This window comes from Mesocricetus auratus, unplaced genomic scaffold (assembly GCF_017639785.1).
Source record: "Mesocricetus auratus isolate SY011 unplaced genomic scaffold, BCM_Maur_2.0 Super-Scaffold_100676, whole genome shotgun sequence".
In the NCBI taxonomy this organism is placed as follows: Eukaryota; Metazoa; Chordata; class Mammalia; order Rodentia; family Cricetidae; genus Mesocricetus; species Mesocricetus auratus.
Window position 1 is genome coordinate 45,625,617 of NW_024429266.1, and position 72,089 is coordinate 45,697,705.

The following is a 72,089-nucleotide window of genomic DNA, read 5'->3' on the forward strand; positions in this document are numbered from 1 at the left end:
TCAAGGGAAATAATGGATTATGGTGGTCTCCTCTTTCATAATTGCTAAACATACAACTTTTATTGTGGAACCAAGCACATTATAATGAATCTAATCCCTGACTTTCCCTAAGAGAACACTGTATACAGTAGGAATGAGCAGGCATCTGAATCAATCAGGTTGAAGGTACAAAGAACATCTAGAAAAGGTCTTTGAATTACTCACCACAACAAGGATTCTATATGGGGTGGGAAGAATAACTAGATAATTCATCATCTTTACACAAATATAACTATTTGTGGATGGACTTTGCATCTTTGGGAAAAAGAAATCCTGAAAGAAAACATAAAGCTAGAAAATATATGATGACTTTGAAATGCAGTAGATAACCTAAGAGCTACAGTTTTATTAGTACAAATGCCTGATCCTCAGGTAGGTTAAGGGTTTACTCTCATTTGGTGTCATCTCTCTGTGAACTCATGATAAATCAGAGAGTAAGACCACAGGAGCTAAGCATCTGCATTCAACCAACTATGCTGCTATTGCAAGCTGCTAAAATGGTGTAATTCATGAAGAATCAGATTTTCTCCTCACAGTCCCTGAGGCTGTTCAGGAACCTATAGATCTGGTGTCTGGTGATGGGCCCATCTCTAACAAATTGTGTGCTCCAGGAATTCTCACAGAGAAGGAAGCATTGGCATTTCCCCCCTCGACCTGCCAGTTCTTGAAAAGGATATTGATGCATTCATGTGGTTGGAACCTTCATTTTTTTCAAATTCTGTAAGACTCTACCATCCAATACCTCTACAGTAGGCATTAAGTTTAGATACCTAAATTTTAAGAATCAGTTATATCACAGTATCCTTACAACTATTTTATCTTTATCTTGAAAATGGTTGATGTTTTATCCTTACTCAAATTCTAAATCTAAGTCCAGTGAGCTGAAAACTAATGTCACTTGAAATACTATTTCTCTCAATTTGTTAAACTGAGCTGGAATGAAAATGTCAAATTTTAGTATTCAAATCATTTTTATGAACTTTATGTGGAAGACTTAGATATAAAGTTACTAAAAAAGCTTAAAATACAAAATACTATTTATTTGTTATATGTTATTTTTAGTTTTCTTCCTCCCTAAAGGTAAAATAGAAGAATTTGCAATTTGAGGATTGCCTAATTGCCTATCTTCATTTTCAATATTCTTCAACGCAATAGTTTTAAGTTGAATCATTTCGTATTAATCTCTGACTCTCTGTGTCTGTATCTCTGAATATCTCCTCTGTCACACACACCACATGCACATTCATACATGCATGCACATATATGCATGTATATATAGACACATTTTGCTTGTCATTATCCGTCTGCTAACTATTTAGATCAACACCATTTTAGACATTCTTATTCTTTTCCATCTATGTTATATTTGGAAAACAATTAAAACAGCCAGAGAGATTGTCTAATGAATAAATTGCTGAATGTGTATAAGAACCTAAATTCAGATCTCCAGCAACCACATGAAAAGGCAAAGGATAGTAGTATTCATCTGTAACCTAAGCATAATTGGGATATAGAAAGTGAATGACAGGGCTTGCCAGAAAACCATTCTAACTAAAACTGTGAGCTCTGTGATATATGAGTTTTTGACTCAAAAAATTGTAGCTACCTATGAATATGACAAAATGCCAATCATGCAAATACAAGGCCTCAGCTCATATACCTAGAGTCAAAGAAAAGACAAATGGGGGGACAGCATATATTTGTAATTCCATTGAGTCTATGGTGAAATTAGAGGTGGAGATGTGATCTAGAAATGAGGCCAGTGCTGCTTTGTTATATTAGTATAAGTTTTAACTACCTTCCAAATGCCTATCATAATACCCATGGATAGGTATAACTAACACCCCTAATGAAAGAATCTTCTTTTTACAGCACACAGAGACCATTACAAACAGTCATAGTTGGTCAAGTGCAAAGAACTGACTATAGGATGCTCAATACTAACTGATACTTCTGCAACAAAATCCCTACACCTAATTCTCAGAGAACATGACAGAAACGTTGCAAGACCAGGGGACCAGAATATCTGCTATGAGATCGTGTCTTCTTTATATGACAGGGAAGGTACATCCGCAAAATATCAACAATATGGCCACCTAAGCAAGATATAAATAAGGACAACACTAGTTGGCAACAGTGATGGGGAAAATATAACAATTCCCTACCCATAGATGTTGAGCTACAAGAGACTAATGACTTATAAAAGAAGAATTCATATTTCTAAGAAATGAGCTGCCTAATGATAACACAATACAAAATACCCAGTACTAAACACACACACACACACAAACACACTCATCCACATCACTAAATGGACTCATCAGTTGCTATTTACACATTTATTCACACATGCATATGTATGGGTATGTAGGTGTGTGATTTTGTGTGTTTAAAATATTAGCTATAGAAAGGAGGCCATGAATTCGAGAGACTAGGAGAGTCTGGAGAGAAGAGTGGAGGCATATATATTAAATAAAAATAAACTTAATAATACTAAATGAAATATTACTTAACAAAATCTGGAAGGAAAAGACTGGCATTCATGGTTGTCCTCTGACCTCTACATATGACAAGCATGTGCCTACACATACACACAGTAACACTCACACAGAAAGACACACACACATACACACATGCACACACACACACACACACACACACACATGCACATACACGGTGTAGATCCTCCCCAAATATAGAAAATAGATACATTATTACTTAAGGAATATGATCTTAAAGTTACAATATTCAAATAACAATATAAAACTGACCGTAGAGGGTTTTCACATCTTTTCTCTAATGTTATTTCATGCTACAAACTCCTTAAGAATAATCATGTCGCATACCATCAGGAAACTCCAAATCATAGGTAATTATGATAAACAACAGCACATTCAATCAAAAACACAAAAGAAATATAAAACCATCACCAAACATCAGCCAACTTTATATTTAAAACAGAACAGCAAGAATATTCACATGTGGGGCTGGGAGGAGATTTCATAATGAAACACTGTAGTACTTTGTGTGAAATGTTTGTAAAATTAAAAATACCCAATTCTGAAAATTTCCAACTGCAAAGCCTACAATCCCAGTATAAGACTAGTCTTTGCTGGATTCCTGATTTGCCACTCATCTATAATATGAACTGTGAGGTTATGGGAAAATATTAGAATTAATAAATACATGTTTTAGTGCTATAATGGGCTATGATAGGATTTCATTGGTTTTCTATAGTTCCTCTACATAATCTCATGATATGAAATTGTGAGTACTCTATTTACAGGCATCCATTCTAGTCAAAGTTTGGGTGACAGATTGTTCTTGCTTCATGCAGAATATAACCAACGATTCCACATGATCCTGCTCATAAAGAGCTTTTTTTTATCCCTTCCTTAAGATAAAAGTCAAATCCAACATCTCAAAGGATGAGACCAGTCACAGAGTCTCAGTGCAAATTCCTACAATATATTGCCTTTGTGTAGTGTCTTGACTCCTGGCTTCTATGAGTGCTTCAGACACAGTCTGGACTTGCCAACTCTTTCAGCAACAAGTCACTCTCATTACCATATCCAGTTGATATGGTGATAAGCCATGGGGACACAAAGCCTTTAACTTCTGATTAAATCTTAATACTCTCAGGTTATACCATGGGGCTATGACTATCATAAGTGTCGCTGTAGTTACAATGTTTGCTCTTCAACTTCCTCCTGCAGTTGGCTGCCACAATCGATTTTCAACAATTTTTAGCACAGGATCACTGATGTCTGCTTGGTACACAACAGATAATAAAGAAAGACAAAGGAGGTTCTTTTCCTACAGGTCAAATAGTTTCAGAACTTGGGTTTCTTCTAGAAATTATGTATTTGTTTGTTATGTTGAAGGCTCTATCACAATCCATAAACTTTGTTATTTCCCTTTTCCAGCCACATCCCAAAGGAGATCATTCTTGGGCCTACACCATAAAAATCAGGGGCTGGTCCTAGAGGACTAGGTGCAAAGTTGTAGGAGCTCCTGAAGTCTCCAGGAGCTTCTCATTCATATACCAATGTCTACTCAGTGTCCAGAAATTCATTAAAAGTATAACAAATTATGACTCTGCCAGCACATATCTCCACATGCTATTGTTCTTAGTAAACCCATTGGGATGGATCTCTCTTCTCTAAATGCACTCAACAATGTGGATTTGGCCATGGTGGTTTGTCCTGTGCCTTCACTTTTTTAGTGGATCTAAGACACCAGAGTTTAGTGCCATTGTTGTTAAAACTTTTTATTTTATTATGTTTTGTTATTAACTAAATATAGTCATTTTTATATAACCGGTGTGTTAAGAGAAGCTTTTTCTTTGAGAGAAGCCTTCCCGCCAGCCTGGTTCTAGAGCCACATCAGTCCCAAATAAACACACAGGAGGCTATATTAATTATGAAGCTGTTGGCCTTGTTTGTTTCTTACTGGCTAGCTCTGACTTAAGTAATTACCCCATAATTGTTAATCTAAGTATTTCTCTTACCGGAGAATAGTTCCGGGCTTCCTACCCCATGGCGTTACATCTTGACTGTCTAATGTTGCTCCTTCCCAGAGTCCTCCTGGACTCCTAGTCCCACCTATCTAGATTCCTATTGGCTCAACAGTGCTTTATTGACATGAGACTTCCCCAACACCAGTGCAGTTTCCCTTCCCTTCCCTCCTCTCCTCCCAATCCCCCCCTTACCTCTCCCAAATCACTCCTTCTCTTTCTGTTCAGAAAGGGGCAGGCTTCCTCTGGCTGTAAGCAAAGCATGCCATATCAAATTGAGGTAGGACTAAGCTTCTCCCCTTGTATTAAGGTTTAGTAAGGAAATCCAGCATTAGGAATAAGTTCCCAAAAGCCTGACAAAGCCTCAGAGGCAAGCTCTTCTCCCATTCACAGGAGTCACATAAGAAGACCAAGCTATGAAACTATCATATATAGGTATAGGGCCTAGGTAGGTCCCATGTGGGCTCCTTACCTATTGGTCCAGGATCCATGAACTCTTATGAGCTCAGGTTAGTTGTATCTGTGGGTGCACTTGTGATGACCTTGACTCTCTGTGATTCATACAATCCTTCCCTCTCTTCAAAAGGTTTCCCAATGCTCAGCCCTATGTTTGCCTATGGATCTCTGCAACTGCTTCTATTAGTTACTGGATATAGCCTCTCTGATGACACTTAATATAGTCACCAATCTGATTACAGATGGCTAGTTAAGGCTACCTATCCCTTATTTCAACGTGTCTTAATTGGGTCATCCTCGTAGATTCATGGAGTTTCCATTGGACAAGATTTCTACCTGACCCTGAGATGTCTCCACAATCAGATTACCCCTTTATTACTCTCCCTCTCTCTCCCACCCCAACTTTATCCCTCTGTTCCCTCCCCAGTTTACCCCAGAGATCTCTTCCATTTCCCACCCCAGAGGAATCAATAACTGAAACAAAAACTACACATCACTTCCTTTGATGAACACAGATGCAAAAATCCTCAACAAAATACTAGCAAATGACATACAAGCAGATCATCAATCGCAATAAAATTGTCTTTATGTCACTAAATATAGGGATGGTTCAACATATAAGCCAGTAAATGTAAAAAAATCACATAAATAAACTTAGACAAATATTATTTGATCATCTCAACACATGCAGGACACGCCTTTGACAAAATCCAAAAATCGTTCATGATAAATGTTCCAAAAAAAATAGAACTGGAGGGAACACACCTCACCACAATAAAGGCTATATGTGAAAAGCCCATAGCCAACCTATGTTAAATGGAGAAAAACTTGAAGCAGTAACCTTAAAATCATGAATGAGACAGAGATGTCCAGTAGTTCCAGTCCTTTTCAGTGTAATATTGGAAGCACTAGTTGGGATCATAAGAGAAAGAAAGTAAAAGGAGAAGTCAAATCTTCCTTATTTTAGGATGACATGATAATACATACAATAGATATTAAAAATTCCACCAGAAAATGTCAAGAAAAAAAAGAAGCAACACAAGAAAAAATGTCAAGAAATAGCAAAAAAATTTCAGCAAAGTGGTTGGCTACAAAATCTATTGACAAAAATCAGTAACCTTTCTACACCAACAACAAACAAACTGAAAAAGAGATCATGGATACATTCTCCTTTACAGTAGTGTCAAAGAAAACAAAATATCTTAGAAAGAACCTAACCAAGGAGATGAAAGGTATCTATAATGAAAACTTAAGTTTCTGGATAAAGAGATGAGAAAGATACTAAAATATAAAAAATATGTGTTGCTGGACAGGTAGAATTATTATTGTGAAATGATCATTCCACTAAAAGCAATGTGCAGATTCATGTTCAATACTGAATGAAATGTTTTCATCAGATCCAGAATACCCAGTGGTATTTATCTTAGAGTTCAAAGTCTCCAGGATTATACAAAGCAAAGTATGGCATTTATTAAATATCCAGTGTCTGCTATTTTATTATAGCTGCCTTAACACATTGAGGAAAAAGGTAAATTGAAAACTTTCTCATCAAAGTTAAAAATAAATGACAAACTGTTTATTTCCTGGAAGTGTTTAAGTGTCTATAAAGAAGCTCTTTATATGACTGAATAGTGTAAGAATAGCATCAATCTGTGAGTCCTTCAGGAAAGAGAATGTGAGAATTGTCAGAGGATGAGAGTCCAAGGAGTGAAGGAGGAGCAGCAAATTAATAAATAAAGTTAAAGAAAAAAGTGGCCATGTGTATCTAGGCTGAAAGAGTATCCCTCCATGGGGAATGGGCTCCCAAAGCTCATTTGTGACAAAGGGATAAATACTGGCTCCACTGTTAAAGGTCCACCTCATACACTGCTCAGGCCTCCTAACTGACACCCACATTCAGAAGGCTTGGTTCAGTTCAATGCTGGTTCCCCATTTTTACTAGTAGGTTTCCTGTGTTCCCACTTGGTCAGGTCAACTGTTTCTGTGGGTTACAGACTTAGATGATCCCCCATGGAAGGCCTCACCCTCCCTTGGGAGTGGATAGGGAGTGAGATGGGGGTTTGGTGTGGGGCATGGGAGGATGGGAGGGAGAGTGAACTAGGATTCATATGTAAAATAAGATTGTTTCTAAATAAAAAAGAAGAAAGAAAAAGTGGTCTTATGTTTTTTTCCTGCAACATTTTAAGCAAAGTATTAAGCAAAGCAGAAGATGCTAGAGCCAAGACATGAGTACATTTTCTCAAATAAAGTTGTTGGCACTTGTAGATTTAATTCTTCCATACCTATATAGACCATGAGAAAGTCATTAAATTTTGTCATCCTAGACTCTTTCAACTGTGACTTTAGTTGATCTATTCTTAATTTTATGAAATTTATGAAGGTAAACTTTTCATTGCCTTTGGATATGATAGCATTTAAAACTTCATTACAAAAATATGTATTACAATATTTAAAGAAAATAGCATTTGGAGTGCATGAGACATGCTTTAATGCTTATTTTTGTCAACTATTGGATTTCAAAAGAAGCAATTTGTCAAAGAATTACAACTTGTGTAGTTAGTGATCTCTTTAACACATGAATAATTTTCTGTAAGCACCAATCAGAAGCAATAGAACATACCAAGCTGCTCTGTGAAAGCATAATCAAGTCAACATTAATTGCTAGCTAAATAGATGTTGTACATTCAGTTTTGTCTAGCTAAGCAAACATATGGCATAAGAAAAGAAATGTGTCAGTAAGTAAGCCAGAGCTTAAAGATTAATCATTGTCTCCAAATGAACAAGATAATGAACAATCTAAAATGACAATTTCAGTTCTCATTACTTAGCACTTTAAAAGGTTAAATCATAACTCTTCTAAGCATGTTAATAAAATATATAGCTACAATTTTAAATAACAAATTGAGGAGATAGCAGATAAGATGCTATGTGACATTCCAAAGAAAATCTCGATAGACATCACATACATGTTAGTCATTAGGATTTCTGAAATGGATCTATAAAATCTATAAATTTCCACAAAATGTATTAGTATCCCTATGACAGAAATGAAATGCATTCTAATTAGATTAATCTGCATTTATGTAAACAAGCTTGTTAGTGTTTAACAATGTATAGAATTGTTCAGTACCTAAAGAGCTATGAAAGAGCGAAATGGCTTCAAAGGATGCACTAGACAGGAACATTCAGTAATCATTTCGCTCTTTCAAATATTCCAAAAACCTTTTGTGATAGAATAAAGACCATGCATTACAAAACAGAATGACTCACTATGTGAATGTAAAGAATAATGTGTTGTTGGAGTACAGGGAATAGAATAGACAGGGTGCAGTTGAATAGATGTGTAGGGGTTACCTCATGAAAATTCATTTAGATTTGTTTGACATTAGGGAATGGGCAGGGACACATTTGAATGAGACAGTGGTAATTTCCACTTTTGCTTCTGCAGCATAGGAAGACTATTGCAAACATTTTTGAGTTAGCTCTGCAAAAGGATTTAATCAGCCCTGAAAGTTCATTTCTAACAATGGAATTTCTTTAACCAAGGAGCACATTGTGAAATACATTTTACTGGCCTTTATATATATTAAAAGATGTAGCAGAGGGGACTCTCTCTTGGGGCCCAAAGATGTATGTATACATGTACACAATCCTATGTGGATTCCCAGTTCTTTGTCATTAAAGTTCCTTAATAGAAAAAAAACTTACTATATGACATTAATATTTTACATTTGTATTAGTGTCAAGAATTTTGTTTCTATTGAAGTTCTTGAGTTATTTTTACCAATACAAATAGTAGCATATGTTTTTTTAAAAATAAAAACCTTAATTATAGTTCAGAAAGTTTTATAATTCTGTTTACTGTTTGGGGTACTGTAAATTATGAAAGTCTAAAAATAAAAGAAATTATGAATGAGAATAGTAATTAAGTAATTGTTCAAGGGAAACATAATTACTTTTATAGTAGGTGATTTCTTTTCAAGTTCCTGTTCTTAATGCTCTTGACACATTTAACTCTAAAAGTAGATAATAGAATATTATGCTAAGTTTGACTAATTTTCTAAAGCAGAAGATGAATTTCATGGAAAACTATAGATATTCAGACTTTCAGGTAAAACCTATTAGGCAAAATTTAGTCCTTCGTTTGCAAAGACACATTTGGATTACAGATTTACCTTTCATTAAATCCACAGAGGTAGCTGAGAGTTGTTTATGTCAATTACCTTCTCTTCCCACCCAATTTTGTTGGAGAACTGTATGACTGAACTAACGTTTGTCCACAGTTTGAATCTCAGACATTGTTCATTCATTCTGCAGTTCACTACTTTTCTCCTAAGAACTGATGAATATGTTCAGAGAATTCCCCTGCACTGAATTCTGTTTCTTTAGCAAACTCCAGGCAGTATTGGCAAGGTTACAGAAATACCATGATGCTGAAATATCTTCCAGTGATCGTAACATCTAAAACAGCTTAATACCTGTAGGAAATAATATGCCAGCAATTAAAAAACAAGTTAAAAATTAAAACAACAAAAAACATTTTAAAACAAAAAATTTCTAGTGCTATTTTTCCATTTCTATTTCTATTTAAGGACATTTTCATGAGAACATTTCCTTCTGACTGTTATATTTTCAACCATGGTAGAGTGAGCTACTGGAGAATGCACAGTAAGTTTCCTGAGTATTAACCAATTTTCATGACAAAGTATTTATTATGTAATCCACCCTAATGGACAATTCTCTTTTTCCATCATACTATATTCATGGATGTAGATATTTGATCTCTTCAATCTATTATGCTTATTAAGCTTACTGAAGCTCAGATGAACTCATTTTGGTTAATGAAAGATTTACAAAATTTATTTGAGTAATTTTAAATTGGTGTTACTAGTTTTTCATCATATACATGCTATTGTATATGACAAGATTGAAGACTCAATTTGCATGTATGTCTTTTCTTAATTTCTATTATTTCTGAAAATTATTTACATCGTTTACCGCTTCCTTTTTTCTCCATAAACCCCCATATATATAGAGAGTATATATTCCTAAATACATAAATATAACCTACTAAATATGGAATGTTACTTATATGTATATGTTTTTCAATAAAATATTTTAAACAAATATAAACATAAATTCTGAAAAGCATCTACAAGAGCAAAATATGACATCTGGAATATAAATCATTACACAAAATGCATAAAGTATGAATATGTAACCTCTTTCACAGTACTAAAGAAGAAAAAAAGATGCCATTCTGTAGTCTATTCGAGAAAATACTCCTTCCCTAAATGAACTTGAGGAAAAGACATATCATATGTTCTCACAAATCTTACATATATAAAAATGATAAAGGAATGAATTTTATATATTCTTCTTGAAAAAATATGCATGTGTGGTAATGCATATGCTAAATAGCTCAATTTAGTTGCACCACAATGAAGCTATACAAAGAGCTTCAGAAATGGGCTATCAGCAGACATTATGTAAGGAAACTGTTCAAGAAGGGCCTTTAGAAGGTGATGCCAGATGGAGACTCTTAGATGAAGGAATAAAGAAAGCAGGAAAATGAAATGTGGGCAAATAAAAATGGCTATTCTTTATCGTTTCTATCAACCATTTAGAAGACAACTGACTGTGTATAATAAAGAGTGCACTAGGTGGAGTCATCAGTCGGCAGCCATCTTTTTATCTTCCCCAGCTCTGGCTTGGTGTGTCCACACACGCAGAGTCAGCACACATCTACTTTTGAAGTAATGCACTTGCCGCCATAATTACACAACTTCTTTTCTCAAAGTTCTACCAGATGGTGGAGAGCTTATCTTGCACTCATTTCATATCTGTCACATGTGTGCGTGCGTGCACGTGCGCACACACACACACACACACACACACACACTCACACACAGATACTCAAGTTTATCTCTAACTTCTCTCGGTGTAGTACATTAATATTTTTTTTGCCTTACCCAAATACCTGAATTCATTTTCCTCAAGAATTAGCTTAATAAAACAGTGGTGGATGCTCATATATACCAGAAGAAATCAGGATGGAAACCACAATCATTCTAAGCATCCAGTTGCCATAAAATTATGTTCTATGTAATATTTGCAAGAATTTTTTCTTATTATCATTTTTATTTTAAAAACAATCTTTTCTCATTTTACATACCAATCCAAGTTCCCCTTCCTCTCTACCCCCTATCAAAGAGTTTTTAAGCCAATGTGAAGAATTTTAAAAAATGAATTTGAAATAAAAGTCATGGATCTGGAAGTTTTATTTTTAAATATACACCAATGTTCTGGCTATTACAAACAATGCTGTTATGAAAATAGTTGAACATATGTCCTTGTTGTATGAAAATGCATCCTTTGGGTATATAGTCATCTTTGTAGGATCTCACTGTGGAGTGGGTAGAGGGGTGGGTTGGGGGGCTGGGTGGGAGGGAGGATGGCAGGGCAAGGAAATGGGAGGGTTGATATGTACGATAAGATTGTTTCTATAAAAACAGAGAAACCCTGTCTCATAAAACCAAAAAAAAAAGATTGTTTCTATAAGTACAAAAAGGAAAAAATACACCAATGTTCCTTAGTATCAAATAGTGTTTTAAACTCCAAGCTAGTCTTCTTATTAAATATTGTCTTGTTAAATCAAAAATTTTAATGGAAATAGATTTTCTTGTGTATTTGTGTATTTTGATTTAACATACAATTTATGTGAAGAAAAGCACTCAACACTTAATCAAAAGTTGATATAAAGATTTACTTACACTGTTGATCACACACTGATAACTCCCATCATTCACTGACCTCCTTAAGGTTTTGAGTCCTACTTTATTTTTCTATAAAAGAATGTGGTCTGGGCTAAATAAATATTTCTCAGACTTTTAGAAAATGAAAGAGAAAATAAAAATTGATAAATAAATTTTCTTTTGGAATAAGGGTATAAAATGCATCAACATACAAAGTGTCACTCTAGTTGAACTATTTCATTAAGAACAACATTTAATCCATAAAAGTTAAGGTGCCAAATTCCAAGGAGATATATACTTTATATTGCAAAAATATAAGAATATGCTATTAAATTTTCCATGTTACTTTTGTCATTTCATTTCACAGACTTATCCAAATAATTCTAATTTGTCTTAAATCATGAGTTTTATTTTCCCTTTCATTCACAAATGGTGACCTATTGTCTTATATTGATACAATATGTTAAGCAAATATAATTAATCAACACTACTCTGAATTATGTGATAAAACATAATTTGAGTCAATTTACTAGAACTAAATAAAATTATAGTTTTAAAGAGCAAAACTGAGCTGCTAATGTTTGATAACATGACTTGCCACAAGACATTTGAGATCCAATGGGAAATGACAGCACCGTTCATTTGTTCACTTTAGCTGAAACTTCTCTCTGCAGGCTTGAAAGGGAAGTTGCACTGTGGTAATGCCAGTTTTTATCTTGGAGGCCAAAAGTGGTTTTGAGAATGTGTGGTATCATTTCCTTCAACAACGCAGTACAGAACCAATCTTGAGTTCCTCATTTCTGTGCTTGCAGAGGCAGAAACACAGCTCACTTTCTTTCCTGGTCTTTTCTTCTGTAAGAGCGGGGAAAGGCTCAGGCTAGTGTTTTATTGACCATGTGTAACTATGAAACAGCATTCATCAGTGGGAGAGAGGCGCACTAAGTGAATCTGACATCTCTTGGTTGTTGAGACAGAATATGGAAATGTCACTGGTTTTCTTTGCTCATCTGAATATGTGTGAGTCAAAAGAGAAAACTTTTTTCAAACTAATGCATGGGTCAGGCAAAGAAGAAACAAGCATCGAGGCCAAAATCAGGTAAATTTAGAAATGTTTAAGTCATGCTTGTACTTTAAATGCTTTATTGAGGAATATTTGTAGCTCTGACTTTTTAAATACTTTGTTGAAAATATATTGATTGTAGTGCCAAAAATGGAGGGCCTTTGGTCCAATTTAGCTTCATTTTTAAAAGGTTAATAATTTTAGCCACATCAAGTATTAAAATAATAATTAATGAAATGGACTCTCAAATACTTGACTGCCAAAGTAAGACAGAATTGTATGTGGTGTACTCTATGGCAATTCCTCTATTTAAAATTTAAGTAAAACTCATGAGTAAAAGAAGCTGCATTTTTTAATGAAGGTAGGTGTTTATAAATTCCAAATTTACTGCACAGGTTAAATAAGATGTCTGTGAAGTAAGAATTATCCTGAATGTATTATTGTTTTCACAGAGCTAAAGAGAAAAGAAATAGACTGAGTCTTCTTCTACAGAGATCTGACTTCCATGGGGAGACTCCCACCAGCAGATCTGCCCTGTTGGCCAAAGAAGCAAGGTGGGGAGCATGAATTCCTTATAAGCATAGTTTTCTGGTTCTGTAATTCATGATTAAGGGAAAATGTAAGAATAAACATACTATTTAAAATTACATAGCAACATGAACATAGTTCAACATTTTATTTCACAGAACAAATAACAGTTCTAAGATTCAATGACTTTCATAACTCAAATAAAATGATTATAAGAACTTCATTTTTTAATTTCATTTTACATTACAACTGAAGTTCTCCCTCCCACTTCTCTTCCCACTCCCCCTGACCTCTCCCCCAACCCAGCCCTTGTGAGGAGTCAAGGGGCATGTCCATTTTAAATGATACATTTTGTAGCCCATAAATTGATGAAATGTTACATTGTTTAAATACTGCAAATTTGTCATGAGAAAAGGTTATTTATCTATTTCCTCAGAAGTTTTTAAGAAAACAGTTTATGCATGACAACAAAGAATACACAAAGGAAGTTTTGTAATTTGATTAAGCATTTTCTTAACTCAAATAATAAAATTAGGCTTACATAGTAGCTTACAGTTATTCAAATTTTGAATATGTCTAGTTAAAGATATAAAAACATTTCACTTTCTCCTTTATTGGCATCTCCAATCATATTAAAAATAGTTTTTATCTTACAGCCTTGAAACATCACCAACCTTCATGCATTTAAAGGAAAGACAGAGAGCAAGAAAAAAAAAGAAAGAAAAAAGAAGCAAGCAAACAAATAAAACCCAGCACCTTGTAGTTACAGATTCAAGGAAATTGCATTTTAATGAAAGGACTTAGAAAGATATAGTTTAAGCATTCTTATTTGTTGAACACTTTTTAAATGTAGTTTACCTGATCTTTCTGTCTCTGTCTCTGTCTCTGCCTCTCTCTCTCTCTCTCTCTCTCTCTCTCTCTCTCTCTCTCTCTCTCTCTCTCTCTCTCTCTCTGGTTTCTGTCTTCTGTGCGCTTTTTACTATTGTTATTTAAAAGCTAAAACAATTTTGGCACTTTTGGAAAACCTGTTCAATCGGGAAAATCCAAAGGAAAACTGACTGGTTTTAAAGATTGCACTGCCAGTTTGACTCGGGCTTAGAAAAATAGAAAAGAGCCTACGGATTATCAGTGGAGAGCACAGGCTACAGAACATCTGCAGAGATTCAGAGGTGAACATGCTGCTCACCTCATCCTCAATCCTTTTGTTTTCTGCACAGAGTCTCCCATGAAGAAGCAGTGAAATGGGCTGAATCATTTGACAAATTGATTTCTCATAGAGGTTAGTGATATTTTCACCAAACCCTATTCCTTAATCAACTATTAAAAATAGATACCTACAGTAATGAAAGGCTAATAGTTGTCAGTTGTTTATAAATCACTAAGTAATTTAAAGTAATCTGAGGTCTAGTCAATGGAGGTACTTAAGGGAAAGAGTAGGCAGCTAAAGGAAAACATATTCTTAATTTTCTTACTTATTCGGAGTTAATCATTATTGTTGAAATATTTATCTCTTTATTTTTTAGTTAAGAATTACAACATACAAATTTTTATTCTAAATTTCCTGATATTTGAAAGAAAATTAGTTTTGTTGTAAGTGTATCTATTATATTAAACTGCATTATTTTATTATTAATGATCAAAAACTTGAAGGTGTTTCTGTGGTAGACATTTAGCAAACCCTCATGAAGATAGCATTTAGGAAAACTCCTATAGATTCATATAGGTAGTTCTATAACGTATGCATTTTAATTACTTCTTTTATCTTTGATATTATAATTACATTATTTCTTCTTCCCTTTCCTCCTTACAAACATTTCCATGTGTCTCTTCATTGCTCTTTTTCAATTTAATGACCTAATTTTTGCACTAGTTGTTGTTATATTCATATATATATAGATCTATTTTTTGTTTGTTTTAAGAGACAAGTTTTCTCTGTATTGTTTTGGAGGCTATCGGTCCAGCCTGTCCTCGAACTCACAGAGACCCGCCTGCCTCTGCCTCCCGAGTGCTGGGATTAAAGGCGTGCGCCACCACCGCCCGGCTTATAGATCTATTTTTAAGGCAGGATCTTATAACGAAGTAGTAATCAGGTGCTTACCAATGCTGAGTTTTAAGTGCTGATTGTGGGAAGAGGCTGAATCCCAACAGGCTTGATTCTTCAACCTTAAGTTTGGATCAGGGGCATGCAGCATGGATTTGTACTTCAAGTAGCAGGTATACAAACATTTTTGTAACTGAGTTAATTATTTTTCTCAAGTTTCAAAGTCAACAATTTGAACTTACTATTTAATGGAAAAACCCAAAGTTTAATTTCCTTACGTAACTGTTCAACTGTGAAAGTGAAACTTTATCAAGAATAGACACACGGGCATTCTCAGCCACAGCTGTTCTTTGTCCACTCATTAAGACTGCATCTTACTTTCCTCACTGAAACACTATCACTTCTATGCTCCTTCCCCAGACTACTCCAAAAACAGGACAGCAAACCACTTTACACTTAAGCATTGACAAACCTGGTGGGCTTCATTTCCACTGGTGTGTGCTGGGAGAAATGCTTCTTATGACCAGGGAAACTTGGAGAGGATTCCAGGAATTCTGACTCTCATCATTAGGAGGAAGCAATAACCCTTGTATTTCCACATTTTCAAGCATATGCATAAAGCTAAATATTTTCATTGTTTATTGTGACCATTTAAGTAATTTTTTCTGTGCTAGACCTGGTGTCACACCCTATAATCGCTGTAGTATGAAGTTAGAAACAGGAGGATTAGATTTACAACAAGCCTCATTTACATAATAGGTTTGAAGTCAGTCTTCAACCTACTTCAGGACTATGTTATACCCTGACTCAAACTATTAAAATATTTTCTTCCAATACTTTGATAAATGCACTAAGCTATTGTTATCATCACCCCATTCTATGTATAAGTCTTACAAGTCGTTATTCTCCTACATAAATAAATTTACACTCAATCCCTAAGCTCTCTGTATCCTCTATTTCCTTGTTCCCCTCTTAGTGTCTGTTTATTCTCTGTATTCTCTCAATTTCTATTCGTGTGTTGTGACCGCAATTCAATGCTCTACTTCTATGAGATAAACGTGTTCATATTCCACATGAGGCTCCTGTCTTTATACCTGAATTATTCTATGTGACATCTTCTCATTTCACCCATATTACCACATATTCAAAGACTACATCCTATTTCTTGGATACATAATATTCCATTCTGAAGGCATACCACACTTTCTTATACATTCTTCTGTTGATGCATGCCTAAGTTAATTCTGTATATTACACATTGTGTGTAAGGTCACATTCACATTGTTACTGTCAATAATTTACTCCAGACATATTCAATGTCTTTTATAATTCCAACTTTTAAAGTATTTCTGCTTTAGAATTTTCTTTCAGTTAACATTTTGTACATACTAGTTTTCAGTATCAACTAATGAAAATTATTTTAAAGAAAGATGTTTCTTTATAATTGAGTGATGGTTTGTTAGAAGTAGGCATGTATAGTTTCATCTCTGAGGCTTCACAGGAACAAGTACCCTGAAAAACATTAAAAGCCTACATACTAAAACTATTTTGTTTCTGATAAAGTTATGCATAAGCTCCTTTGAGACATGCTATGTCTCTGTAAGATAAATGGTTGTATAATCTTAGTTATGCTATATAACCACTTTGGTTTTCAGCTCCCACAACTGCATACTTGTTTTTTTTTCCCAAAGCAAAAGATTTAAAAGGTATAAATGGCATGATGAGTAAGAAACCAAGAAATAGTGGCATCTATACAAATATAAATGACTGCTGCTATAAAGAATTATAGTAAATGACACATTAAAACAATCTTTTTATATTTCCAATAGTTTATAAGCAGAGAAAAGGGGCTTGAATTTCAATTGGAAGTGGTTTTTAAACTGCATTTGTTACTCTAATTAACCATTGCTATATAGCAAATTCCATAGTGGCCTTGATATCTGAAGTGAAGAAATACTTAGGACATGGATTAGTCCTCACCTCACATTCTGTAGTTACTCTTTACAAGTACTGAAAACAAACAAGATGTATTGACTCTGAGACTATTTTCCCCTTGTGATGGAAATATTAACAAGCTGTGGGCTACTCACAAGTTAAGTTAAAAGAAAGTAATGTGAATTTTACACAGTCATCACATAAGATAATGTCTTATGACCAAAGTACTAAATAATTAAACAAATTTACAAAGTATGCTGCTAGTATTATTTTACTGATCCAATCATTTTTCATCATGAAAATTGTAATGCTAAATTATGAAACTTCAAATGATACCTAAAATTCTCTTTGTTACAATACGAAACTCATTCCAATTTGGCAATATGTGGGGGAAAAACGAGATGAAGAGTTTAAAAGTGTATCTAGGTAAAAATATATGCACACATGCAAGAAAGACCCTGATACTTTGATTTTATATAATTTCCCTGGACTAAATGGGTTGGTTACTTAAGCTCATTATTCCATATCTACATAAAGGTAATGAAAGATGACATTTAGTCAAACACAGAATTAAGTTACATATCAAAGGAGGTGCAACGGAAATCTGATTACATTGTTTGATAAAATGAGCCCCCATGAAAACCTGCATAGACTAACAAATGTAGCAGCTTTAGCAATAGAAGCATAGAATAAGCAGTGTTAACTCCAGTTCCAGAGGAGTCATAGTAATTCAATAGCTGTACAAAATGAAAGTTCCAAGCAGGCAGGAAGTCTAGGCGTGAGACATTACATTGTCTGACTGACTGAGAGAATTAAAAACAGAAGTGTTTCTTTATTGCAGCTTATAACTTAAAATAAGCGAGGAAAGAAAAAGACAAAAGACAAAGATCATGGAATAACACAGAAATGTCCCTGTATTATCTAAGAGCCATTTGGATAATTAATATTTTAAGATTTCTTCTATTTATTTATTTATTTTATTATTTATGTGTTTGTTTTGCCTGTGTGCATGTATGTACACTACATGTCTAAGAATAGGGCTTCTATACCCTCAGATGGGAGTTAATAATGATTGTAAGCCTCCATGTGAGTACTTGGAACAGAATCTGGGTTCTCTGCAGGACCTGCCAGTTTTCTGAAATGCTAAACCAACTCTGCAACACAAACTCAAGTGATTTTCTTATTCATAGTTTAGTTTTCAAATTAATTTGAAACACATAGAAAAGTTAAATCCAATGAAATGTGCACATGGGAAAGACTTTAGTTAATGTATAAAAATGGGTTCATTGTTATTATGCATCATGTTCATATAAGGAATTAATGGTAGAAAAGAAGTTAAATGTAGGGAACATGAAAATAATGTGGGTGCATCAAAACCTTTCATAAATAAAAATATGTTCTAAAATAAATTTTATTTGAATGAAATCCAAGATATGTTGCTAATTTTAACACAATAGTATCCAACTTTTGTTACTTATTTGTTTCAATGGCAATGTTCAGATATATTTATTCTGTCTTTGCTTATTAGAAATTTATTTGCTGTTGAAAATTAACCATAAAAACTATATTTAAATGTATGTATTTAATAATTTACAAATGCTGTTTAGTAAATCAAATTGTACTCATGTATCAAAAATAATATCAGAGTATAGTCTGCCCTTCATATTCATTAATTGCAAATGATGTTGACCACCTTTATATAAGTGGGTCTTATCACCATGAATAAGATTATATATAAAATAATGCAAGTGAACTACTGTATATATAGATATATCACATATATATGTATATATGTGTGTGTGTATGTTTAGATAAAGTCAGTATTTTGATGAAATAAAAACGTTCAAGTAATTCACATAATAATGAACAGAACACTGAAAAAATCAATTTGAGGCCAAGCTTTGGGAAACTCTTATGATGGACAGTTACCTTTGATGGAAAGAAAGGTAGAATCTTATCAATGGAGAACATACAAGGACTTTTCAAATAAAACCTATATACTGAGGTAAGAACCATGTTGGAAGGAAATCCAGTGATCTTGCTGAGATGCTGATTGTGTGCATATATACCTTAGAATGAGAAGGTAAAAAGAATATCGAGGTTTTTTTCCCTCTTAAGTGTAAGATAAATTTCCTGTTTCAGATGAGAAGTGGATGATAAAGCATGTAGGGAGAAACCGGTTACTGTTAGAGACTGCTTAACTGACATAAAACCTTAGCAGTTTTTCAGAGTTTTGCATGTTCATACCTAGAATATGTAAGTGACCCTGGCATATAGATAGACCAGTTGCACCCAGGAATTGAAAGAGAATGGCACCTTCTGCCAGAGATATCTCTATCAATTAGAAAATACTTAATTATTTCCTAGTCAGTGCAATATCCACAATGCATTTAACTCTTTTTATCATGATTAGTTTATTAGAGTCTTTTGTACAATTAGCTGTGGCTCTAAGAAGTATTTTGCTGTACATCACCTGGAATATGTAAGGAAAAGGACAGAATGCACCAGTCATTACTCCTTAGATTTTAAGATATAAAGTGGTTAAACTGTGGAAATATTTGTAGCATGAAAAATAAAAGACCCAGCCACGTGGTGGTGATGTACACTTTTAATTCCAGCACTTGGGAGCCAAAGGCAGGTAGATCTCTGTGAGGTTGAGAGCAGCCTGATCTACATGAGTTACTTCCAGGACAGACTACAAAGCTACACAGAGAAACCCTGTGTTGAAAACCCAAAATAAATAAATAAGTTAATTAATTATAAAACAAGAGACAGATATTGGGGTTCAAGCCTCATGTTGGAGATCAGAGAAGCAAAGCAATCAAGCCAGTAGATTTTACCTCTACCAAGCTGAAAGCAATCCTGTCTCCACAAATCCTCAGAGGCAAAGCTCTGAATTCCTCTCTCCTCCTCCTTATATTCCTTTCTCCACCCAGCCAAAATCTCCTGCCTCCCCTCCCTAGCCCTGAGATTAAAGGCGTGTGATCCCACATGCTGGAATCAAAGGTCTGATATTCTTTATTCCAGTGTGGCCTTGAATTCAGAGACATCCATCTGACTGACTCCTGAGTCCTAGGATTAAAGGTGTGTGTCACCATTCCCTAGCTTCTACAGCTAGGTAGTGTGGCTGCTTTTACTTTCTGATACTTCAGGCAATCTTTATTAAATCATAAATAACATATCACCACAAATACTAGCTGGAGAATTTGAGTAGGTGCCGGAAGGAAACCCATGCTTTACTTTGGGAGAAAGAAATGAGTATTTCTCCTTTTATTTTCCATTTTTTGGTTTTTCAAGTTGTTCTTTAAATTTCTATTTCTACCAGTTTTCTATACAATGCAGGGCTCTAATGTGAGTCAGAATTAAGTGTCGGACTCATGATAACTAATGTCAACAGTTTTCAAGCTAAGGGTTAGAACTTTTGAAAGTCCATCTTTGATTAAAAATGGATCGTATGCCTAAATCATTATTGCAAAGGAAACAATGCACTCTACGGCAACTCAGACCTATGAAGTCAAATATGAAAGGAGAAACCATTCCATATACTTAGGATTTTATACTGTGCCTAGACTTCCAGCTTTAGAGTTTCTTGACTTGTTTCATTTGGTTTCTTTATATCTAAAAAATACTGCAACAGATACAAGAGTTTCAACTTAGAAACATTGAGTTGTAAGGATTTGATATTTTTATGACATGGAGCCAGCTTGTGGCAGCTACACTCACCACTTCCGACTTGTGGAGGGCTGCTTCATCTTTGCTGCCTCTGAGGAAGAATTTCCATTGTGGTCTAACCTAGCACTGCTATCCAGAGTAAGAGGAACAGGATGTTCAAGTTACTAACTTAGCTTTCATGTAATTGTTAAAAAAATTACTTAAATTTAAAACAGATGCATGTTTTTTCTTATTTTAATCACACATTCCCTGAGTTGATATGTGTTCCTGTTATACTATTATGTCACAAAAGCCATTCACTTAAGTGACCACCATGCTATGAGCTCTCATAGCACACCAAGCCAGGATTTGCCTTGACATCATTGTCGCTTACTTTTGAACATCTGTATAAGTTCAAGACTAATCAAAGTGACAAAGAGCTTTTGTGTATTGTGTCTGAGAACAACAGGTGACAGAGCCAAACTACCTTCTCTATGATCTAATAAAGGACTATATGTGAAATGACATATATGTTCTTTTTCTAGACTACTTCCGCTGAAAGATAATGCAAGCTGATTCTGCCTGCTGGTCCAAACAGAAAAAAATGACTCTTCAATTGTCCATTCTTTATCCTTAGTTCACACTTGTCTGTTCTGCCTGCTAATTTCCATATTAATCAACTGGTAATCTTTCATTATCTTCATGACCACTTACTGGCTTAAGTCATATAATATTACATAAAATAGGCCCAAATTCAAGTTTCCATGCTCTCCTTTCAGAGTGAATTAGGTGTCTTAAAATGGATCAAAGATTATTTTCCATAATACAAATTTTAGATAAATGATTCATGACAATTGTTTTTAGATATCATTAAAAATGTTGTTACAATTAAAAGCAATTATTATAAAAATTAATGACTGTGTTTTGAAATGAAGACAATTATTGATTTACTGATAACAGATGCTTCAAGTATCTCTACATGACAAACAAAAGGAAAGATAACTTGAAAAAAATGTATTGATGATTTGCTGAGGTTAGAGTAACTGCTCAAAACCAAATGAACAAATATTTGGTTTCTTATTTCTAAACTATATATTTTGGAATATAAAATTTTATTGGTACAATATGGTAAACACTTAATTTTTGCCAACTTTGAGTCCAGTTTCATTTAAACTGTAAGAAAAGAGTAACTGATGACAAGAAACAAAGAAACCCTTTTTACTACACAAGAGAATAAGATAGGAAATGTGACATATACTGAATAATCCCCAAGTGACACATTTTTAATAACTTCAGAGGGTACATTTCAATATGAAAATTCTGTAATTTTTAATAATTAAAATTATCTAGAAATGTTTTCAAAATCATTTTTTGATCTTGAATCCAATTATTTTCTAATACATATTTGAAAAGCTTCTACAGAAACTGAGTTTATCACAACTATTCAGATAAGTCTATCACCACATTGAGCTCCAATAAGAAATAAGAATTTTGTTAGAAAATACAAAGACCCTACATATTCTGAAAGTATTCATTAGAAAGAAATGAAGATGACTAACTACTTTAAGTACCAAGTCTAAGAAAAATGGAAATTGATTTGGAAGAAAAATTCCAAATATTTTAGATATTCAAAATGGAAGAAAGTATGGGTTAAAAAACAAAAAAAGAAACTTTCCATAGTACCAAATATCTATTACTAGGTGCTGAAGATGTTATTTCATTCGTTGGTTGGTTGGTTCATTGATTGGTTGGTTGATTTTATTTTAACCCTGATCACAGGCTAGGGTAAAAGCTTTGACCGCAGTTCTAGCCGTTTGATTCCCAGGTTGTACTTTTGTAGTGATTTTCCCTTCGCAAGAGAGATGCAGGCCACATTTCAAATTCAGTTTTAACTTAGCAGTTACAAGTATGCTTTACCTTTCACTTCTTATTTTCTTTCAAGTTCAGTATAGCATAAGATGGAGACCAAACCAAGAAAAGATGGTTTAAGTCACACAGACAAAAAAAGGGGGGGGGGATTTTCCCTTCTGTTAGCAGCCAGTAGCTGAACAATGTTTATGCCACTTATTTTTAAAGCTATCACCTTGCTTTCCTCTGTCATCTGAAGTATTGAAAGAAGGTGTTTATTAATTAAAGGAAGTAACTCTTGGACAACAGTAGTGACACAAAAAAGTCCAGGAACTTAGATTCCAGTAAAGAAAGAATTCTCGTGAGAACACAGTGAAGAAACATCATGGCAACAGGTTTAGCATGCTAGTCAACCAAAGAAAAAGCAGGACTTCTAATCCTGCTAGTTCATTTTGATATCTGTTAAGATTTTAAAGTATTAAGGCCAGAGATCAATCAGTTTTGCTTTGGAAATGTCTATTTTCCCATATTTGGACATAATGTACTCTTCATAAAAATTCAACCAAGAATCTTGTCTATTTTCCCTTGAACAATCTGAGAAAAGCACATTGCTCAGTACAGAAAAACAAGCCTGTAAAATACTACCCTGAGTGAGTTAGCAAAACAAAAAGAGCAACTTAATATCACTCACTCAACCCTACTGACTGCTTCTCTGTGGTCACTTCCCTAACTCATTCAGAAAATGCTGAGCAGTCAGCCTGCAAATGGAAGTTGACTTGGAGCTGAATAGTCTCACAGCATGTAAGGACTGCATGTGCCTTCTAGTTTCAAGGTATCTTTTCGAGGTGTTTTAGTCTGGACTTTCATTTCCTCATTCTTTTTCTATTTTGGTTTTGGTTTTCTTTCTTTTTTTTTTCTTGGTTTTTCAAGGCATGATTTCTCTATGACTTTGGAGGCTGTTCTGGAACTAGCTCTTGTAGATATGGCTGGTCTTGAACTCACAGAGATCCTCCTACCTCTGCTTCCGGAGCCCTGGGATTAAAGGGGTGCGGCACTACCCCCCCACACCATACTTTCTTCATTAACATGTAATTACCAACATTTGCTGTTCAGGGTCCTTTTGCTGCAGAAAAGCAGAAGTTTGCCTGCCCAGTGAAGTCACCATGGAAGAAGTACAGAAAATACGTCACATTTTTGTCATGAATACAGACAGCCTTCCATTGCTCTACTGCTTAGCGATGTTGAAGTCTTTCTGGTCTTTTTCTGACTACTGATTTCTCATAATTCTAATATATTAGAAAGATTAATTGTAACATAAAATCAAAACACATAATGGGACATGACAATACAGATGAAATCTATATGTTAGAAAATACATGTGGATATACAAAGCATAATTTAGGGGTTTAATTGTCTCCTGTTGTTGCTATATCAACTCTTCAAACTAGTGATAATGTAATCCTAAATCCATTCTGATAGTTATGCAGTTGAGTTCTTCAGCATAGGGTCTATGACAATAATATCAAAGTGTCATTAGGCAATCATTCTTCCTGGAGGATCTAAGGGTAAATCACTCATTTAGGTCATTGACCAATTATTCATAGTTTCACACATAAGATCTTTGTTCTTTTCCTTAAAATGAAGTAAAATCTCACCTTTCAGAATTCAACACATTCCTTGATTCTTGTCTGCCATCCTCTAGCTTCAAAAGCAAAACCATAAATATAAATCTGTTCTTTCTCCTGCATCCAGATAAGCGAATTTTTGCATCACTTGAGGTCAAACCCATAGACTTGTATATGACAAGCAGAGATTTATCATTAACCTAACCAGTCCTAAAATATAAACCATTTGGCAGTGCTCATCTTGCATTCAGATTCTAATATGTCAGAATAATCTTCCTTATGCACTTGACGTTATTCGGTAGGTTGTTCTATAACTGTCTGTTATATTGATTTATTTAACAATTTATATGTGTAAGTTTTGTATATTGCCATTGTCTCCTCAATCATAGCTAACTGTGGATATTTTTCTATTTCTGGTGACTGAGCATTTAATAGTTTTGAGATGGAAATGCTCCTGACTTCAAGTCATTTTAACTTACTAATACGATATTTTATTCCGCTTTCGTAGGCTTAACTTCTGCTTTGTATTCATCCTTTATCTTCATCACCACAATTTGTATATAGTGGATCTGTTTAGTCCATTTGAATATTCTGCATACTAAACTATTGAATTCTAGTACCTAGAATATTTGCAACATAGTTTGCAATTAACCACATGCAGATCCACAGTCAAACATTAGGTGGAGCATGGGAAATCCTTCAGAAGAGGGGGAGAAAGGATTGTAGGTGTCAGAGGAGTCAAGGACAGGACATGAAACCTCACAGAGTTAGAATCACCAAGATCACAGGGTATCACAGAAACTGATCTGACAACCAGAGAGCCTGAATGGGACTAACCTAGGCCCTCTGAATATGTCATAACTATGTTACTTGATATTCTTGTGGGACTCTTAAAAGTGGGAAAAGACGTTGTCTCCAACTTTTACTGGTTTTTGGGACCCTACTCCTCATACTGGGTTGCCTTTCTCAGCCTTAATACATGAGAGGTGCTTAGTCTTACTGCAGCTTGCCAAGCCACATTTTGTTAATACTCATGTGAGACCTGCCCTTTCCTAGAAAGAAATGGGGTAGGAGTGGGTTAGAATGTGGCAACAAAGGGGTAGGTTGGGGAAGGGACTGAGAGGAGAGGAGGGCGGGGAAACTGCAGTCGGCATATAAAATTAATCAATTAAAAATAAAAGCAATATAAAAATAGTGTAATCAAAAATAATTTCTTACCAAATTAATAATTGTTAAGTAGGGAATCTTGAATAGAAACAAGTATTTTTAAAAGGTAAATTGACTGTGTTTAGAATATATTATAGAATTAAGTAGGTCCCAGTGATATGATAGAGAAAATGGTGTACTTCTGGGAAAAATTTTCCAAATTGTTTAAAGAATCATGGATACTCTCAAAGGTGATTCTGTCATTGTATTAGAGAGACAAAGATCTAGATATTAGTAGAAAATTCATTACATGAATTCCAACTAAAGAACAGATTTAGAAATAATGGTATCACGTACTGAAAACTCTCCACTTTTTCATATCCCCCAAAGAGAGGTCAAGATGAAGTAAAAAATGTGATTCTCAAGCATGAAATTGGAATATAAACTATATGTTTGCTAACATCAGATTATGATAAAGCTTAATTTCTCAAAGATACTAGCATATTTGAATATTATATTCATCCATTGTTACACAAATTAAGCAATTATAATTTTTATGCAATATGACTTTGGTTTATCAATTTCTTCTTTTTTAAATATTCCTTAAAATCATGTTTGAGCATAGACACAAATAAAAATGCTAACATAAAAGGAGAATATCAAATAGGGCCCCAACCTTAGAAAAGGAACTACAGGCAACTAAGAAATGTTGAGAGCAAGAGAAGTAGTCCTTCCCAAGGAAAAGCCCCTTCATTAGTTATCAAACACCAAGTGGTCAGTGCTGAAATCACACACATACAAATATCATTTTAAAAGCTGAGTCTAAAACTAACCTGTAAACAGAGGTTTCACTGCCCTGTCCTGTCTGTAGTAGCTTCCAAATAATCACCAAGAGGCTTATATTACTTATTAAGAATAACCAATATCTCAGACTTATTACTAGCTAAATCTTTCAGTTAAAATAAGTCATATTTCTATGTTTTGCCACATAGTTCAAGGCTTACTACCTCATTTGCCATATGTCCTGCTTGTTCAGGAGCTGGTTGGCATCTCTCCTAACTCCAGCCCTCCCTCCTCATCTGAGTTCTCAGTTTGATTATCGCACCTAAACTTATCCTGCCTAGCTATTGGTCAAACAGCTTTTGTTATTAACTATTGAGAGGAATGCATATTCACAGTGTACAGAAAGATCATCCCACAGCACTAATACTGTGTCACACAGATATATTGCTGTGATGGAAAAGATTTTCCCCCATAGTATACATCTTACTCATTCTTCTAGAATTTTTAAGTCTAACAATATGACATTTGTTCAGCTTTAAAAAAGGGGTCAACTTTCATTATTCTGCATGGTGATCCAGTTTTCCCATCACCATTTCTTAAACGGTGCTGTCTTTTCTCCAGTATACATTTTTGGCATCTTTGTCATAAATCAGATAGTGTGCTCAGACTTATGTCTGGGTCATCAATTCCATTCAGTTGGTCCATGTATTTTTCTCCCCAAGTATTGTGCTTTTTACTACTATAGCTCTCTGGTATAATTTAAATCATGCATGGCGATACCTCCATCGGTATTTTTATTGTTCAGGGTTTTTTTGCTTATCCAGGGTCATTTTGTGGGTAAGATTGTTTTTATTTTGAACTCCTCTGAAGCATTGCTTTGGAATTTTGATGCTAATTGCATTGAACTATAGATTTCTCTGAGAATAGTGGCCATTTTACAATATTAATCGCACCAATCCATAAGCACAGACAGTTTCTCCATCTCCTTGTGTGTTCTTCAATTTATTTCCTTCGAGTTTTGAAGTCTTGACTGAATAGGTCTTTTATTTCCTTTGTTAGGTTTATTTTAACATGTGTTTAGGCTATCATGATTGAAATTGATTCTATGAAGTGTTTCTCATTATGTTTGTCTTTTGAACACAGGAGGAATACTGATTTGGGTCAGTCATTTTTTTCTATCTAATCTCTTTGATAAAAGAGTTTATCAGTTCCAAAAAAGTTGTCGAAGTTATTGGGATATCTAATTTATAGACTCATGTCATTCCTCTTGTAGTAATTTTTCTTTTTTAGTAATTTGAGTAGGGATTTTGTTTTAGTGGTCCTTTTTATTAGAAGTTTTATTCCTATTTTATTAACTTTGTCCTGACTTTGGTTATTTCTCTCTAGCTATTGTTTTTAGGATTGCCTTGTTGTTGGTTTTTGTCTGTGTTTGTTTCTTATTTTAATTCCTGAAAGTTTACCATCTGGTTGTTTATTTAATATCTCTGATTTTTCTTCTTAATGTAGATACTTAGCACTATAAACTTCCCTTTTGAACTGTCTTCATTGTATCCCATATATTTAGGTGTGCTGTGGTTTTATTATCATTCGATTGTAGGATATATTTATTCCCTTATTAATTTATGTAATTACCTTTTCATCTCTCAATAGTATGTTTTTATTCTATAGGTATGCATATTTTCTGTAGTTTCTCTTGCTGTTAATTTCAAGTTGTATTCCATTTTGGTCAGAGAGAATTCAGGATGTCATTTCAATTTCTTATGTTATTTTTTTATTCCCTAGTGTTTTAATATGTTGTCTCTTTTAAAGATTTCATGAGGTTCTGAGAAGAAACTGTATTCTTTGATGTTTAGGTTGATTATTCTATAAATTTTGGTTAGTTTCATTTCACTTTTGATGGTATATAATCTAAGAGTTATTATATTTATTCATATTTTGCATAGTTAATCTACAACTGGTTAGAACATGGTACTGAAATTATACACTATTAGTAAGTGAAACTAATCTGTGATTTTAAATCTAGTAGTGTATATTTAAAAAAATTATATGAATTTTATTTAGAAAACATGTATTTACAAGTGTAATTTCTTCTTTGTGGGTTATTCCACTGATCATTATGAAGTAACCAACATCTAAGTAAGTATCTGACAAAATTTGGTTTGGAGTGTATTTGGTCACATATTAAAAGAACAATGCCTACTTGATTCCTGGTTGCATTTTCATGGAATATTTTCTTCCACATTGTACTCTAAACCCTTGTTCCTCTGTTATGCTAAGGTATGTTTCTTAGAGTCAACAAAAAGAAGGAATTTGTTTTCAAATTCAATTTTCTTTTCTATGTCTTTTGATGGTTTAAATAAGTCCATTGATATTTAAAGTTATTTCTGGAAGGTGTGTATTGCATTTTGTCATTTTCTTTTATTTTAGTCCTCTTTTTGTTTAATTAGTCTTTCTTGAACTCTCTTTAGCTTGTTTATTTTTCTCTTTAAATCAACACATTATTCTTGTTTTTTCTGTATAGAAGACCTGGTGTCAACAGTCCCTTTAGTCTCCTTTTATAATTGAATGTTTTTCTTTCATGGTTAATTATGACTTATAGAACTGATATGACAATTGTTGAAATGTTCAGAGTTTAAAACATGGCAATTTTAATCAAGGATTTTACTTTCGTTAAAAGAAAAACAGACTTTTTAGCTAGAGGAATCTTTGAAGTCAGGAGATTTTTCTTTGGATAATTTCTTACGATGTGATATAAATCTTTTAATAATATTAGCCCAGAGAAGTTTCTTTGTTTCTGAAATTGTGTGACATTTAATTTCTCTCCTGCAAGTTCAAAAAAAGTATAAAAAGTACAGAAATAAGAAAAAAAATGTTGACACTCAGGAAGAAACTGGGAAAAAAGGAGCGGGTAGCACTGGAGAAAAAATAGAGGAATAAATCATTCTGAATTTTTTAGTTGAGATTTACTAGAGAACAGAGAAAGTTAAAATATCAGAGACAGGTTCAGAGAATTGACCAGACAGTGGACATGGATATGAGGTATTTTAAAACCTTATAAAAGTAAATGCTATTTTACTAATAATCTTTAAGGGGATTATAATTACATCATTTCCCCTTCCCTTTCCTTACTTCCTCAAACCCTCCCATGTACCACTAATATCTACTACCAAATGGTCAGTGTTGAAAATATAAATAAAAGTGCCATCATGAAGATTGAGCATGTAGCATTTGTATATTTAGGAATATATGCATATATATGTACTGTATGTGGCTATGTCTTGTTTTTAACTAAGTCTCTAATCTTTCTATTTTACCAGTGAAGACTCAACAGTCAGATTCTTGGGTGAAAACCTATTAGTTCAGAGAGCCTGAAAAGCAACCAGTTGACCTTCCTCTTTAGCCAACATCCCATATTCAAAGCCCCTTCAGACTATTTCCTGTGGATTTCTCTATCCATTTAACACATTCCCTCTCTATGACTACTTCTTGCTAATTAGTTGTTGGTTCTACCACTTGACCCGATGTTTTATTTACCACAAATTCAGAGTTTACAGTGTGATCTCCTATCCCTCAACAGTAGCGTAAGGAGCATACTCCTTTTGGTACCAAGAACAATAGTTAAAAACTACATTTGGCTGCAGTGGCAGAGGTGATTCCAGTGGGACTTGCCTCCAGCTGAGCAGCAGGGCCCTGATTGCAGTGACACAGTCAGTAGACGAAATAGCAGTAGATTCAAGTGGCGCTGCTGTGCTGAGTATAAACAACATGCTACCAAAGGAGAAACGTAAACACCAAGCCATCCACAAAACACTTTGATCTACAACAGTGTTCTGCCTCCAAGACATACTAGTACAAAGCTTGTAAGAGAGCCAACCAGTAACTTATTTGACTTAAGGTCAAACCCTAACTGTGGTGGTTTGAATAAAATGGCACCCATAATTCCATAGGTAGTGTCACCATTAGGAAAAGTGGCTTTTTTGGTAGAAGTGGATCAGTAAGGGGTGGGCTTTGAGATCTCAAAAGCTTAAGCCTGGCCAGTATGGCATTGTTTGTTGCCTTAGTTAGGATTTCTATTGTTGTGAAGAAAAACCATGACCCTGGCAGCTTTTATAAAGGAAAACATTTATTTGGGGCTGGCTTTTAATTAAAAGCTTTAGTCCATTAACTTAATGATAGGAAGCAAGTTGGGGTATAGACAGACATAGTGTGGAAGAAGGAGCTGAGAGTTCTACTTCCGAATCTGCCGGCAGCAGGGATTGACAATGCCATACTGGCCAGGCTTAAGCTTTGGAGATCTCAAAGCCCACCCCTTCGTGATCCACTTCTACCAACTTTTCCTAATGGTGCCATTCCCTATGGGTTCCATTTTATTCAAACCACCCACAGTTAGGGTTTGAGCTTAAGTCAAATAAGTTACTGGTTGGTTCTCTTACAAGCTTTGTGCCACCATTATACTAACATATCTGTAGGCATGACTTAACTTTTCTGTGTTCAATTTTTTGTGTAGTTGTTGTTTTAAACAATAGTGCCTTTCCATTAGATCCTCCCATCCAAGTCAATATTCTCAATTTAAAAATCTCATAGATCATAAAAAGAAAGAATAACCAAAGTAGTTGAAGAAAAACAAGTTGAAAGTCTAAATGCCTTACAGTTAAATGTGAAGTTTGTTACAATTTACCTACAGAAGCTCTACATAGTTAAACATAAATTATTGTTAATGACCACAAATATTATCATCCTCATCTTTACTATCACCACCATCACAATGGAGTAGTTACCATGCACCAGCCACTTTTTTTTTGCACTTTACCTATGTCAACACGTTTACTTCACTAGTTAGCCCAATCAAATAGACATCACTTTCTTAATTTTCAATATTGAGAAACTTAATTGTATAAAGAAAAAGAACATTCATTCAATAACACATGGGATGTAGGCAAAAATAATATTGAATCCAGGTAATTTTTTATAACTTATTGACTTTCCCAAACACTTACAGGTAACAAGGCAAAAGGACAAAAACAGTCTCTTGGGTTTAAATGTTTATGTGGTATAGGTCATGTTGCTACTTTTCAAATGTAGTTTATTGTTTTAGTTTTAAAACATAAAAATGAAATATTCAGAAGATAGTATTTGATTTTATACTCCTCAAAACTTTCACAATTACATTACACTAAATATGCTTTATTTTCATCCTCTTTCTAACCTGTATTATTTCCTCCTAAGCATGTGAGAAGTATCCTGGAATATATAAGGCCTAACAGCTTAAGCCTGTTCATACTCAGGGTTAATAAGCAGTGTGAATTTGGTGGACAGCATGATTTCAGGAAAAGAAGACAGTGTAGAACTTGGAAATGTAGAGACAATGGAAAGAGAACTTGAGAGTCTCCATTACAAGAAGCATGATCTGGTAGTGGGCAGATAGGAATCCAAGAGAAAGGCATCAGAAGTCTATAGAACAAATCCTCTGAGATGTAAATAGAAGAGATGTAAATTGAGCATTTTACTCTTATATTTAAGGATTTAGATAAAAGCATGATTTAGTCTTATTTCATAGAAAAAAATGTCCTTTCATTTGCTCAAAGAGTTACTTTATATGATGTTCCTCATACATGCTGGTTAAATACGTGGGACCATGTATAATTAGGAGGAAAATAACTTTTACTGTTAGTACTTGTATATACTTTAATATCAAGTAGGGCATCATAATAACAAACTATTATTTGTTTTGGGTAGATGGACTGGATGCTTTTACTAGATTTCTTAAAACTGAATTCAGTGAGGAAAACATTGAATTTTGGGTAGCCTGTGAAGATTTCAAGAAATGCAAGGAACCTCAACAAATAAGGCTGAAAGCCAAAGCAATATATGAGAAATTCATTCGGAATGATGCTCCAAAAGAGGTACAGTGATGATTGAAAATAATTTAACTCCTTAATATTTTCATGGGGTCTGTTTTCCCCAATCTTTGCTGACTATATTAGCAGAAACAACTACTTTTTAGAAACTAAAGATTTCTAAAGGTGAAAAAGACAAACAAACATAAATATGTTATACACCTTTTAAAAACTGTGCAAGACTTTATAAGCTTATACTGAGCCAGTAGGGTTAAAGGTGGTTAAAGGTACTTATCTCCTAGCCTGAAGAGCTGAGTTCAATGCCCAGACCACACATGGTGGAAAAAGGGAACCAGCTCTCCAAAGATGTTCTCTTCACACTATACTAAGACATGTATGTCCCCCAAATAATAAATATAATTTAAAAATAATTTTATTTTATCCACCTATGTAAAGTTTAATTTGTCCAAAAGAATTGTTTTATCAGTTTAGGATAAGCTAAAAGAAAACATTTAATAAACAAATAACATAATTCTACTTTGGCAGTGTTTCAAGTGACAAACAATTGTTCTTTTGATTACAACTAAATGAGTTTGTCCTATTAATTTAGCAGATATACTTAACTGCAACAAAATATTATATGGTTTGATATTTCTATTCTGTATTCAATAAATAGTTTTTCCACTTTCAGAGTGGCACATATGCTCACTCACTGTTCAATTACAAATTATTACTACACTGCTACCTTTTGGTTTGAGACAAATACCTACTAAACTCATTCAAATTAAAGAAATAAGAAGAGAAAATATTATGTCTCGTATTTCAGAAGACATATGGTCCTGTTGATTTGGGTACTATAGCAAATCTATATGCAATGGCAGAGATGCATAGCAGAGAAACTTGCTCACTTTATGGTTGCAATAAGTAAAGAGAAGAAGGTGCAAGATGGGAGGAGATAGAAAGGGATTGAGGGAGAGAGATCAGAATTGCAGTATCTTCTCAGTGCAGGACTTCTATAACCTAACTTCTTAGACCTGGAAACCTACGTCCTAAGGATTCCATCACTGTCCAATAGAGCTTCAGGGTGGCAACAAAACCTTGACTATTATAATTATATTAACTACTCTCTGAACAGCTTTAGGACTGAAACTGCTACAAAGTTTATAAAGCAATACTCTCTATACAGATATGTTGATTCAGTAAAGGGTCTTTTTTTATTTATGTAAAAGTATTGCAAATTATATGGTCACTCAAAAGTAGAAAACAGAATAGCTTCCTGAAAATACAGTATTAGTACCAGAAACATCAAAGGGGGTATAATAAAATCAATTGAAGGATAGTGTATGTAAGGCATATTCATTTGTTGCCACACTTTTGCTTGTAGAAAAAATATGTTGAAAAAATAGCTGCTTAAACAGAAGGGTGTTACTGATATCACAGTCACTCAAAAAGCTTCTCATTCCTTATAACTTAACATTTTAACCTCTTAAACATTAGTTCTTCACTGTGAAAAAGAGTGAGTTAATGTGTTAACTATATGAAAGGTCCCATTTCATTATTCAGTTGTACTGAGATAGAATAAGTCTAACTATTAACAAAGAGTTAGGAAAGCCAGGTGAGATAGCACCCTAGAGTATACCACTGTATCCTTAGACTTGGGCAGGAAATACCCCGGTATCCAAAAACACCATAGCCACTCCAGCACTGTAAGAGTATGAGACATTCTCAAAGACATGTATGATTGTGCCTTTTTCCTATTTATGCAGGTTAACCTTGATTTTCATACCAAAGAAGTAATTACTAAGAGCATCACACAGCCAACTCTCCACAGTTTTGATGCAGCTCAAAGCAGAGTCTATCAGCTCATGGAACAAGACAGTTACACACGCTTTCTGAAATCTGAGATCTACTTACATCTGCTAGAAGGAAGACCTCAGAGACCAACAAATCTTAGGAGAAGATCACGATCATTTACTTACAATGAGTTCCAAGATGTAAAGTCAGATGTTGCCATTTGGTTATGAGTAAAAGTAATTTTACTTATTTTGATCATAAATTTGTACATCTGCTCCTAAAATACAGCTTGTGTATTTTAGTAATAAATGATTATACTTATTACAAACACCAGGCAAAAGCATTATTAATATGTTAGATACTCAATGTTTTATACTCAAATAATTCATAGCCTATGTTCTACCATATTTTATGAAAACCTATTTTTATACTCTACCTATAGTACAAAAACTTTTATTTCTTCAATAACCACCAGTAAAAAAGATATCATCAATGCCTTGTAAAATGTTGAACTAAATGTAAACTTTACAGTTATGTCATATTTAGTTTAGATTATTTTCTGTGTATAAATAATACACTTAGATAACTGCATATCCATATAATATTGTACATGATGATGGGCTGCAGCATATAGATATCACCCATTTCTTATAATGGAGAAGGATAGACATCTGTAGTCACATGGTAATTCTGACTCCAGAATAGCTGTCCATCACTTCCACATTTAAACCAGCATCAAGAAGCTATATAAAGTCATGTTTCAACATATAGATTAAGCAGGTTAGTCATAACCCAGGTAGATATGTGAGACCGGACTCTGCAGTCATGCTCACTCTAACTGCTGAACATCCCCAAGATGGAGCTATACTCCTGGTCACTGGAGCATGCTCATATTAACATATCTCTACATATCCACTATGAGAACATTGTCTCCCAGCAAATGAAAGTGCCACTGAAACACCACCAATCAGTGCTTCAATGATGATGACCACATGAAGTTGGGGTAGAAACTTATAAAGAGAGACAGTGAAACAAAGAATACTACAAACTGGACAGCATTGGCATCTGCCAATTCTGTTCTCACTATTATGTTCTTGGAATCCTTGCCTAATACTATATTATGCCATAAGATTATACTAATAAATGTATGTCTCTATATTACAGAAATATTTCATTGTAATGTGTTGCATGGTCTATAAATGTCTGTATTAATGATGGCATATTTTCTGATTACTAAATGCTATCATTTTAGTCAAAATGTAAAACAAATTCTACCATCTATAATAAACTGCTCAAACTTAACTATTAATGTCATTTATTTCACAAGATATTTCTCCCAATATCTTCATGCTTTCAATCTTTGAATGACATTGAGATAAGAAAATCTTATTCATCTATTTTGTCATTGATATTAAAGTTAATAATGTACACTTTTTAAAATATTGAAACAAACTACCACGTATTTCAAAGAGCCACTAGGAAGCTGATTTTTAATTTTTCTTAGGCTGATTTGTATTTCTTACACAAAGCATGTCCTCTCCATAGAATATAATTGTTTTATGTACTTAGCTAAATGACACATGCTTTCTATTCTGATTATGAAATATATGGTTTGATTTTACTATCATAATTTTGGAAAATACATACAAAACACACACACACACACATATATATATATATATATATATATATGTATATATATATATATATATATATCAGAATTTCCAAAGTAAGCTTTAAATTAGTCACAACAGTCCAATCATTATTGAGCCTGAGAACCTGTTACTTTGTCCTTGAGGTTGGAAGTTTCAATGGGAGTAGTCTCAGAACAGCTGTTATCACTAGGGTACAGTGAATCGATAATTATCCAGTCCACAAGACAGGATGCTGCAGTCTTCCCAATCTTGCAATTTAAACCTGGGAATAAAATCTGAAATTTTGGAAACTCTGGCTATACTGCAAAGGAATTAGCTTCAGAAGAGAAAGTGAGGCAAATGGACTTGCTGGCAATTGGAAAGGCCATGTGTGCAGAAGGCAAGAGGCAGAGTTTCCTTTTAAAACACGTTTTTTAAACCATTGGATCTTAACAGAAGGAGCTGCCTTCACTGGACTAGCCTCTCCACATCAATCAGGACCATTCTTTAGTTGAGGCTCCCTACTCAGGTAATTCTCATCTGTGGCATGTTGACATGAAAACCAATTATAATAACTTCATTTTTCAAAATAATTCAATGTCTGTGTTAGCTATTTAGTTTATTGAGACATAAAAAATGACAGACACAACTTAAATTTAGTAACTATTTCTTGTGACTCCATTTTTAGTCCATAATTCTTTGCTACATGGATCTTTGGTCGTTTATACGGCATTATAATCATAGAAGCATGTGGGAAGTCTGTACCCATAATGGTGGACTGGATTCAGAGGGCAGGAAACGGAACTAATTCTAACACTTAAAGGCATGACCCTGGTGGCCCACATCTTCCAGCAAGACCCCTTCTCCAAAAACATCATCAGTAGCTGGAAACTAAGCAGTCTTGAATGTATAAAGTACATTTCATATTCAAACTATATCATTATTTGTTAAATTATACAATATTTAGTGACTTGTGTTGAAAATATACCAATATTTCTGGACTTCAAAGACTTCTCAATAACTCATGGATATAACCTGGAAAAACTAAAGAATTATTAGACAAATGGAAGAAGAGAAACATCTGCAGCCAGCACAGAGCTCTGGCTGAGAGAATAACAGTGAGCACAAACTCTCCTGGGAACTCAGAAGCTCCGACTTAGCTCCCTCAATGACTCTCTGAATCCCCATAAAGTCATCAACATCTACAAGCCTTCCGTGTTTTTATAGACAGGGACTTAGGACTTCTAGTTACTTTCGTTCTCTGGCTTTAATAAAATATAGTGCACATATGAAAACAGAGACTACGACAGCGTGCACAGGGCTAGCACAGGTCCACACCAGACAGGGTGCTAGTGCTCAGAGAGGGAAGTGGTCAAGAGCTCCCATCCTTAACTAAGAAGCTATCTCCAACTGACACCACTTGCAAAAGAAAAAACTAGTTTTCTCCAATAGAGTTTCACTGGGTACATAATCCACACTTAAGGGTAGGGCCAATGCAAAAGAAGCCAATGGTATTTTTAATTTTTTTTCTCAAATTGCTTTGTTTGGGTTTTTTCTAATTTCACTGGCTCTTTGATTGTATATTATGGAATCTTATTGTGTGATTTTAGAGAAAGGGGGGAAAGAGAGGTACACAGAGAGAGTGTGTATATCTATGTCTGTATATGAATCTCATGTGTTTTTTCTTTGTCTTTTCCTTAATTCTGTTTTTATGCTCCTCTTCTCCCTTTTTTTCTAAAGAATACTGAAGGTGGATGAGTGGGGATGTAGGGAGGATTTTCAGGGAGGAGAGGGGGGTAAAGCTGTGATTATAAAATATTGTATGGGAAAAATTATTTTCAATAAATGTAAAAGAAATAAGGACAAATCATTAAAACAAAACTATCAGTGAAAGCAAATAAATACGGTAAATGAAGAGAAACCAGATTAATATTAGGAATGTTCATTGGACTAATAATAGAGAATATTTTTATAGAAAACTTATTGGCTTGACATATAGCTGAGTGCTACAGTGCTTACCTAGAATGTTTAAGACCCTACACACACACACACACACACACACACAGAGAGAGTGAGAGAGAGAGAGAGAGAGAGAGAGAGAGAGAGAGAGAGAGAGAGAGAAAGAGAAACAGAGACAAACAGACAGACAGACAGACAGAGACAGAGAAATGTTTTCTATCAGCTCAGCAGCTTGCCCCCAATCCAATAATACTTTAATCACTATCTGCAGCAACATGGCCTCTTAGTCAGCTCCTAACTGGCCACTCAAGCTGAGGCCTGAAGGAACTTCTGATCCTGCAGCCTTTTAACTAAGCCTCTATTGTTCTATTTATAAACAAAGACTCAGGAGTCAGATAGTGGGGTGAAACCCTGCTAGATCAGAGAAACTAAGAAGCAACCAGTTGACTTTCTATTTTGGCCAGAGACCAAACAAAAAAAACATCTCTCTCCACACATCCTAGACTAAAAAGACAAGAAATCTCTTCCCTATGGTTAATTCTTGTCAACTAGTCGCTGTTAGCTCTGCTCCCTGACCCAAGGTTTATATTAACACAGTCTCAGAGTTTCAAAATGGGATCAAATATTCCACTAGAGAGCAACAGAGAAAACAGAAGGAATGAAGGATGGAAGGAAAGAGAAGAAAGGAAAGAAGAAAGGCAGGTAGGAAGGAAGGAAAGAAGGAAGGCAGGCAGGCAGGCAGGCAGGAAGGAAGGAAGGAAGGAAGGAAGGAAGGAAGGAAGGAAGGAAGGAAGGAAGGAAGGAAGGCAGGAAAGAGAAGAAAGGAAAGAAGAAAGGCAGGCATGAAGGAAGGAAGGGAGGAAGAAAGGAAGGAAGGAAGGAAGGAAGGAAGGAAGGAAGGAAGGAAGGAAGGAAGGAAGGGAGGGAGGGAGGGAGGGAGGAAGGAAGGAAGGAAGAAATATTTGAAACAGAACCACAGAAAATATAACTTGAATGTTTTAAGAAGTGGTATGATTGAAAGGATGTCTTTAAATGTTTCACAAACAAATCATTTCTGAAACTACTTGCAGTTATTTATAATAAAGTACATGTTTTGATTGCCTCTTGATTTATAAAAGAAGAATGTCTTTAAATATGAATACATGTATAGATTTTGGGTTAATTATATAATTTCAGTTCTTGAAATCCATAAGCAAAAGTTAATAATGAACATGTTAATTGTATATACAATGGGTCAATTATTTTCTAGTCAACTGGAATCAAAGAAGCTTTATGTAGAAGGCAGGGCAGTATTTCTGCAAAGAATAAAGATTTCAAATGAGACATTTAAATTTATAGTCTGACTGTGTCACTTTTTAAGGATACAATAATAAGCAAATTAATATAGAAAAATTCATTATTTTGATTTGTAAATTAGAACAAAACATTTTCCCTGTTCTTACTGTAATTAAGATTTAAAATATTTGTAGAACTAATTACGGCCATTAGTCCCTGATGTCTTGGCTACACAACAAATATTCTTTGTGCAAAATCACTTATTCATTAATAGAATGTAGAGATAGATGTTGGTCATATCAAAACGTTTATGGTTTTTACATTACATAGAAAAGTAAATAGATGTTTTGTTTAAATGAGAAGATATAAAAAAGTTTGAACCAATATTTTATGAAAACATAGATAAAACAATTATTTAAATTCTGTTACATAGTTAGTTAAGAACTAATGAATAAAATATATTGAATGTTCTAAAGATGTCTGTTAACAGACTTCGTGTGTCCATAACACAAAGAGGGATACTCTCTCAGCCTGGACTGTTAGGGGAGTGCCTGGACTCTGCCCTGAGTGAAATGACAGACTCTAGTTGTCCTCTATGTGGAAGGAGGTGGTGATAGGGTGGGAGGCTGGGGGGGATTGTGGGGGTGTGGGAGGAGGGGAGGGAGAGAGAATTGGGATTGACATGTGAAACAAGCTATTTAAAATTAAAATAATAATAGAAAAAGATTGAACACACCTTGCAATATATATATATATATATATATATATATATATATATAAGATATATCCCAACAAAATGATCACAGTTACCTGTGGAACTAACTAAACTAAAATGAAATGGTTTAATTTTATTTCTTTTTTGCTATCTTATTTGGTCTTATATTTGCCTTCCTAATTTCTTTTTTCTCTTTTTTATTTGTTTTACTTTTTATAGATTTTATTTAAATTAGTAAAAATCTTATTTTACATATCAACCCCAGTTCCCTCTCCCTCCCATCCTTCTATGCCCCCCACCAACCTCCTCCTCCCATTCTGCATCTACTCCCCAGGGAGGGTGAGGCATTCCATGAGGGATCATCAAAGTCTGTCAAGTCATTTGGGGCAAGGCCTAGGCCCTCCCCTGTGTATCAAGGCTAAGAGCATCCTTCCATGGGAAATGCACCCCCAAAGTCCTTTCATACACTAGGGATACATCCTGGTTCCACTGTCAGAGGACACATAGACTGCCCAGTGCTCCTACCTGGCAACCATGTTCAGGGGGCCTGGTTTGGTCCTATGTTGGTTCCCGAGCTATCAGACTGGGTCCATGATTTCCCATTTGCTGAGGTCAGCTGTTTCTGTGGGTTTTCCCAGTGTGGTCTTGACCCCTTTGTTCATCACTCCTCTCTGAAACTGGATTCTGGGAGTTTGGCTCAGTGCTTTGCTGTGGATCTCTACTTCTATTTCCATCAGCTACTGGATAATGACTCTAGGATGACATTTAAGGTAATCACCATTCTCTTTATAGGGAAAAGGCATTTAAGGTAGCCTCTCCACTATTGCTTAGGGTCCTACTTGGGGTCATTCTTGTGGATCTCTGTGCAATTCCCTAGTGCCAGATTACTCTTTAAACCTATAGTGGCTCCCTCTGTTGATGTGTCTCTTTTGTTGCTTTCCTCTATTCCTCTCCCCACTCAATCTTCCTGATGTTCTTCCTAATTTCTTAATTATTGCTAGTCTAAAACTTATTCAAGATGTGTATTACTATATCAACTGAAGTAATTTCAACAATGGAACAATTAGTTCCTTGGGGCTGTCACACCCAACAAGTCAGAATGAGGACTTAGTCTCTACTGCAATTCAACCCAGCAGGAGAGAGAAGTTCCATGAGAATATGGCTCAGATGTCATTCACATGCCCTCAACATTGGCTCCCTGCTGACAAGGTACTCTCTAGATTGTCTTTAAATAATAAAATATAACTGACTGATAATACAACTTTACAAAATGTTCACAAGACGTATATAGTTTTCTCTAATAGAAACTAAATTTCAGCAGAACTCAAAACAAAACTTGACTCTTTCCTGGAAAAATATAATTCCAATGTGTGTTAGTAAACATAAACTCACATAATTGGCAAAAGAAGAACTATAATGAAGTCAACTGTGTGGAATTTATAAATGCTAAAAATAGTACTGGTGTGACAATCTTTAGAGCAATGGAAACTCAGAAAAATTTACTTTATAAAAGAAGTTAAGTATATTAATTGGTATATTACTCAAATAATAGACATAATACATATAACAGTACAAAATTATATGTATGTAAAAATGTATGAATACATATATGATAGACTGCTTGACTTCCAGATATTTGAAGGTTGATACTTCAGTCTATGATTAATATTAAGATTGTACATTTTATAAAATAAATATGTATTAAATAATTGACCTCTTAAACCTACTTTAAATGCTAACTTAGTGCTTAAATTTTAGCATTTAGACAATTAATATTAATAAAATGTAATTGGGACAGCTTTTCTTTCCTTGCATTTTAAAAATTACACACACACATAAATATATATATATCACATAATTTAATGTTATATATGCAGTACATACAAGTAATTTTATGTTTACTAGATTTGGCTCATCTATAAAATAAAGTAGGAATCATTAATGTTGGTAAAATTAACATAATAAAATAAATATGTAAATTTTATTCTAATACCCAAAGTTAATTTTTTCTGTGATGCAGAGGGGGGAAGCTGTGAAGTGGGTTGTTTGCTTAAGTATCTTCAAAGGATGAATCCCAATTCATTCATGCCAGGTGTTATGAGCAACAAATTTATTCAGAAAAATAGAAAATTATTTTCATTCATTTAAAATCTTAATAACTTATTTTTCCAAACTTTACACTAAAGTAACACAACAAAAGTATCATATTAAGCAATTAGTAATCACAAGAATATTTAAGCTGCAACAGAAATTCTAGGATGGAAAGCCTTCTAACCAAAATAAATAAAACAGTTAAATTTTTCAGCAATCCAGCGAGGCAAGCAGGTAGGCTAGCTGTAGATCTTCACTTCTCCCAACACTTCTGCAATTACAATTCCCCAGTCTTATGCCTAGCTCTGCAGCAGACCACCTGCTCCTACTCTCAATCCCTCTCCCCCACCTGCAGAGGATCACTCAAACTCTTCAACTCCATACTTCCTTCCCATCCCACTTCCTCCATATTCACTACTTTGTCCTAGTCCATAAGTCCTGGAGGCAATTCCTGAGAACCCACAGGACATTCCTGCCAGTGGGTCCACCCATCTTTCTTTCCTCCAAATCCATTTCCCCAGTGTCATCCACATCTCTGTAGCAGAACACCCGCTGCAACCTAAAATATTTCTCTATCCCTATTTCCAGCTGATCACACAGATCTTCTCCTCCAACCTTACTACTCACTCATTCTGCCTTTCTAGCCCCCAACTAAGGAAGCATTCCCTGGGAATGCTAGCCTAGCCTGCCAGGGAAGCAAGGAGGCCTGCTAAGAAGGTAAGGAACTTCAGGTCTTCAGTCTCCCCCCTTTCTGTTCAACCCTAGAACTGTGAGAAGGACTTAATCCATGGTTGTCCAGTTGAAACAAGCTTTATTTCAGGGTGCATCCACGAATGACCAGTCCAGCAGCCATTCCCCAAGTCAGGATTTTAGAAAGCAATCCCGCCGGCCTCTTGAGGTCACTTTTTCAGGAGAGATAAAGTGTCCACAGCGCTGTTACATGTTGTTAGAAAAATACAATGAAAAAGAGGAGACAAGGGTATATATACATCATGTGAATGGGGTCAAGAGTTTAATGTAGATTGAAAAACATTCTGCCGTTTATGTCAGATCTAAAAAACATGAACTTACTCTTAATTATTAACTGAAGGTTGAATCTGCAAGGACTTAACACAAGACAAACAGGACCTTATTCTTTAACTACAGACAGAAACCATACCCTGCACAGGATGGAAAGAAACTTATTTTTACCTGTTTTACCTGCAAACAGAAACATATTCTGAAAGGTATATTATTCCTGCCTTAGTCTCACATTCTCCACCATATAAAATCCCCCAGTCTCATGCCCAGCTCTACAGCAGACTACTGCTTGTGGATTCTCCTTGCTCTCTGATTCCATTTTCAGTTGACTAAGCTGATCTTGGTGGAACAGCCTGTTTTCCTTTCTCCTGTGGACATCTCCAGCTTATCCTCCTAGCATACCCGCATCCCTAAATTTCAGCCCCCAATAAGGTAAAATCACATTTTACTCGGAACTCCCAGTGGCCCACACATGTCAGGGTCCCAGAAGAATTTCCCAGCAACAACACACAGTTACCATACTCTCCTAAGAACCAGAAAGAGCAATAGAAATCAAGTAACAAAACACCCACTGAGCAAAGACATGACCAGATATCAGCACATAGACTAAAATCCTTTCGAAACCAGATGCCTAGATACCAGCATAAAAACACAACCAATAACATCCTCAAATAGAACCCAGCAACCCTATGATATTATGCCATGAGTGCTGTAACAACCTCCTTGTCACTCCTCCCTGACTTTGGCACCAATGCTGTAATTTAAAAATGGCATGTGAGAGAGAGACAGAGAGAGAGAGAGAGAGAGAGAGAGAGAGAGAGAGAGAGAGAGAGAGAGAGAGAGAGAGAGATATGAGAGATTCCATCATGAGACAGCGTTCATACGGAGTTTTTGGGGGGACAGGTGAGGAAATGGGAAAGAAGGAGAGAACAGAGGGGAGACTGCCCTCTAGAGACAAGAGCAGAGGAGGAGAGTAAGAGAGAGTTAGGAGGCAGGTGGGGCCGGCCTTTTATAAGGGAACATGGTGTATGTGCTGTAGTGACATAGCCGATGACCTTGTCAGAACCCTAGAAGGTCAGAGTACTGCCTGAGTACTGGAAACCACATCATGCCAGATGACAGGGGGCAGGCCAGCATAATGCCTGAATGCTAACCCCTTAGGCAAAGAAAATGTGAAATATTAAAAAAGCATCCTAGCCAAACACATCTAGGAAATCTGGGGCAGTTGGAAAAGACCAAATGTAAGAATAATAGGAATACATGGATGAGAAGAAACACAGGTCAAAGGCATAGAAAATATTTTCAGCAAAATCATAGAAGAAAATTTCCCTAACCTAAAGCAGTAGGTGTTTATCAAGGTACAAGAAGCATACAGAACACCAAATAGTCTGAACTAAAAAAGAAAGTCCCCTTGGTATATAATAATAAAGACACTAAACATATAGGACAAAGAAAGTATAGTAAAGTCTTAATGGGTGTATATATATATATATATATATGTATATATATGCAGACCTATTAAAATAACACCAAACATCTCAATGAATGAAGACTCTAAAAGTGAGAAGGGGCTAAGCAAATATTCTACAGATTCTAAGAGACCATAGATGCCAGCCAAGACTACTACTCTATGAAAAGCTTTCAGTCACAGTAGATAGAAAAAATAAGGTGTTCCATTATAGAATCATATTTAACTAATATCTATTTACATATCCAACCCTACAGATGATGCAAGAAATAAAACTACAACCTAAAGAAGTTAACAAAACCCAAGATAGTCAAAAGAATAAATAACATCAGGGTAGTAACACCATAAAAAACAACAGAAATCAACAAACACTGTTCATTGATACCTCTCAATATCAATTGTGTCAATTAAAAATCCAGACTAACAGAATGGATGTAAACAGGATCCATCATTCTGCCCTTCATCCAAGGAACACACAGTAACATCAAAGATAGGATGTGGTACATGCCACTAGAGGGAGCCATGTCCTAAACTGCCTGGATGGCTGAGAACCAGAGACTCTATAGCTGGATATCCCAAAAATCTAGGATAGAACCAAATATGACTGAATATGACTGGCAAGACAGAGGGAGAGAGGGAGAGAGGGAGAGAGAGAGAGAGAGAGAGAGAGAGAGAGAGAGAGAGAGAGAGAGAGAGAGAGAGAGAGAGAGAGAGAGAGAGAGAGAGAGAGAGAGAGAGAGGAGAGGAAGATCAAGGGGATATAAACTGCAAAGGAAGAAATCAAAGTATCTTAATTTTCAGATGATATAGTATACATAAATGACGCTAAAAATTCTAGAAGGAGACTCCCATAGTTGATAAACACTTTGACCAATGTACCTGGGTAAAAAATTAACTCACAGAATTCCGTATCTCACCATGTACAAATGACCAATGGACTGAGGAAGAATTCAGGAAAGCAATAACTTTCACATTTTCAAATAATACGAAATACAACCAACTGAGGGAAATAATTTTATAATTAAAACATTAAGACACTGAAGAAAGAAATTTAAGAAGATAAGAGAAGATGGAAAGATCTCCTATGTGCATGTGTCAGTAGGATTAATATAGTAAAAAGAGGCATCTACCAGAAGCAGTCCCCAGATATAAAGCAATTCCCATTAAAATCCAAATAAAGTTCTTCACAGATCTTGAAATTAAAATGTTCAGTTTTATATGGAAACACCACACACACACACACACACACACACACACACACACACACACACAATATTTAAAACAATTTCAGGTAATAAAAGAACTGCTGGAAGTATCATCATTCCTGATGCCAAGTGGTATTGTAAAGCTATAATAATGAAAACAGTAAGGTATTTGCATGCCCAGCAGTGGATGCCAACAGAAAACAAATTCAAGTCCATCTTTGGAGGTTCCTTCTGTCATAACATCATTCCAGGTCCTTGACTTTTTATCTTTTTAAAACTTTTTATATTTTTTATTTTTGTTTTATTTCAGTTTTTTTCTTCTTTTTTATCTTACATATCCTTTATTTATTAAAATTTCAAGTTTAGTATATTTTTGGGATCCCTGAGTGTGTGAAAAGGTAGTTCTCTGATTATTTTGCCTTCTCAGGGGGTCCTTTCCTTCTGTTAATTTTGTCCTAATCCAATCTGTTAGTTTTAGTTTTATCTTCTTATCATTTTATTATATTATTTTATTGTCCTTTACAAGCTTGTTTCCTAATGAGAAAAGGAATAGGGGTGGATCCAGAGGGAAGGACAGGTAGAAAGAAACTGAGAGGAGTAGAAGGAAGCATTATCATAATCAGGATGTATTATGTGAGAAAAAATATCTATTTTCAATAAAAGGCGATTTAACAAAGAAGGAATTTCAAGTTCTTCAAGGACTGAGGTGAGGTACCAGTGAGATAAATAATTTGCCATGCAAGCTTGACAACCTGAGTGCTGGCCCTCACTTCTCATGCAACAGTCTGTGTTTATAATACACAGAATTATTCTACAGTAAGGATTATAGATGCAGAGAAACCCAATAAGTTTAGGAATCAACAAACACAGGAACCCTGTCTCAAACCTGGGGGTCACTGAGGTGTGGCACCTGACGCTATCTTCTGACCTCCTCATGAATGCAGTGGCACATGTGAAGATATACTCACAGCTATAAAAATGCATATCTACTCACACATATCAGATCCATATAAAACAAATACAGATATATCCACTCACACATCTCAAACACACATACCCATACCTAGAACGGAAAGCTCTTCAAACAGGAAAGAAATTTTGTATGTCCACTGATGTTTATTGACTTCATAATTTTGTATGGGATCATTTTTTGTGTGTTACAACACCTCAAGCTGACAACCATAATGGTTTTATTACTTCACAAATTGTTATCACTACTTTATTCATGTTACAAATAAAATTTCTAAAAGGGCACGCTTTATTTTTCTCTTATTTTGGGCTAAATATATATGTCATATCCATGTCATTCTGTGAAACTAGTTATTTTATCTCCAAGACTTTATGTTTCTAAACTAAGTAGTAGTTTATTGATATTTTTTAAGATTAATATGTTTTGTGCTAATAGATATTCTTTCTTTCAGTATAGCTTACAAAGAATCTTGCTCTGGGTGCTAGAATAAATATCAAACTCTGTTTTTACTCCATGTGTGATGTTACAATTGAAATCACTTTAATATGAAAATTGAATCAAAGCATTTAGATAAAGGAATTAAAGTCCACACAATACAATTTTAGAGTCTTGAAAATAAGATTCACTATGAATTTAAAACTAAATGATGCATGGTTAGCCTAAAGTTTATTTCCTTCAGTGCATATGACATTGGTGCTATGAGTCATCTTAGAGTAGCCTTTCTAGATTTTAGTAGACAACTGGGATTTAGGAATAATAAAACCCACACAACTCCAGTTTTATTTCCATCAGAAATCATTACTAACTACTTTGAAAAATAAAGCAGATAAAAGAGAAAACAGTTCACTCATAATTCCATGTAAAAAAATCGAATATTGTGTAAATCTAGCTGCTTAGGCATGTTTTTATTTCTTAATCTGTGAGTTTATCATTCAATATACAAGTTTAGTGTTTTCAGATCTTCACAGAAACAAAATATGTTTTAATATGTGCCTCACCAATCTTACACACTGTTATGCTTTCCAGCGAGCCAGTGTGTTGTTTGTAAAACTGAATTAAAGCACCAGGCTCACTACAGCACAAATTTCTGCATTATTGTGATATTTAAACTCTGGTATTTCATTTCTTCCTAAGTAAAAGTAGTTTAGTATTAATCCTCATGAATTAGTTTGATATTTTTTCATCATATGATAAAATTGATAACTTGAGATGCTACAGGCTTCTCCCCATGTTTAACAATGTAGAGGAAGACACGTGTTCAGAAAATGATTTCCTGAAGCAGATTCATTCTACAATTTAATTTCCGTATGAAGTAAAGGTCAGCAGGAGACTTTAAGAAAGTTAATTTGCATAAGGTATGCATATCGAATATGAAAATAATATAATATAATATATACATAATTCAAGCTTTGAAACACTACCTCAGGGCTGAAAAAGCAATTATTGTAGGCAATGGCTCAACAATTATAACAAATTATTTTTTTCAGGATATCAGCTAATATGCTCTCCTCCTGAGAGACTTAAAAAAAGAGTTCCAAAACTAGTAACAAACAATTAAATAGCTATCCTTTGTAGTACCTCAGTCACATATTCAGTAGTTTCAGAAAACACTTATAAAGGCAAATTTAGCAAACAAGATATTTCTATGTGTAGCTCTACTCATCAAATATTTCTAAGTCAACTTTGTGTGCAAATGCTTCTTATCTCTTAGGATCTCACCAAATTTATACCAGTTATATCAACCATAGTGACAAAGATATGTCTTTGCTTGTATCCAAATGTCAAATATTTACTTATTTGCACTACATAGAAATAGCATTTTATTCGTGTGGGTGTAACACATCTGCTGATGTGTTGTTTCTTAAAATCAAATTCATGTAACGAATGTATCACAGAATTGCAACTGTGTTGGGGTTGTTCAACTCATTCACATGCAATTCTTTTCAAATAAAAATAACTAAGAACTCTATTTCTTAATAAAAAGTCACATTTTCTTACACTTTGTTGACCATGCAAAAGAGGATTTACAATGTTCTTACAGGTTTTGCCTTATTTCACTTCAGGAATCTGATACTTGTCCCACTGGTTCCATTTCTGGAAGGAATAGAATCCATACATTTCAAGGTGTATCCTGCTTTAATTTTTTTCCTACAACAACCAGCTTTCAAGTATTGCATTTCCCAAACCTCTGTTCCTGCTGCAGATGCCTCTCTTCACAGCACCTCTACCCTACAGCAACAGTGAGATAGAACATGATCCCAAAATGCTTGTTTGACTTTGTAATCTGTGCCTAGGTATAGAGTAAAAACAAAATCAATACTTGTAGGCAGAGGGCATGGTGATGGGGATCAAAGAAAAGCAAGTATGCAGCTACCTTACAGTCCCTGGGGAACGGGAAAGAAATGTCCCAGGCTTCTGTTATAATAACTGAAATCAAGTTGAGACGGGAAAGGTATGAGGCATGGGGAACTCATGATTACCTTCTCCATAGATAAAGTGCATTTGTATAGGGCTGCACTGTCAGTTACTATACTTTTACTCAAATATAATGAAAAGTACTCCCAATAGTAGTTGGATATTCGGATACAGTTTTTCAAGACAATTGTACCATTTGTTTCTCTTTGTTAATTGTTTTATAGTTGATACACTGGGAAACTGGGGAAGGAAACCACTGCTACTAAAGAACTTATTTTCAATTTGTTCTCCATCAGTTTGATTTAATGCTCATGGACAATCTCTTAGGGCAACTCTAAGAATGATGTGCAGATACATGCATTCAAGTACACTTTTCTATAGCATTTCTTCCTAGTAATCATAAGTAATAATTAAATTACATTTAATATACAACATACATTGAGCATATGGTCCTAATACTACCACTGTTTAACCTTTAGAAGAACAAATACGTTTCTTGTATCTCACTTTTCTGGCCTTGAAAATAGGCATAATAGCTTTTGCACTGATTGACGTGTGTGTGTGTGTGTGTGTGTGTGCGTGTGTGTTTCATGCCCTACATAATGTTCCAGGATTATCTATTATATTCAATAATGCTCCCTCAACTTCAGACTTTATATGTCCACATACTTTAGAGTGTGCGTATAATATATGGACAACCATTGGTTACTCTGAAGTTAATCCCTTGGTTAATTTATGATCACTAAAGCAAGCTGATGGAATATGTCTTCAAGTAGTTATGTTGGCTAGTGTCCCACCTTCCTTGATTTCTGCTTTGTAAAACTGTAATCAGGAATGTATATACACATTCACACTCGGTCAACTTGCCATCCTCACTGCTAAGTTTGTGGTAATTTATTAAACAACAACATTATAAAAACCTACTAAGTTCCTTTGAACTCCAAACTCTTCACATGGAGATTTTTCTCTTTATGAATTTCTCTTATATTTGTATAGTCATATTCTGGCATTAACTAAAGTGCTAATCCTTTTTTGAACAGCTATATATGTGTATGTATATAAATGTGTATGTGTGTCATTTATATCTATACATGCACATATAATAAAGACTAAGAATTCATAAACTGATAAATTATACTCACCATAGTACATCAACTGACTTTAGACTTGCATAAAGTTCAATGTGACTTGATCCATCTGAGAAAGGTAGCAACAGATTTCTTGAGTACTTCTTCAATGCAAGGTTATTTATTACCAAAGAGAAAATTCTTTTTGCCATCACATTTTTGGAAGGATATTTGTTTTATTTTCATATTGTTTCTGTTGAAAAGGACATAGAAATCATTTTAATGTAACTTTTTATTGATTCTTTGGGAACTTTCCATCATGCATTCCGGCCCCACTCTTTCCCTCATCTCTCTATATCTGCTCTTCACCTTCTTCCCAAAGGAAAAATGGAAGAAATAAAAATATTATAAAACAAAACAAAAAGCACTTCACTCCTCCATCTTTTCCATCACTCCATCACCTGTTCATTTGCCTTAGTGGCACTGGGAGCTGCTGTGTGTCATGCAGTATACCCTTTAGTCCAAACAGCTTTCCTTGCAAATGTTCATTGTAATGAGTTGTTGGTCTGGTTCAATATCTGTGGATTTTGGTACACCATCAATACTGAACCCTCAATGGACTACCTCTCAGGTATCCTGCTTTGCCGCAAGTCATAGAAATCCAGCAACTATGGTTCCCCCAGACAAGTTCCTTCATAGGTTCCACCAGGTCAGAGATGAGTGCAGAGTCAGTTATCCTATGAGGGCCAGGACCTACTTTTCCAGAGATGATGACAGGTGGGATCAGATTTCCCAGGGCCAGTGAAGAGTAGTGTTGGCTCAGCATAGTTTTCAGATTTCAACATGCATGGTTTGCATGACACCAGGTGGTAACATAGGCCAAGGACATCAATACACACCCCAGGTTCAGCAAGACCATGAATGACCCAGGTCAGGTCTGTATGTCACTATAGTCCCTGAAAAAGAGTACAGAACATTTTATATCAGTATGGCCCCAGCAACAGCATTGTTCACAGACATGAACATGGCTTCAGATGGTGGCCCAGACCTCCACACAGCCTTCAGTTGTAACAGGAACCATGAATATCAACACAGATCCTGGTTGCAGTAGTATTATTACAAGATTAATTTTAGTATGTTTTGCTTATAGTTGACTAAGTTTTCCTAAGTCAAAGTGGAATATAATAGTTATATTCAAAAGTTAGAGAAACATATATTTGACTAGAATATTTTCACCTAATCACTGTGGTTGTTTTACCATCCTTTCCTGTAACCCTTCAAAAGGACAGTTACTAAAATAAATCCCTTATTTCCTACTCCCTCCTGCTATACTTAATAAATTCAAGGAATAAAACCCTTGTAGTAGTATTGGGGAGATGGTTCAGCAGATAAACCACTTGCTGCAAATCCAAATGACATAATTTGATCTGTTTAAGGAAATGACTCTCCAAGTTCTCCTCTGACCTCCACAAGAGCAGAAGGCCACTGTAGTATACACAAACATGTACACATGGACAAGCATGTGAGTGTGCTTAGACACACACACACACATATTTTAAACCACTTCTGAATTGACTTTCAGTTAGGGATCAAAAACTGATCCCCTAAAAATACTGAGCAAAAGTCCCTCTTCCAGAAAACTAATTTCTCTTTTAAAGAGAACACTGATAACATTCAAGTTCTTTGCATCACACATATACACAGCCATCTGCCTTTATCTTGAAGCCAAATAATGAAATGTCAACTTGAAGTGACTGTGGGTGCTATGTAGTGATTCTAAACCAGAAAGCAGTTGTTTTTTTCTATAAACATCTACACTGTAATTTGTATATTTCTATGTTCAAAACATGATTTATAAGTAGCTTACATGACACTAAGACTTGAACCTGTAAACAACTCTTTAACGCATATTCAGAGTATTTTAAGCAACCCTATGACCTCTAAGTGGCATACAGAAACATTAATTTAAAAGCAAAAACCTTTCATATAAAAAACAGTACATTATGTTTTCTCTAAACTTCATGCAAATTATCCTTTGTCATATAAACTTTTCTTTCATCCACTTGGTTACATATTAAAAGGGGACAAATGAAATGACAGTGAGAACAACAGAGGGGCAAATGAATTTGGACAACTGAGCTCTCTGAAGTTTGTCGAAAATATCAGAAGAACAATGTTCTTAGGAAACTAATAATGACACATTCAATAATATCATAGCATCAAATACTCCATTTACTTGCTGTTTCTCCACAAAATACTTGAATTCCTTATGAATATGAATTTCATTGAGTGAAACAGAAAAAGGAAAATAGTCATCTGTAGCTATGGTTTTTGTCTGTCTTCAATTCTGTGATAATTTATTAGTCAAAATCCAGCAGTCGTTCAAGAATAGTACCTTCAATTTATATATATATATATAAGCTGATTGAATAGTCTGGGGACTTAAATGTATGAATGTAGAGTGTTCATTTGCTTTTCATTTAATTTTACTTCTTTTTCCTTTTATTTTTCAGCTGCTAAAAATTTTCCAACAGAGAAGAGTAAATTGAAATTGCAAAGGACTTCCTCCATGCACATGACCACCTCTTGATAGATAGGGTAGCCACATAACCACAACACTGGCCACAGTGTTATATGGCCAGAGTTAACATTTAATGGAAACAATCAAATGGTTTAATTCAGAGTTTTGTGTCACTGGAGGAAGGCAATATGTTTGCATGTTCGGATATTTTTATTGTTGGGCAATTTTTGCTGTGACATTGCTGGGCAATATAACAATATGACCTCTGTAAGCAGTGCAGTTCATCACTGACCAAAATGCTGCTGTGAAGGTTTTGACTGTTTATGAAAAGACTATTAAGTTGCCCAGACCAAAATGAAAATTGAATATTAAATATGTACATGAACACATAATATATACTAATTAGATTGTAAATATAATGCATGATGAAGTGATTTTATGTTATTTTCATGTGGCAAATGTGAAAATTTATAATACAATATGTTAATTTTCACTTTAGCTGTTCATTTAGTCTATGTTGCAGAACTAAAAAAAGTTTTCTAATCTTGTCATTATTTGGCAAGTCTTATACATACATATACATGCATATTTATATGGGTTTATATACACACAAGCATATATATGCTTCTATTTAACACATATTTGAATAATATCTGTAGAATTGTTTACATATTATACAGTTATTAAAAACTGAATATAAATGAACCACATATGAGTTATGAAATGAGTAAGGAGATAATGATATTCTTGCATCATTTGTAGAAGAATTATGAGTTTTATGTATACACATTTATTTATTTATACTAAGTATTTAAATAGCAATATCTTGTTTTGCAGTTTTGATATTTGTTTTTATTGTTTCATGTGTATTTGTTTATCTGTGTGAGTCAATACTATGCATGTGTGGGTGCCTGCAAACGCCAAAATGAGGCTGTGGTTCAAGGAGGTTGTGAGTTGCCTTATGGGGGTACTGGGACCAGGAATAATAGCAACTACCTTAAACACAGAGCCATGATTCCAATCTCAGAATAGAGTCTTTAAATCCAAATATGAGTTTTGTTCATCTCAGTTTACAACTGAGGAAAATTACTAGATTATACATAGACTAGGTGGGTTTTACCATATAAGTGAAGGTGAGATTGAATAAAATCAGGGAAAAATCATTTGAAGACGATTGAGACTTTAATTTTGTGACAATTTATTCTTATAATGAACATTATGCAGATTTTTGGGTGATGGTTACTCTGTCTGTCCTAGTGACTGTTTCGACCCCAGCATTAAGATAATCGCTAACAGGAAGAATAGCTACTTCAAGTCAGTAAATTATAGACTAAACAGTAAGTTATTTTGTGGCTGGACATTGCTTTGGGTATCCCTTTTGTTCCTACTGGTTACCCTGCCTTGGATCTATAAACAAATGTAGCATTGACCCTGGAAACAGCATGCTATTTGAGTTTCCTTCCTTGATATTATAGGACTGTAGAATAATGATAAGAATAGAAGCTGTAATATAAAGAAGCTGCCCTAAAATATTAGTTGCAAAACTGGGCAGTTGCAAGGATATATACAGGTTATGAATTTCTTTATATTTCAGGTATATTCATTGCTATTATACAAAATTATCTAAAAGACATATTAAGTATATGTCAATCCAAATAATGTTTATTCAACATTGATTATGCTAAAACTCAAAGTATACTTTATGACTTATAACAGTGGCTTCACCATCTGGGGCAGTCCTTGCCCTGTGGTTCTGTCTTTGCTCTTTCCTAGTGGAACCTCCCATTTTTTACAGCCCTACCTCCTACACGATTTTTTGGTACAAATGTTGTTTCATAATTAAGTATTTTCATTCTTCACATTCTCAGATTTAGCTGCCCATTTTTATCTTACATTTCACTTGAAGAACTCCCAATTCTTTCTTTCTGTATATGAACCATTACTCAATGTACAGTGTGGACATTTTTCCCTTCTTTTTCTGGTCTTTGCTCTAAATTGACCTCAGGGTTATGGCAATTCCTAACTTTAGAGATTTGCAGGTGCTTACCCTTCTGTTTACCAAGATAAGCACATTGAAGATATAAACATAGTTTATATATTTTTGTATTCAACACAAGATTTCATACATAGCAAAAAACAGAAAACAAATGTCCTGGGAATGAAGATGTGGCTCAGCAGTTAAGATTGTATACTGCTGTTATACAGTTAAGATTGTATACTGGTGTTGTACATGTTCCATGTTTAGTTCTTAGCATCCACACAGGACAGCTAACAGTTGGTTGTAACTCCGGTTCCAGAGGAACCAATATTGTCCTCTGAAGCCCAGTGCACAGACACAGATTAAAAGCAAAATAAATCTTAATGGAAGCAAATGTTAAATAAATTAATGCATGTGCACTAAAAAGCAAATATCAAATGTTGATATCCTGGAACATAAAAAAAATTCAACGCTGTATTCACTAACCACTTTAAAGAAATAGAAGTTAAAATAGGATCAGAAGTCAAATCCAATCTTGGAATTCAAAGGTCTTTTATTAGTATCACTTTCTGCTACTATTCCCAGTAATTTCTTTCAAAAGGACAAGTTAGAAGAACAATTGTTGTGGTTTTAAATTTCTCCTCCTGTGAAACACTTTGGCAGGCATAGTGGTACTTGACCATAATCCCAGCACTCAAGAGAATGCAAGAAGGGCATCACTAATTGAGGTCATGCTGTGCTACACAGAGTTCCAAGGCAGTCCGGGCTACAGAGAAAGACCTTACCTCATAAAAAAGGTATATATATTTTTCTTTATAGAATCTGATATGATTCTTCCATACACATACATAGTAATGAACAAGTTAGAATAACTAACATATTTGTAATCTTAAAAGTTTATAACTTTTCTGAAATGAGAGTTTGCAAATTCTATTTCAGTATCTTGACATTAAAATATTGAAGCTATAATTATATAATGGATGAAAAGTGTTAAATTTGGGCTGGGCATTGATGGCACAAGCCTTTAATTCCAGCACTCGGGAGGCAGAGGCAGCCTGGTCTACAGAGCAAGTTCCAGGACACCCTCCAAAACAATACAGAGAAACCATGTCTTGAAAAAAAGAAAAAAAGAAGAGGGTTAAATTTAAACAACTAATTTTATTTATGTAACTTTTAGTTTTATGTTAAAACTACAAAAAAGCTACACCCAGAACTTAAAAAAAACAGATAATTTAATATGAATTGTCACAAATTATACTCCCTACATAATTTATTTTGAAAATTTAATATTATGAAGATGTCAGATATTCTCTTTCGTATTCTTTCCAAACAGGTGTCATTCACCACCTGTTACAGAAAACCCACTCACACATTTAAAAGCTTCTAGAATTTTGTAATAAATAAAATCTTCCAGATCTGTTAACCAAACTTCAAATGTCACCTAAACCTTTGCTTGGCAGTATAAAAAAATTCTCAAAGTGTGGAGGTAATAACACACATTTTTATTTCTTACCCTCCTCACAAACCTGCAAAATCTCTCCTAAGATAATACTGTGTGTAAATTACACTGAAGACACAGAGAGCAAAGGCAGTGCAGGAAAATGCCTGTATTTTATATTTGTGCCTACCTGGAAGCCGAGGTATTGATTCACAAATGATGTTAAGATCATACTGGCTGGGATTTGGTAAAGTCTGGGACTCCCTCTTAGATCACTGATTAGGCAGGAACCACATCCAAACACGTGTTTTCAAGGCAGATACTTTATTAAGCAAGAAAAATATAAAAATGACTCCTCTCTGACTCAGGCAGAAAAACAGCACCAAAAGACTTTGAGCTGTAGTTTTTAAGAGAAGAAAGGCAGAGAAGTCTCTGTTAGAATGGCTAAGATTCAGAGAGATGTTTTGATTGGGTATTTTAAGTACGTGAACCAAAAGGAGACATTTGATTCCTGGACTTCTGTAGTCAAACTCAGGAAAGAGTCTAGCATAAAAAAGTGTCCAACACATGAGGGAGGGCCTAGGCCCTGCCATAGATCATATGACAGTACTTTGGCAATCCCCCATGAAGGGCCTCATCCTCCCTGGAGAGTCAAGTGGGGAATAGATGGGGGTTGGGGTGATTGGTGGGGGTGGGGAAGGGAGCTGGGATTGACATATGAAACAAGCTTGTTTCTAATTTAAATTTTTAAAAATCTGAAATACATTGTTTTAAACAAACAAGCAAACAAACAACAAAGGAATTGTTCCAATAAGGAAATAGACCTTGATGGCTAGCTAGCTTTAGCAATGGTTTACAACAGAGAGGGAACAGGGAAGGGCAAGGCAACTTCAGACAAAGCCAGGATAATTTTGAGTTTTTCATATTCTTCACTTAGGCTCCTAAATACTCTGGGTGGAGTGCCTGTGCAAAAAGTTCAGCTTCACTTTACTGCATTTCATTGACTTAATGATGACTCCACTTAGGATATATGGCAGGGTAAAACTTTTGTAAAAACCAATAGACAAGGAGGTCTGGTGCAAGATTGTTCCTTAGAAATGACAATGTAGCTACACACATGGTACTTCAACCATATGGCTGAGCAATAACAACACGAATTGTCATCGTAATGTGGAAGGAATAAATCTCCCCAACTCACCTTTAGTCAAAAAAACTATGGAAAACTAACCTCTGCTGAGAGATGGAGTATTAGTCTTTCCCATGTTATCTTATAGCAAGTGGTAATCACTGAAATTGCATACATAGAAAAACACTAAAGAGACTCAGCAGATTGTACATATGGATTTATGAGTGTGTGTGTGTGTGTGTGTGTGTGTGTGTGTGTGTGTGTGTGTTAAATAAAAAACACCATGATTTAGAGAGGGATTAAAGTTTGGATACAGAAGGAATTGAATAGGGGAAGAAATTTAATTTTTTCTGTTTCTTTCTTTTTTATTATTTTAATTTTAAATAGCTTGCTTCACATCCCAGTTCCCTCTCCCTCCCCTCCTCCTGCACCCCCTGTAATCTCCCCTAGCCTCCCACCCTATCCCCACTTCCTTCCACATAGGGGATATCTAGAGTCTGTCATTTCACTCAGGGCAGGGTCCAGGCACTCCCCTAAGAGTCCAAGCTGAGAGAGCATCCCTCTTGGTTTTATGGACACACTAAGTCCATTTGTATGCCAGGGATAAAAACTGATCTACTGCCTAGGGCCCCATAGGTTGCCCAGGCCTCCTCACTGACTCTCACACTCAGGGGGTCTGGATCAGTCCCATGCTGGCTTCCCAGCTGTCAGGCTGGGGTCCAAGAGCTCTCCCCTGTTCAGATCATCTGTCTCTGCTGGTTTTGCCAGCCCATTCTTTGCCAATTTGCTCATCGCTCCTCTCTCTCTCTCTGTCACTGGGTTCCATGGGTTCAGTACAGTGTCTAACTGTGGGTGTTTGTCTCTGCTTCCATGAGTCACTGGATGAAGGGTCCAGGATGGTCATAGACATCAAGTTCATTATCAGGAATGGCCATTCGAGGTGGTCTCTCCACTATTGCTTAGCTTGCCAGTTGGTGTCATCCCTTTAGATCACTAGAAGTCTCACTGGATCCAGAGCTGAGGGTAGAATAGGGGGAAGAGGGAATCATAGGATAGAAGAAATTTAATTTTTAAAAATTGTAAAAAATTTTAAAACAACTTAGATGAGAATAAATGACTTAATATTTCTTGGAAAGACTAAACAAAAACACAAAAATGAGGGCAAGGAATCTATATATGGATGACATAATGCCACACTAATTTAACAGCTATAAAGAGATATATACCTTATATAATTTACATTAACATAATTTAAATTTTTAGTATGCATGAAGTTTTATAGCAATAATCTAGGAGAAATAAAAAATAAAGATAGCTCAGTACAGAGCTATTCAAACTCAGCTTCATTGTTCATGATATTACCATTTCAATTCTCCAATCAGAATATCTTATTGCCAAAAATTCATTTATTTCCAATCATGGGAGAATTAGAGGACAACAGAAGTCCTGAAAATTTATGATAAGGATCTTATCTAGAGTGTCAATGTTTAGGTGCTACTTATCTAAATTTGACCCACTTCACCATGTAATTTTTAACAAAGTTGCAATTGTATAAAAAGTGCATAGAATCACATCAGTCCTGTTGGATGGAACAATAGAAACCATGAATTTTGAAAAGCAAATTTTCATCCAATAATCTTTATACAATATCAAAGGAAGAGGCAGTTGTATTATGTTTCAAATAAGTAATAGGAACAATTTGCTGGAAAAATAAGAACTAATAAATAGTATTTCAAAAAAAGAAAAGCAGTTTATTTTTAATCAAAGGACAAATTGTTTTAGCTATAAGATATGATAAAATAACTGAAATAAGAATGAATAAAACATAAGCATTATTCTTTGTTAGGTTACTCTCACAACTAAGACTCACTAAGCTTTCTCAGTATCCTGGGTAATATATAACAAAGAATGGAGAAATATCTGCCTTTGGAACTGGTGACATGATATTTCACGCTTTGTGTCTTTCTTTTTCTCTCTGGGTTATTTTATGTTACACTCTATTCATGGTGCTTACACTAGACATTCGCAAGCTATGGAATTCTACCTTTGAAATAAAAGTTTCCATAATTTAAACTTAAAATGAAGATAAAAATCTGTCATAAATTAAACCTACCAGTGGGATATAAATGGTTTGAAGGAGTTCTAAACCCAGAGGAAATATTGTGAAATTAAGCTAATATCTCTACTTTTTAGGAAGCCATCATGAATATAAAGCTTCAAAATAACAATAGAAAATAAAGGTATGAGGTATTAGTGAGCAGGGGTAGTTTGTGATTCACAATATCTTCATTTTGAATCTATATCTCTGTAGGCACTGTCAACCAATCCATTGATACTTTCACGTTTAAATCCTCTTTAAGAAGCTTATACAAAGTGGTATATTGAAACTTTTCAAACATCCTTTACATGTTATAATGCAGACACTAACATATTCATTACTTGAATAATAGAGATATGGGAAGCTTATATTCAAACAAGGTGAAAGCTAAGAAAGAACTATAATTAGCAGGCTTATAAAAAGAAGAGGATGTAGGGAAAGGACAACTCAGATATGTCCAGGAAGAGGAAAAGAAAATCAGTACCTAAAAGTGTTTTCCAGGCTTTCAGGATGGGTAGGATAACACTGCGGGTGGAAATGGAAAATAGCTCAGCAAATTTAAAAATATTCTGGCAGATTCTAGGAAGATAAAATAAGTTATTATATGACTATATATATATATATATATATGGTGTGTGTGTTATAAAATACATGATAAATATAGTTAGTCACAGCAGCAAACTGATAATACCCAAGAAACAGAAAGACCCAAAAGTCTGGTTAAATATTGTACTTTTGATCACTCGAGGTCGCTCTGGTGCCTGATCTGTATTCGAGTGATCTAAAGGGATAACACCAATTGGCAAGCTAAGCAATAGTGGAGAGACCATCTCGAATGCCCATTCCTGATAATGAACTTGATGTCTATAACCATCCGGGAGCCTTCATCCTGTGACTGATGGAAGCAGAGCAAACACACAATTAATCACTGAACTGAACCCAAGGAACCCAACGACAGAGAGAGAGGAGTGATGAGCAAATTGGCAAAGAATGGGCTGGCAAAACCAGCAGAGACAGCTGATCTGAACAGGGGAGAGCTCTTGGATCCCAGACCGACAGTAGGGAGGCCAGCATGGGACTGATCTGGACCCCCCCAAATGTGAGTGTCAGCGAGAAGGCCTGGGCAACCTATGGGGCCCTGAGCTGTGGATCAGTGTCTATCCCTGATATACAAACAGTCTTTGTGTGCCTATAGCACAAAGAGGGATGCTCTCTCAGCCTGGACTCTTAGGGGAGTGCCTGGACCCTACCCAGAGTAAAATGACAGACTCTGATATCCCCTATGTGGAAGGATTTGACAATAGGGTGGGAGGGTGTGGGGGAAGGGGGGGTGCGGGAGGAGGGGAGGGAGAGGGAACTGGGATTGACATGTAAAACAAGCTATTTAAAATTAAAAAAAGAAAAAAATATTGTACTTTTGATGTACTGAAGTACTGCACTTAAATGAAGAAGAATTATTAATACACAGACTTTGTCAGTATTAACTACAAGAGTCTAGTGATCAAAGAGCACATATTGAATCATTCTGGTACATTATATATCAGTCACATATGACAAAAAGTATACTGACTATATTTATAAACAGGAAAGGACAGAGAGAGGAGAGACATAATGGACTCATGAGGAAAGTACCTTAAAGCTGTCTGTGTTTATGGCTGTACAAAACTAGGGATATTTTAAAAATCTATTTAATTGTGTACTAGAAGTAGGTGAATATGTGATTTATAAAATATATTTCAAAACAGTTATTCAAACTAGTACAATATCCATAACAAAAAGAAAAGCCAACCTCAAGAAAGAGAAAAGTTCATTATAATTAAAACAAAAGTGCATGGAGAAGAATATATGGTCAGATTAGTAATATAAGCAAGTGTCAGACATATATAGAATTAAAAGCCAAGTTATGAAGTTTGATAGACACCCCAGGCTAACTAATAGAAAACACAGTGCCAGATATGGTTTGTTTCTATTGGATTCATTAGCCAGTGAGCTCCATAGTCCTTGAAATATTGTAGGCTATTTCCATTGTCCTTATTTAGTAGAAGACATATATATATAATACAGATGAAGCATTAAAAACAGAGTTGAAAATGTTTGCCTTCAAACTACTACCCAAAATAAACATTTCTTCCTGTAAGCTTCTTCTTGTCAGGTATTTATTGGTAACCACAACAAGAAAAGTAACCAATTTACCAGTTGATAAACTTTAAAATCTGTGGTATGTATATAATATAAACTTTTTTGTTTTAGATTAATTTATTGTATTTTATGAGCAGGAGTGGTTTTCCTAAATTTATATATGTACACCATCTATATGCCTAATACTTACAGATGCCACAGATGGCAATGGAACACATAAAACTGAAATTACAGAGGTTAAGTCAACTAAGTTGGTTTTGGGAACTAAACTCAGTTCCTTTGCAAGAGAACAAAGTTCCCTTGAGCTCTGAGCCATCTCTCCAGTACCTTTTTTAGGTTTTAATCTTTAAAGACTTATTTAAGTGTCATTTTCTTGCTGGCCTTTATCATAGCAATCCTCCTTTATTCATATTGCCTGAACCAGCACATTCCATTATAAATATAATTTACAGTAATGGAGGTTTATTTCATCAAGACAACATGCAGATTCTCAATTTTTCAGGTTCAAATAACGACATAAATTCAAAATATACAAAGTAATGGTTAATAAATAGAACATCTAGGGAGAAAATAAGCCAATAATATTGCTACATTGTTATACAATATATTTTTAGATTATCTCATTCTCTAAAAATGTGTTTTCCCTGAAAATTGATTCAAAAGTTAAAAAGTTTAATTAAAATTTCTGAATATTCAGTGTGTTGTGTCATTTGCATAGAGTTTTGTAGTCAACTTTGGAGGGTAACCAATAGTCCTATCAACAGCCTATACATTTTCAGGTCTATCAAATATGTCTGGCCTTGAAGCCAGGTGTTGGTGTCGCACGCTATTAATCCCAGCACTCAGGAGGCAGAGGAAGGCAGATTTCTATGAGTTTGAGGACACACTGGTCTACAGAGTGAGTTCCAGGACAGCCTGCAAAACAATACAGAGAAGCCCTGTCTCAAATAGAGAGAAAGAGAGAGAGGGGGGAGGGAGGGAGGAAGAAAGGAAAGAAAGAAGAAAAAAAGAAAGGACTTTCTGGAGACTACCACAGATCCTTCCCTCCTGGCAGGAGCCTATGAACCCCAGATTCCTGGTCTTCTCTTCCACCAACATGACCAGGGGACCAGGTAAAACCCTGTTTCCAGGCCTGCCTTCCACTGCCTGGGGACTGCCTAGGGACTGCCTGGAGACTGCCACAGAGCCCCCCCTTCTGGTGGGAGCCAATGCACCCCAGTTTCCTGGTCTTTTTCTCCACCTATGGGACCAGGCAATTCGAGGTCTGTTTCTGGGACCCTGCTCCAGTGCCTGGAGATTGCCACAGAGCCCCCCCTCCTGGTGGGAGCCTATGCACCCCAGAATCCCAGACTTCTTCTCCATCCACTGGACCATGACTAGGACCAGGAAGAGGAGAACTACCAGAGTATTGTACTTGCTTTCACCCACTGAAAGGCAACTCTGGCCCCCTAACCACCAGGCAAGTAAGAGGCTCTTTCTGCACCCACTAGAAAAAGAGATGGGAAGGAGACAATACAAAAATATACTCAGCAACAGGAAAACAAATATGACACAAAAAGATTCTAGAGAATCCACACCAGCAAGACTCCAACATTCCAAAGCAAATGGGACCGAAGAAACAAGCAGGGGTAGCAATATCGAACAAATTAGACTTTAAAATAAAATCAATCAAAAGAGATGAAGGAGGTCATTACATACTCATCACAGGGGAAATTCACCAAGATGAAGTTTCAGTTCTGAACATCTACATCCCAAATAAAAAGGCATCCATGTTCGTAAAAAAATTACTAAAACTCAAATAACATATAAAGCCCCATACACTCATAGTAGAAGACTTCAACACCCCACTATCACCACTAGACAGGAATACCAGACAGAAACTTTAACAAAGAAGCAAAGTGGCTAATAGTAGTTATGACCCAAATGGGATTAACAGACATCTATAGAACATTCCATCCAAATAAAAAAGAATATAAATTCTTCTCAGCACCACATGGAACCTTCTCAAAATTCAACCTCATACTTGGCAACATATCAAACCTCAAGAAGGACAAAAAAATTGGAATAACTCCATGCATCTTATCAGACTACCATGCGCTAAAATTAGAATTCAACAACAAAATTGCAGAAACCCCACGAACTCATAGAAATTGAATAATGTTCAACTGCACCATCCCTGGGTCAAAGAGGAAATAAAAAATGAAATTAAAGACTTCCTTGAATTCAATGAGAATGAAGACACAACATACCCAAAGCTATGGGACACTTTGAAAGCAGTGCTACGGGGGAAGTTCATAGCACTAAGTGCTCACATGAAGAAACAGGAGAACAGTTATACCAGAGAATTAACATCACAGTTGAAAGCTCTAGAACACAAAGAAGCAAACTCACCCAGGAGGAGTAGATGCCAGTAAATAATCAAACTGGGGGTTGAAATCAATAAAGCAGAAACTAGGAAAACAATACAAATAATCAATGCAATGAATAGGTGGTTCTTTGGGAAAATCAACAAGATAGACAAACCTTTGTCCAAACTTACCAAATGGCAGAGTGTGAACATGCAAATTAACAAAATCAGAAATGAAAAGGGGGACAAAACAATGGACACTGAGGAAATCCAGAGAATCATCAATCAGGTCATAATTTGAAAACCTGTACTTACACAATTTGAAAATCTAAAGGAAATGGACAATTTCTGGATAGCTATCACTTGCCAAAATTAAATCAAGAGCAGATAAGCAATTTAAATAGACATATAACCCCTATGGAAATAGAAGCAGTCATCAAATGTATTCCAACCAAAAGAAAAAAAAGCCCAGGTCCAGATGGCATCAGTGCAGAATTCTATCAGAAATTCAAAGAGCAGTTTATATCAATTCTTTTAAAAATATTCCATGCAATAGAAGCAGAAGGGTCTTTGCCAAACTCTTTCTATGAGGCTTCAATAACCTTGATACCCGAGCCACACAAAGACACGACTAAGAAAGAGAACTTCAGACCAATATCTCTCATGAAGCTTGATGCAAAAATGCTCAATAAAATACTGGCAAATCGGATGCAAGAACACATCAAAACAATTATTCACCACGATCAATTAGGTTTCATCCCAGGGATGCAGGGTTGGTTCAACACATGAAAATCCATCAATGTAATCCACCATATGAACAAGCTGAGAAACAAAAATCACATGATAATCTCACTAGATGCAGAAAAAGCCTTTGACAAAATCCAACACCACTTCACGATAAAGGTCTTGGAGGGATCTGGGATAACAGGAACATACCTAAACATTAAAAAAAGCTATATATAGAAAAGTAACATCAAACTAAATGGACAGAAACTCAATGTGATTCCACTAAAATCAGGAACAAGACAAGGTTGTCCACTCCATGAATTTCTAGCAAGAGCAAAAAGACAACAAAAGGAGATCAATGGGATACAAATTGGAAAGGAAGAGGTCAAACTTTCACTATTTGCAGATGATATGATTGACATGGGAAGCAACCTTGTTTCTAATTTAAATTTAAAAATATAAATGAAAAAAAGAAAGAAAGAAATATTGCTGGCCAACAATTCTGAAAGAGATGACTCTTTCTTGGCAGTGGGCTTATATTCTGATTGTTATTGACTGGCTGTTATTGACTTCCTGTAGTGTCTACTGGGGGATCTGTTAGCCTCTTAAAAGGTAGTTTCACTTAACACTCTTTTTATATTTATGTATGTATCTATTTTGGAAAGCCTCTACAAGATTAGGTTTCTATATGACTTCTGTTAAATGCCTTCAGTATTGACTACCCTTGACATAGTTTGCCCTCTACTCTTGCCTCCTGTCACTAACCCCTTGTTTAAGAAATTAAGCAGTTTTATTCTATTACTCATCCTTAACCCTTTAGATTGCATCCTATTGCCCCACCCTTGAAATACCATGGTACCTTAGTAATTCTCCATGAGAATACCAAATGAAAAACATATATCTGAAAACTCAAAGGCCAGAGCCACTAAAGAAAACATGTGACATTTGACTTTTCAGGTCTGGGTTACCTCACTTACAATGATTGTTTCCAGTGGTATCTGTTTGCCTGAAATTTTCCCAAGTTCATTTTTATTAACAGCTTGTTAACACATTAGTCATAGATCATGGAGAAAGCCATCCAGTACTCATATAGAATCTTAAGAAGCCTTATAGCTATTACCTAACTTTCTCTGTCCTTCATTATGCACGCTTCTCAAAGAGAAGAGTAATCTCAAATGTTCACTATTGGTGAACTAAAAAATGAACAGTATTGGTAAGACAAAGCCACTGGTACAAATGCTGTGAAACTAATGACCACATTCTGATTTGATTTACAGCCTGCTATACTAGATGAAACCTATAACTCTTTGCATGAGAATTAGGTACATAGTTCAGAGATGCTAGGGAGAGCCCACTGCTATTACTCTTCTAAATAGGCATAGATTTAAACCAACTCCTAAAGACTTATCATTACACCTTTAGATTAGTTCATCTCTTAAAGCTGGTAGGAGAAGCTTCATTTTACAGTAGATGGTGAATAACACAGAGATACACAACTGGACAAGTCACAGAGAACAAGAGACTGTAGAACGTCCAACCCTAACTGATGTATCTATATCATACCCTGGCCTTCCAAGGCTCAGGGATCATTGCACTTGATGGAGCATCATGGTTTTAAGAACCAGAGGGAATGTATGACTACCAGGAAAGTGTTTTGTGGATACAACAAGGAAGTCACATATATGAATTCACAGCCATTAAGATATATATAAGACCTGTGCAATCTCATTCCACACAAAATCCTAGCATGGAAAGGGAAGATGTGCATGATGTGTCACCCCCTACTAAACAACTACAGGCAAATGGGAAAAATAAAAATAATTAATTTGCAAAACACACAGTCTCGAATGTAGAAAACTGCAAATGATATTCACATATAAAGTACATCAATAAAAGGTTGTCTGAAGTCATATGTGACAAGTAAAATTCAAATTAAAAGTTCATCTGTATTTAGTACATGCACTAGAATTCTGGCAGAGAGTAAAGGCACAACAAAGTAAGAATGTGATAAACAATAAATAGCACTGATAAAAGAGTAGATTTGTTTTTTAAAATAAAGTTGGCTTTTAAAACATGCCAAAGTTAGGTGCTAATGGGTAGAAAAACACTACATCATAAGGCAATGTGTTTTTAAAAACTGTGTCTAGCTCACCAATGACTGCTTAGTATAGCATTAATTTCACTCAGACCATGTGGCAACTGGACAGTGGGGAGGTCACCAATTTTTGTCCATTTAGAGAATTCTTTTCTTTGACATTGTCTGGAAATGAAATAGCTGTCGTGTTCATCCCTTACCTTCAATGTCAAAGGTCACTATTACTCTAGATTTCTATTCCATGCAAGTTGTTATTTATTTGCTGCAAACAAGCCTTCCTTCATCTTTTGCCATTCAGTTTTCATTTTCTGGATTTGTGTACATCACATAATATTAGAAAAATGTAATTGTTTCATAAGTTAATTCCCTTAAATAGTTTTATTTGCCTTAATAAATTGTATTCATTTACTTTTTCAGCGCCTCACTGTTTAGCCCAGGCCCACTTTAAACTCCACATCCTCCTGTCTTAGCCGCATTGTTGCTAGAGTTACAGACATGTACCATTGTTCCAAGCAACCTTAAAACATACATTATCTAAATATACTTTATAGCTGAATTTTACTACTGGCTTTGGTTGCTACAACAAAATAATATATATTGTTTGATGTAACCAAAAACACATTATTCTTCACTCATTTAAAGATTAGCAAACCACACCATGTATCATGTACTACTGGAACATCTGACCTGTGGTAAAGGCATTCTTTCTGCCTTCAAAATAATTTCCCTTTTACTATGACTCAGAGAACAAACTACCTATCTCTTCTTTATTTATAAGAGCAAAAATACTATCACAGAATCACTGCTTTTATAACCTTATATAAGCCTGTTAATTTTAAAATACCACACATTGGGATGCCCGTTTATTGGGAATTAGGATTTTCACATGGAAATTGAGAGGGGAAAAATGCATGTAGTATACATAGTCTCATCACTGACCTTTCCCAAATTCCTATCCTTCTCATCCCAAGAATCCCCCACCTTTATTCATCCTAAAGTCTGGAACATAAGGTCTCATCATCCAAGTAAAATACAAATGAGGGTCCAGATAGATTTATCTGTCTAAGAATTTCTGAAAGAAACAAAGTAATATGCTTTGCAAATACTAAGGTTCAAAAGCCATTGGATAAACACTCCAATTCCAAAAGGAAAGTATAGGAGAGAGAAGGTATTAGTACACACAAGAGAGTTTTAAATCTATCAAAGCAAGTAGCATGAAATACTAAGGCTCAAATATAATTTCTGCTAGCTTAACTATTCATCCCTCAGGAAACTCTTGATGAACAACATTACCTTCATGGCTTAGTGTGCCACCAACAACTATCCTCTGCTTATGAGATGCTTTACTCATGGGACTCACTATGAGTTTACATGATCCCACCTAGTGGAATCTGATGGATCTGCCCTAAACCATGGCCATGAACCTCTCTAAACCTCCTTCCAGAAGGTTCTTCACTTTAACACAACTTTCAGCAGACCATCATCCTGGCCCTGTGTAATATCAAAATCTAAGATATATGCCCACCTTCCTGCATTCTATCTCCATTTCTTCATTCCAAACAGGTAATTTCCCCTTCCAGGATAACTGATGATTAACCAAATGGTAAAAACTCCTACTGGGTTTAGAGTTGCTAGGCATCATAGTAAGAGCTTTCTTAAGCACATATCTGCTAATGATAATTAATTATTGGTTACCTTTTGCCCAACAATTCCTTCTTTTGTCATTTCGCTCTTTTTATTTTTTTGTTATAAACAGAAGGAAACACTATTCATTCGATATCTTGCTCCGAGTGCTAAATACTACTTTCATGTCTTGAAACTGCTTTTCTCCAAAAAATTACAATGTAAAGTAAATTCAAAAAGTCTTTTCCATCATAATATTACCTTCCAGTCATTGTCTAGAATGTCCTGTGATTTCACTGGAGATGTCATTAGCGTTGAATTTGACACCCTTATTTCTACCAATATACTATACAATTTGTTGCTATAGTTAGGAATTTATGTAAACTAAGAAGACAGAAGACTTTGAATCTAAGCTCTCACATACACCAAATTTTGGATTCCATTTCCAGAATTTTCTGGTATATACTTCAAACTCTTCTATTCATTACTCCTACCCTAGCTCCAAAGTCATTTCTATGTTCCTTGGTATGCTCTGTGTAATCACCTCACCTCTCAGGACTCACTTATTTAATTACTTAGATAGTTAAGAAAGATGTGATAATTACACCATAGACTATGTGACTTAAATAGTTGCACAACACATACACACATACATGCACACACACACACACACACACACACACACACACACACACACACACACACCTTTTAGTTTCTCTAAGGTCTTGAAGCTAGAAGTGTCCAATCACACCATCATTCTACACTTGTAGGCAACTACCTTTTCACCACATTTCTGTGCACCAAGAAAAATTACTTCTATTCTCTCATGTAAAAACACTAATATCACGTGGTTTTTTCTTCATGTTCTGGCCTCTTCCTAATTACTCCCCAAAGCCTCACCTCCCACAGAAGTCAAAATTTCACTATGTGATTCCACTGGGAAGAATACATCACAATCATACATCCTAGAGCAACTGTGCTTTATAAGCCTCTGAAGTTCATGATACTGTAAAGGACCAGATTTGCTAAATTTCCATCATAATAAAGCCTATAAATACTTCAATGTCATCTAGTCTCTATTTTTCCCCAATTGTTTGGAAGCTGCTCAGATTTTTTAAGGGTTTGACCCCTCCTCAAAATACAGATCAGGTAGAGCAAACATATCCCAGCATTAGTTTCATTAGCTATGTACATTGCTATTACTTTTAAGCTGGAGGAATTGTTAAATACTAGCATATGTTCTTTTTCACAGGTTAAAATAATTATTCTTTTGGGAACATTTTGTTAGCTTCATTTATAGAAATCTAAATTCCATCCAAGTTTTTAAAAATGTGATAGTTGAAACTGATTTGAAAAATAAGCAGAGAGATGTTTTTCCATTGTAGAAGTAGACTTTCAACTATAGTGACTTCACCATTCAGTTGACATGTGGAAAAAAAGCTGAGCTATCATCTAGAGGTAAACTGTATGTGATGTACAGAAGTGACACACAATTCATTGGGTCCTCATTGTAGTCAGCAAACAAGAAAATTGTCCCTGCTTCATAATTATATATTGGGTAGGATTTAAGCATAATAAATGAGTCAGGATATGTTCTAGAAGAATGACCAGCAGTTCTGTGGCATAAAACAAACAAAAAAGGGCATTGGCACTTACGAGATCTTTACAAGAGGCTCACACAATTCCCAAAGAACCTGAACTGGAGAAACTCATAACCTCGTGTTCAGTTATTTTAGCAGGGTTTTATCATTGGAAAGGTATGTTTAAAATTTAATTATATAAATTATCTCTTGAGGTATAACATTTTTGGAAGAAAATTTATCAGATATGGCTAGCTTTTATTTTCTCCCTTGTTTGATGTTACATGTCACTGTTTGGTTTTACTTTCTAGCAGTTTCTAAAGCTCTGATCATGTTGCAGGACAATGGAGAGGTCATCAGAAACTGTGTATTATTCCTAAAGATGATGTGGAAGAAATGAATTCAGAAGCTAAACAAAGTAACAATTGCCAGGCATTGGTGGTGCACGCCTTTAATCCCAGCACTTGGGAGGCAGATGCAGGCGGATCTCTGTGAGTTCGAGGCATGGCTGGACCCACAGCCTCGAAAACAATACAAAGAAACCCTGTCTTGTAAAACCAAAAAAACAAAAAAAAAAAAAACAATAACAATTATAGCACTTACTTCAACATTTTACTTTGCACACCAAGATGTGTGACACAATTTACATAATACTTGCACTTACATTATTAAATAGTGTATTGATAATTTCATTTATTTTCAAAGTACAAAAGAATATCTTTAAAAGAAACTTCAGAAAACTCCACAGTGGTGAAAAACAGAAAAATTTTGCCTTTAAGATCCAGAATAAAGCAAGGATGCCCCTTTTGCTGTTGTTGTCTCCTTTATTAGTCAGTCATCCCACACTGGCAGTTCTAAATGCAGTTTGAGAAGAGTAGGAAAAAATAGGTAAAAATAGAGGAAGAAGTAAAATGTCTTCATTTGACTTAGCATGGTTGTCTAAGTAAAAAAAAAATGCGCAAACATAGCAACTTAGAAGGTGCAAGGTTAATATACCAAAATCAGCATTTTAATTTACATTTTTAATTTATTTAACTATAACATGTGAGTGCCACCAGTGTCCCTTTAGATATCCTTTGTCACAGTGGTAATTGTTCATAGGCATCACAGTTGAATAGGGTTACTGATTGCTGTCCTCCCTTGGTAGCCTACAAACACCTTCTGGTAGTGTGAAAGCAAGACTGTAAGAAGAATTTCAGGTTAAATCAAGATCAAAACTTTCAAGTCTTCTGTCTGGACTGTATGGTCTCTTTAGCAATAGGCATGTAGCTACAAACTTTTGAGAAGCAATGAAGGGCAACAGCAACAGTCTATATAATTTTGTCAGCCACTTTGGATTACCTTAACCAACAACTTGAATAGCAGTTTATCATGCCAGGTACTGAGCCTTTTGTTAAATACTTCATGATTTAAATGATTAGATGATATACTGTTGCTATATACTACTTTATATAATAGCTTTGGATTTCTGAAACTTGAAATTAAAAACATATTATAGTCTATGACAATGATAAATAATTAAATCTACAAATCTCAGTGTAACACTTGATATATACAACATACTTATGAAGAAAATAGGAAATTGTAATGAAACTTTTGTTATTAAAAAGCCCACTATTGATAAAGCACCTATGCTTCTTAACCTGATTTGTAGATACAATGTAATAACTGTTCTAAGAAATTATTTTATGCATACTAGCAAGTACCCTCGAGGTTTATAAGAAAAACATCAGAATACTCAGAATAAAAAGCACAATAACAAGGAACAATACCAAAATCAAAGATACTGACTAAACTACCCAAGTTCAAGGATTGCTATAGGAGAAAGCAACAACTAGTCAAAATGCAAAGAATAACTGAGCATGAAGTCCTGGTCCCATCTGATACATCTATAATACAACTTCTGCAACCTAGAGCTTAGGGAACATCCCATTGAGTGAGCAGAAAGATTGTAAGATTTAGAGCACTAGGAAGTCTGCTATGAGATTCTCTCTTCTAGCTATGCTATGTAAGCTACATCCATGAAATCTCAGTATCGTGGCAACACAAACAAGACATGAACAGTTCTAACGACTGTTGGTGTCCTAAGCAGATAAGAGAAATCTTACACCTAGATAAAAATCTACATGCAATAAAGAACAGATAAGAGATGTAGAATTAGCCTTCCCAAGACTGAGGATCTCATGTAATATTCAGTACTAAGTGGTAAGCATTAGAGTGGTGGTTTGAAAGAAAATGAACCCCAAAGGAGAGGCAATATTAGGAGGTGTGGCTTTATTGGAGTAGGCATTCCCTTGTTGGAGGAAATGGGTCACTGTGGAGGCAAGCTTTGAGGTCTCTCATATGCTCAAGCTTCACTCACTGTGATACTAAGACCACTTCTTGTTGCTGCAAGATGTAGAGCTCTCAGCTACTTCTACAGCACCATGTCTACCTGCACACTGCCATGTCCCATCATGAACCTCTGAACTGTGAGCAAGTCACCAAAATTAAATATTTTCTTTGTCAGTGTTTCTGTGGTCATGATTTTTCTTCACTGAAATAGAAACCATAACCAAGACAATACATACATGCAGGCAAATCTG

The 72,089-nt window shown here is 35.1% G+C and overlaps 1 protein-coding gene across 1 annotated transcript; it reads left to right on the forward strand.

Moving 5' to 3' along the window:
• The first annotated feature begins 12,553 nt into the window (after nt 1-12,553).
• Rgs18 (regulator of G protein signaling 18) lies at nt 12,554-35,316 on the forward strand. The gene is made up of 5 exons (XM_040738648.1): nt 12,554-12,862; nt 13,279-13,380; nt 14,572-14,633; nt 32,120-32,286; nt 33,987-35,316. The coding sequence occupies exons 1-5, from the start codon at nt 12,744-12,746 to the stop codon at nt 34,242-34,244; spliced, it is 708 nt and encodes a 235-aa protein (XP_040594582.1). The 5' UTR covers nt 12,554-12,743; the 3' UTR covers nt 34,245-35,316.
• Nucleotides 35,317-72,089: the final 36,773 nt, after the last annotated feature.

Coding starts and splice junctions, on each gene's coding strand:
- Rgs18 (XM_040738648.1), top strand. CDS start 12,744: ATGGAAATGTCACTGGTTTTCTTTGCTCATCTGAATATGTGTGAGTCA. Junction 12,863..13,278: donor AGCATCGAGGCCAAAATCAG/GTAAATTTAGAA, acceptor TTGTTTTCACAG/AGCTAAAGAGAAAAGAAATA. Junction 14,634..32,119: donor CAAATTGATTTCTCATAGAG/GTTAGTGATATT, acceptor TGTTTTGGGTAG/ATGGACTGGATGCTTTTACT.